Source organism: Phodopus roborovskii, unplaced genomic scaffold, assembly GCF_943737965.1.
Source record: "Phodopus roborovskii unplaced genomic scaffold, PHOROB, whole genome shotgun sequence".
NCBI classification, from domain to species: domain Eukaryota; kingdom Metazoa; phylum Chordata; class Mammalia; order Rodentia; family Cricetidae; genus Phodopus; species Phodopus roborovskii.
In genome coordinates this window covers 3,470,739-3,542,827 of record NW_026125281.1, presented here as the reverse complement: position 1 = coordinate 3,542,827, position 72,089 = coordinate 3,470,739, and the positions used below count along the sequence as shown (strand labels likewise).

The 72,089-nt window shown below is 40.7% G+C and overlaps 1 long non-coding RNA gene across 1 annotated transcript; it reads right to left on the bottom strand.

Moving 5' to 3' along the window:
- Positions 1-19,913: 19,913 nt before the first annotated feature.
- LOC127231150 (uncharacterized) lies at positions 19,914-63,766 on the bottom strand. Its single transcript, XR_007835254.1, has 3 exons — positions 63,700-63,766; positions 37,674-37,786; positions 19,914-19,950 (listed from the first exon to the last, which is right to left on the bottom strand). It is a non-coding gene; the product is annotated as an uncharacterized LOC127231150 (long non-coding RNA).
- Between the last annotated feature and the right edge of the window lie 8,323 nt (positions 63,767-72,089).

Here is a 72,089-nt window from a genome sequence, read left to right as displayed (position 1 = left end):
ATGTTGGGTACCTGTCAAGGTTCATTCTATTGAAAAGCAGACACTTTAGGCAAACATGTATGCGCTCATTTGGCCAGGTCTGATGGATAAAGATGACCTTATGTAAGGAGAAAATACAACTCTTCTTCTACTTATCTAAAGGAAATCAAAGAGAACTATACCACTGGTCTGAGATTGAGAGTTTTAAGGGAAGATATTTTTTAATAAAAGGCAAAATTTTAGTTCATTCCTGATATCCCTGAGAACCCTTTGCCACGTATGTGCATATGTTTATGACTTCCACATCAAATAAGTCAAAAGGGACTTGTTATGACCTATTCGTCCTTTTGTTGACACTGATGAACTGATGACTGTTTCCTTTCTTGGCAAAGAGCAAACCTTGCACTATCCTTCAAAGAGAATTGTTTAATAAAACAAAATCTCTTCAATGTGTTTTAAGAGACAAGTTCATTAATTTTTCTTAAAATGTGGCACATGACCACCAGGAGGCAGATATCCATTACTTATCATTTGTCAAATGTTTACACAAATAGAGATTTGAACATAGAAATGTGGAAATAAAGAAACATAAACTATGGGTATAATACTTATTTTTTACTTGAGATGTATGACTGCTAGCTTAATTATTGTTAAGTAACTTGCTGTACTTATCTTTCATATGAATATTTACCCCAGGGCAATTATAACTGACATTTGATGGACCAGAATGTCTACTCTAGGAAACTTGTTTACACATCAAGGAAACATGTTCTTATTTTATTATTGCTATAATTACGTGGAAAAGTAAGGTTTTCTAGTTGAGTAAACAGTTTGATAAGGTATCATAAGCTATGATAAGGCATCACAGCCTTCTTGGCTATGAAGAGACACTTGGTTTATAATCACAGTCAACTGAGTGAAGCCGAGCCAGTAACTGAAGCAGGACAGGGACCTGGATACAGGAGCTGATACAGAGGTCATGGAGGAGCCCTGTTTACTGGCTTGCTCCTCATGGCTTGCTCAGTCTGCTTTCTTATAGAACCCAGGACCAACTGCCCAGGGATAGCGCCACTCACAATGGGCTGGGCCCTCCTCCATCAATAACTAATCATGAAAATTCACTACAGGTTTGCCCATGGTCCGATCTTACAGAGGCATTTTCTCATTTGAGACTCTTTCCTTTCTGATTACTCTAGACTGTGCCCAGTTCACACCCCATAATCCCTGTATATGTTAGGTGAGAAGTAGGCTTTAGGATTATTTTTATTTAATTACCAAGGAAACATTTTACCAGTGTACATGATCACTGTGTTATGTTAGCTCCATAAATAATGCTATATTTTGAAGTAGGTATGAATTTAATGTTAGCTTTTATGATATGTCTTATTTAGGGGAGCCCACAGAAATCAAAGGAAAAGTTTTCCATTTTCTTCTAGAGAAAATGATGAGAGGGGACTCAGGAACCAGAGCAACAGAAAATTTCATTAGTTGCACAGTCATTCACTTTTGTCCCAGTTCTTACAAAACTCTCCGTTTTACTCAGAGGACCAAGAGTATGGGTTTCTGTCTGCGACTGAGTCAGAAGACTGAGAAGAATGTGTTTGAGGGCGAGAGGACAGGAAATGTTATCAAATGACTGAACTGAACATTGATTTTTCTCTTTCTTCCACTGCCAGTGTAGATAGCCTATACTCCGTGGTGTTAGGAGAGTATACACACCCTCTACACTGTGAAGCTGCAAAGAGAAAAGTTGTTTAAAAAAAATAACTAAACTTGCATTGGTTCTTAGATAGTCCTGAAGTATTCGGCACCCCTCCCATCCCCTACTTCAGATAGATAATAGTTCTTTACTCTTCCTTCCCACTTTGGCTTTCTGATGATAGACCAAATGACATTTTCTAACTGAAGACCCTGTTTTCCTGAATTCCATCTAAATCAATTTCATGACTGAGACGAAATTGTTGTGTAGCCAACAGGATGCAAATGTAGTACTTAGAAAACGTGCATTCATATTTGTTCAACAAGGAATAAAAACCATTTCGATGCCTGAATCATTTAAGGTTATAGGCTGCATGTGGACACGATGAGTAAATATTAGTAACTCATGCTTATCTGTGTAGAGCGCTAAGCACTGTATGCAGTGTTTAAGGTGAATTTTAATGTCAACTTTTTGTTAAAAAAAAAAAAAGAAAAACCCAACCTTCAATATTCTTAGAGATTGTAGTAAACATTCCCAAAAAGTGCTATTACTATTTCTGTTTGCAATCAAGTTCAGAATAAATTGTCCAAAGCCATATATTGAGTTCATTAGAAGTTGGGGTCTTGAGCACATCTTTAAAATCAGCTGTGTGGACAAATGGACAGAACTAGAAAAAAACATCATAAGTGAGCTAACTCTATACCAGAAAGATAAATAAAATATATAATCACTCATAAGTGGATACCAGAAATAAAGCAAAAGAGACCCAGCCTACATTCCATAACCACAGAGAAACTAGGATCCTCTTCCAAAAACAGATGGAAACAGATGCAGAAATCCACAACTAACCAATGGGCCAAGCTCCTGGAGTACAATAGAAGTGAGGGAGGAGCAAACATATGAACAAAGGAGTCAAGACCATGATGGGGAAACCCATTATAGTTAATAATATCTAGTCCACTAACATCTATCTATAATCTGTACGTAATTATACATTACATTTTAAAATGAGCTATACCAACACAATAACTAAACAAGAGGAGATATATACTTATCACAAAATTGACCTTTAATTTGTATCAATGAATGAAAATCCATTCCACTACAAAGTATTCATTTCTATACCATAATCCCTTTTTACCTTTAAAGAGACATTGGTTGTGATCATTGACCATTTATAACCAACCCCATTTAAATGAAACAAACATTTATAGACAATATTTGGGAATTTAGGCATTGTTCTTTCCAAACTGCTTCCTGCTGGTTGGGGACACTGTAATTCCATGGGGATCCTAAGAAGACATAGAAATCCTGGCTGTAGTCTAGAGCCTTGTCTCAGCTGTTTTGAATGTTGGATCACCTGGGACACTGTTTATGCCAAGTCAGGAAACTTCCCTTAAAGGAGCCTTGAGAGTCTCTGTCTCTAGCGAAACAGAGCCTGCTCTAGAAAAATGCTGCGACCAAGAAGCCTTGCTCGTCTCTGTTATTTTCTTTATAAAATCCCTTCTTAAGTGTTTGTCAAGTTTTAAGTGAAAGTTCTTAGAACCCATGTTGCAGGAACCATTTTGTTACCAGCATTTTCCCGTCAGCCTGGCCCCAGAGCCGCTACAGCCCCAAATAACACAAAGAGACACTGTATTAGTCATAAAACTGTTAGCCAGTTACTAGTGTTTCTTATTGGCTGGCTCTGTATTAAATATTAACCCATAATTATTAACATATGTATTTGTACATGGTCTTAACTTACCAAGAACTCCAGACTCGAGTCCTCTCTTCCCGAGATCACATCACGACTCTACTACATTTCCCAGAATCCTCCACCTCTCCTAGTCCCACCTATCTTGCTTTCCTATAGGCCAACAGTGCTTTATTCTGTAACCAATAAGAGAAACATATTTACAGAACGACATCTTCCACCACAAATGTTATAAAATATCTTGAGGTAACTCTAATAAAAAAATGAAAGACTTGTATGATAAAAATTTCAAGTCTTTGAAGAAAGAAATTTGAGAAGAAAGCAGATGATGGGAAGATTACCATGCTCATGGATCAGTAGGATCAGCATAGTAAAAATTGCCATTCTACCAAAAGCAATCTACAGATTCATTGCAATCCCCATGAAAACCCCAACACAATTCTTCACAGGCCTTGAAAGGACAATTCTCGACTTCATGTGGAAAACCAAAAACCCCAATAGCCCAAATAATCCTGAACAATTAAAAAATTTCCAGAGGTATCACCATGCCTGATTTCAAATTCTACTACAAAGCATAGTAATAAAAACCATATGGTATTGGCATAAAATAGAAATGTTGATCAATGGAATCAATTCCATTAACCGATGGAATTGAAGACACAGACATAAATATACACACATATGGAAACCTGATTTTTGATAATGAAGACAGAAATACACACTGGAAAAAAGAAAACATCCTCAACAAATGGTGCTGGTCAAATTGGATGCCTGTATGTAGAAGAATTAAAATAGATACATCTGTCTCACCCTGCACAAAACTCAGGTCCCTATTGACCAAAGACCTTAACAGAAAACCAGACACACAGAATGTGATAGAAAAAGTGGGGAGCTGCCCTAAAAGCATTGGCATGGGAGACACTTCCTTAATAGAACACCAATGGTGCAGAACTCTAAGTTCAATAACTAATAAACCAGGCCTCGTTAAACTGAAACATTGCCATAAGGCAACAGACGCCATCAATAGGATAAACTGACAACCTACAGAATGGGAAAACTTTGTACCAACTCCACATCTGATAAAGATCTAATATCCAAAATATATAAGGAACTCAAGAAACTAGATAGTAAAACAGCAAAATAATCCAGTTTTTAAAATGGGTACATGCCTTAACAGAATTCTCAATTTAAAAGCCTCAATGGCTGAGAAACACTTAGAGAAATGTTCACTATCCCTATCCATCAGGGAAATACAAATCAAAATGACTCTGAGATTCCATCTTACACCTGTCACAATTGTAGCCAGCTTTCTCATTGGACTTTCTTTGGAATGGCCAGACCCCAAATAATGACAGGGAGCTTTCTTATTAATTATGATAGCTTGGCCTTAGATTAGGCCTGCTCCTAACTAGCCCTTATAAATTAAATTAATCTGTTTGTAATAATCTATGTTATGCAACACGGCCTTTTACCTCTCCTCCATTCTATACCTCTGACTCGCTGGCGTCACTCCAGCTTGCCTAGATTCTAACCCTGAGTTCACCTCTCTTTGCAGAAGCCCCAAATCTCTCTACCTATGGGCCATTCAGCTCTTTATTAAACCAATCAGACAGTGCTTTGGCAAAGACACATCATCACAGTGTACAAAAAGATTATCCCACAACACACAATGGCTAAGATCAACAACAGAAGTGACAGCTCATGCTGATGAAGATGTGGAGCAAGTGGACACTCCTTCATTGCTGGTGAGAATGCAGACTTGCACAGCCACAATAATAATCAAAACGGCAATTCCTCAGAACGTTGGGGATTGATCTTCCTCAAGACCCAGATGTATCACGCTTGAGGATATACACAAAAGATGCTCCACCCTACCACAAAGATACTTGCTCGACCACTTTCATTGCAGCTTTGTACATAATAGCCAGAAACTGGAACCAACATAGATGTCACTGAACTGAAGAATGGACAAAGAAAACTTGGTATGTTTACATAGGTGTTAAAAAAAATGACATTGTGAAATTTGCAAGCAAATGGATGCAACTAGGAACTATCATCCCGCGTAAGGAGACTCTGTAAGACAAATATGATGTTTATTCACTTATAAATGGATATTAGCTGTTAAGAAAATTATAATCAAGCTACAATCCACAGATCCAGAGAGGTTAGAAGGGCTATAGAGGGAAAGCATGGATCTCCCTGAGAAGGGAAAATAGAATAGGCTCTGTAGGTGAAGTGGAGGTAGGTGGAGACAGGAGCAAGAGGGATCAGATGGGGCATAGGAAAGGAGGGAGAGAGAGCATGGAGAGGAACAGCTAGAATTAACTGGGAGGCATTTGGGTGGCAGCATACAAACCTAGTGCATCGGGCACTTCCTGGGGACTACAAAGGTTACCCTACTGAGGACTCCTAGTAGTGGAGGATACAGAGTCTGAGCTGAGCATCTTTTGTAGCCAATGGAGGGACTGGGATACATTCGGTTGAGTTGTTGGATAAGGAGGTCCCGTGGAGATGCCTAAACCACCCAGGCTGATGCTAGGACTGAAGGTCACTCTCTGAAAACTGACAGAGGGACCCATTGCCAAGAGCAACATCAACCCAGCTCATTGAACATAGAGAGGTTGAGCTGGTGCCTGCATGTAGCTCTCGCCCTTCCATTCAGGTCTCTGGAGCGAAAAAGCACTCTGCAGAGTATAGAGAAGTCAGGACAGCCACCCAGCCACAATCTGTCCTCCTGCAAGATGTGCTGGGGAATTTGTAGGAGTGGCAAACCAACGTTTTGTTTAAGTTGAGGCTCATGCTGTGAGAGGGATCTCATGTCCTATACTACCTGGATGCATGACCAGGGACCAGAGAGAGACTGGATAGCCCAAAGACCTAAGGAAGAACCAAATGCAACAGGAAAAAAAAAAAACCACAATGAAATGACTCTTAATGATACTCTGCTATACGCATAGATGGGTGTCTTGTCCAGTCACCACCAGAGAGGATTCCACTGGCAGCTGATAGGAATGGGTGTAGAAAGAGGGTTGGATATATGGTATAAGAGAATAATCTATTTTCAATTTTTAAAAGGGAATCCTATATTTCCAGTAACTTATTCCTAAGCACTCATAAATCTAATCCACCAAATTTAAGTCTTGAGTTTGATTTAAGCAGAAGCTTAATAATGAAATTGAAAGCTTGAGTAGGGAATGGTTTCATTGGGCAACAGGATTAATATGGAAAAAAAGTTAATTTAACATGTAGGCCAGTCATTAATGAAGTTCTATATATTTTCTGGCCATTGATTAGAGGAAATTGAAAATACCAACATCTTCCCATTTTGAATTTTAACTTTTCAAATGCTTTCAGCAGGTAAAGTATTTAAAAATTCAGAGAGTAAGTGATCCTCAACGCCTCTAGTGAGTGAATATGAAAATAAACTCATTTCTGTGAGTGAAAATCCATTATAGACCCGGTGGAATACTGAATAACTACACAGAGTTCACACAGTAATTTCATGGAAAAGGATGTCATGAGAGAGGCATTGTTTCAGCTGACTTTGCTGGTAGTCCTTCTTTTCCGGTAGAGTTTGTTTTTTATTCGACTTTATGGCAGGCATGCAAAATGAATGAATTGTAACCCTACCTCTGATGGAAAGATTATAACTTCCAACTGCTCTTGGCACCGGTGCAGCCGGTTTTTGACTGTGTAATTGAACGCCATGCAGAGCAGGTGGCAGATGTCCTGATACAAATGCTCTTGCCCTCTAGCGGCCCAGAGTCGACTAAGGTCAACCAGGTAGCTAAGCCTGACAGATTGCCCAGATACCAACTCATGATCTAATCATAGGCATTACCAACAGCCCGGATCACATGGCTCTAAGAAATGGCTTTTGCTGAGTGTGCTATATTTGAGACTGGCTGGCTAGCTAGTGATGATACAAAAAACTAAACAAAACAAAACAAAACAAAAAAACATTCTAGAAGAGAGATTCATTGATAAAATGGAACCATCCATCCCTCTGACTTCTCCGCTTTGATTTCCTCTTCATACCTATGCCCGTCTTCTGCCTGGCAGGTCACAGTTGTCTAGGTGAAGCAGGTCTGTTTTTCCATCTGAACTGTCTCCTGTACTTGTGTCTTGCAACACTTTGCACAGTGTGATTATGTTGCTTATCATATGTAAACGTTTGCCTAGCATCCAGTTTTCTCAGGGACTCGGCTAATCCCATATCCCTAAAACCTCCTGCAATTTCTTCAGTGCTGAGCACATGAGACTACACGAAAACTTTCTGTAGATTGGTTTGAAAGAGATGTTTCCTACTTTTTTTGGTATCTGTGCTTTGCCCCATTTCACCTCTAAGCAGAAAAATGCCAAATTGGAAAAAAAAAAAAAAAAAAAAGCACAATAGTCCATTTGTGTCTTAGAGTCCGTTTTCAGTTGTTAAAATGACTCCGACTAGATAACTTTTATGGAACAGGGATTCATTTGGCTCAGTAGTCTAATCCCTGGGAAATTCAAGAGCACGGGACTGGGATCTGCTGAGGCCCTTCGTGCTACGTCATCAGCAGCAGAAGACACATGAGAAAGACTCTGAGCTAGTAAGAGCATGTCCGTTATAGCAAGTCTACTCCCATAAGGAGCCCAGGGCCTCCACAAGGACTTTAATCCATTTCTAGGCCTCTGCACTCATGACCTGTGACCCAGTCAACTGTCATTGGCCCCACCTCCCAACAGTGTTGTACCAGGCATTATGTTTCCGTACATGAACTTTGGGAGACACATTCAAACCACCATTTACCGAGTGTTTCAAAACAGGACCCAGCCCCCGTTAAATTAAACTCTCTGGGACAACAGGGCTAAGGCTTGATTTGTTGGTGTTTTGTGACTCTTGGGTTGAGCCCAGGGATTGTGCTCTGCCACTGATCTGCATCCCCATGCCCAGGCTTTGACGTTTTATCTTCTATGTTTTGTTGTCTTGTTTGAGACTATAATGCGCTGTGTAACTCTGCCTGGGGGGGAAGTCCTGGTGTTGACACTCAGACCTGATGCTTTCAGTAGAGTAAAAGAATGAAAGAAACTAGGAACTGTGAACATGTGCCGCCAATCAGATTAAAATCGTGAAATGAGTGGTAGGTCTGTAGAAGGCTCACGCATTCCAGAAACTGACTTACTTCCATGTGTTTCAGTTCAAACTCAGAGTCAAACAATTTTTAAGCTATTTATTTTTAACCCATTTGAATCTCATGAGTCATACTTTTATACACCAACTCCCTTAGCACTCATCAAGCTAATGGAACTTTCAAATAATATTTTTACAATTCTTTCGAAGACAAAAATAAAGAAGAAGATAAATATAAAATGATTGTTCTTGAAGGGGCCGATGCAGTATTTCTTCAGAAGCAATTGAGTATGGTTAATCAGTGGTCTGTTCAGTGTCATTGATTATCAGGCAGGACTGAAAGAAAATGAGACATACAAGGCTTCACAAATAGTTGACTGCTACATATTTGCAGTCAATAGGGAATCATAGGGTCAACTCTGCATTGAAGAAAGGGAATTGCACTGTAACCCGGATGTTTCCCTAGTGAAGCTAGCCATGCCAAACCTAATGAGGAAATCTGAGGCGATCTCTCACCAAATGCACCCTCCACACAGAAAAGATGATCATAAAGAAAACCACTAGGTCCCAACTTTCCTCTGAGAAAGGAAACAGACCATGTATCAAATTCGCCAACTTATCTGTGGGTGATTCAGAAGTCAGGCTCCCTCCTTAAGGAACAGCAGGAAGAGGCAGATTCCAGACACTGGATACCAATGACACAGTTTCACCTGAGAATCACTGGTCTATCCCCTCAGGCAGTGGACCATAGCTACACTTTCCAGCTTCTTCCCAAAGAGAGGATCCACCCACACAACCATTGCCATGAATATTCCAAAAACTGCACAAAGAAATGATTTCTGCATTGCTAGCCTATGTGTGGACAAGACCCAAGAAACCCTAGACATCTGGATTCCAGCAAGATCAGAAACAAGAAGAAGCTTCATCTTCCCCTGGGTTCTCTGAGATCTGGGGTGGGAGATTTGATGGAGAGATCCCATTTAGAGCTATGGAGTCTCTCTGTATAATGTCTAGTTGTGGGTATCTGTATTTGTTTCCATCTGCTGAAGGAGAAAGCTTCCCTGGGATGGCTTAGCAACACAGTTATCTATGAGTATAGCAGAATATTATCAGAAGTCATTTCATTGTTACTTTTTAAGACAAGTAATATTTGGTCTAGCTCTAGGTCTCTAGGCTATCTAGTCTCTGGTTCTTGGTCTGACAAGCAGTATCAGGTATGGGTTCCATCCCATGGAATGGCCTTAAGTCAAGTCAAATCAGACATTGGTGGGTTACTCACACAAGGTAACCATTACCCTAGCATATTTTGCAGACAGAACAGACTTAGATAAAAGGTTTTGTGGTTGGTTGGATTTGTGTTTATGTTTCTCTTTTGGTAGCATGCAAAAGTACTTTCCTGTTCCAAAGACGCTAGAACTTAGGAGTGAAAATTGTAGGTAGACAGCAGCTCAAAATCTCTATGTTCAATGAGCCATATGGGTGTTGTCTTCAGATATGGGGCCTTACAGTTGGATTGTGGGGAGCAACCTATGTCTTGGCAATAGCTTGCATTGTTTGGGTATTTACATGGACCCCTTTGGATGACAACTCAATTGGATGCAACCAAGTTAAGGTACTGGAAAGTTATAAAACTTTGTTGGTTATAAAAGATGGCTAGTTGGGACTCTATCTCCCTCATTATTTGGAGATTTCATTAGGATCATGTTCATATATTTTATGGAATTTCCAGTGAAATAGGTTTCCATACCATCCCTCACATGTCCCACAATTCTAGCTGTCTCTCCCTGTGTTCCCCTGCTCAGTCCTATCTCCTCTCCCTTCTCCAACAGACTCTATCATTCCTGTGCCCCATAAAATCTATTATGTTTGTCTTATCTGTTCTAGGGAGAACAATGTGTCTCCCAGCCACTTCTTCTATGCCTAATGTCTGGATATACAAAATGTAGCTTGGTTATCATTTATTTAATGACTAATGTCCACATGTGAGTGAATACATGCAATATTTATCTTTCTGAGGCTGTTTTACCTCACTCAGGATGAGTCTCTTCTAGTTCCATCCATTTGCCTGAAAATTTTATGATTTCATTAGAAAAAAAGCCAAAACAATAAAACAAACAACAACAACAAAACCAAACTCTTCAGTAATACTCTGTCATGTAAATGTACCATATTTTATTTATTCATTCTTCTGTTGACATCCAGTTTTTGGCTATCATGAATGAAGCAGCAATGATCAGGGTTGAGAGTGTGTGATATCAATCTTTGGGGAACTTATATTGGTTTGGGTTTTGGTAGCAGCTGGTGATGATTACACCTGGCCACTCTGTCACAGCTGATGGATGACTCGTTATTAATTGAAGTGTGAGACATCCTGCACAGCATCGTTCCTTCTCTCAGTTCTGCATTAGACAGGCTCACCAGTGCTTCTGTTGTTCTAGCTTGAGTAGTAGTCCGGAAGACAGTATCACTATGCACAACATGAGAAGCAAAACGACAGAGAGGAAACCGGGCTTGGAGAATGGAATCCAGCAAGCAGCCATGTACTTTTGACTGTGAGAACAATGCAGAGATCAAATGAGGGAAAGTGGTGATATGGTGAGTAGGAGGAAAGAAATATGGAGACACGTGTGAGAGGCAGCCTGAGGGAGAAATTGGTGGTAAGAGGCAGGTGGGCTGTGTGGGAGGAAGGCAAATGGAGAAGGAAGACAGCTGCCACAGGCCACTGTCACACTGAACCAAGTAGAGGGAGCAGATGGCCACGTTTTCCCTTTCCCAACTGTAACTGCTGCCCTTTCAGATTCATTCAAAATATTCATTTATGGATTGGAAGTACAACAAAGCACTGTTCTGAGGGAAGAGAAATGAAACTCTGCTGTAAAGCTTTTCCAAAAAAGCACAGGCCAAATATCTCTGTGTATTCAGTGTGTCTAAAATGTGTTTGCTCAAGATTTACTATAGCAAGGGGCTCATAAATTCAAGACATTTATTTTTTATGTTTTCTCATGCTGAGTGTAGTTGAAGTACCTTTTTTTAACTTTGAGAAATCTCATCAATATTTCCTTTTTTAAAATTTTTTAGTATTATTTATTTTTTCTTATTTTACATATAGATCCCAGTACCTTCTCCCTCCCATTTTTCCATGCCTCCCCCCCACACCCTCCCATCCCATTCCCTACCCACTCCACAGGGAGGGTGAGGCCTTCCAGGAGGGGTCAACAAAATCTGTCAAGTTATTTGGAGTAGGATTTAGGCCCTCCCTCCTACCTTTAGGTTAAGGGTGTATCCCTCCATGGGGAATGTGCTCCCAAAGTCCTTTTGTGCACCAGAGATACATCCTGATTCCACTGTCAGAGGTCCCTTAGTCTGCCCAGGCCTTCTAACTGAGACCCATGTTCAGGGAGTCTGAGTCAGTCCCATGCTGGATTCCCAGCTATCAGTCTGGGGGTCCATGAGCTCCCCCTTGTTCAGGTCAGCTGTCTCTGTGGGTTTCTCCAGCCTGGTCTTAACCCCTTTTTTTAATTACTCCTCCATCTCTGCAACTAGATTCCAGCAATTCAGCTCGGTGTTTAGCTATGGGTATCTGTTTCTGTTTCCAACATCTACTAGATGAAAGTTCTAGGATGGAATATAAGTTAGTTATCAATCTCATTATCAGGGAAGGGCATTTAAGGTAGCCTTTCCACTGTTGCTCACGTTGTTGTTTGGGGTCATTCTTGTAGGTCTTTGGACATTTCTCTAGAGTCAGCTTCGTCTTCAAACCTATAATGGCTCCCTCTACTATGGTATCTCTTTTCTTGCTCTCATCTATTCGTTCCCTGACTCAATCTTCCTAGTCCCACCACCAGAGGAACTAGGATACAAGGTGTATTCTAAGAGATTCATATAAAGGCCCTCACAGAAGGGGGAAGGGACAAGTCCCCCAGAGAACATGGGAAGTGGGGGGGGGCAGTGAATGGAGAGAGAAGTAGGCGAAACCATGTATTTTTTTTCCCCTAGCTTCTCTGGAGGTATGGATTTTGGCTGGTGATCCTTTGCTCTAGGTCTAAAATCCATATATGAGTGAGTACATACCATGTTCCTCTTTTTGTGACTGGGTTACCTCAGTCAGGATGGTTTCTTTAAGTTCCATCCATTTACCTGCGGATTTCAAGATTCCATTGTTGTTAGCGCTGAGTAGCAATCCATTGTGTAAATGTACCACATTTTCTTTATCCATTCTTCAGTTGAGGGGCATCTAGGTTGTTTCCAGGTTCTGGCTATTACAAATAATGCTGCTATGAACATAGTCTTTGTTGCATGGATGTGGATCATTAGGGTATATGCCTAAGCATGGGATTTAGGAGTACTGTGGTAGACTGATTCCCATTTTCCTGAGGAACTGCCATACTGATCTCCAAAATGGCTGTATGAGTTTGCACTCCCACCAGCAGTGGAGGAGTGTTTCCCTTTCTCCACATCCTCTCCAGCATAAGCTGCCATTGGTGTTTCTAATTTTAGCCATTCTGGCAGGAGTAAGATGATATCTCAGAGTTGTTTTGATTAGCATTTCCCTGATCGTTAAGGATGTTGAGCACCTTAAGTGTCATTCAGCAAATTTGGATTCCTCTATTGAGAGTTCTCTATTCAGTTCTGTACCCCACTTTTTAATTGGTTTATTTGGTGTTTTGGTGACTAGTTCCTTGAGTTCTATGTATATTTGGGAGATCAGCCCTCTTTCAGATGTGGGGTTGGTGAAGATCTTTTCCCAGTCTGTGGGCTGCCATTTGGTCTTGTTAACTTTGTCCTTTGCGTTACAGAAGCTTCTCAGTTTGAGGAGGTCTCATTTATTAATTGTTGTTCTCAGTGTCTGTGCTACTGGAATTATGTTCAGGAAGCGGTTTCCTATACCAGTTCATTCAATGGTAGCTCTCACTTTCTCTTTTAAGAGGTTCAGTGTGGCTGGATTCATGTTCAGGTCTTTGATCCATTTGGACTTCAGCGATAGACATGGATCTATCTGCAGTATTCATCCAGTTATGCCAGCACCATTTGCTGAAGACGCTTTCCTCTTTCCATTGTATAATTTTAGCTGTTTTGTCAGAAATCAGGCGTGCGTAGGTGTGTGGGTTAATATCAAGATTTTCAATTTGATTCCATTGTCTATTTTTGTGCCAGTACCAGGCTGGGGAGGGGACAAGACCTCCAGAGTAAACTGGGAGCATGGGGGAGTGGGGAGGGAGGGAGGAGAAAAATGGGGGGGTGAGGGATCAGGAAGATCAAGTCTAGGGAAGAATAAAGGAGAGTAAGAAAAGAGGTACCTTAATAGAGGGAGCCATTATAGGTTTAAAGAGAAATCTGGCACTAGGGAAATGTCTAGAGATCTGCAAGGATGACCCCAACTAACAATCTAAGCAATAGTGAAGAGGCAGCCTTAAATGCCCTTCCCTGATAATGAGATTGGTGACTACCTTAAATGATATCCTAGTCCAATTGACATGTTTCACATTCTTCTAATTTTGCTTTCAATAGTCAGTTATTTATAAATTAATGTAATGCACTTTAATTCTCATTTGTTGTAACAATTCATTTTTTAATAGACCCTAGGGTTCCATGCAATGATATATATATACATACATATATATATATATATGTATATATATATCTACAACACAATGAAAAGAGGTGTGGTCTTAGCAATGTATGCCTTTGCTGAGTTGTCTGAAATCTTTACGGTAGGGTGCCTCAGGCCTTGAATTCTAATTCTCACATGATCTCAGTGTAGGTAGGAGGGAAGTCACCAAAAAGTCATGTAAGAAGTTAGGTAAGGGGAAAGAAGTGTGGTGTGTGTGTGTATGTGTGTGTGTGTGTGTGTGTGTGTGTGTGTGTGTGTGTGTGTGTGTGTTGAGGGAGTGGGGTTTTACTGGAGAACATTTTCAAACCTTTCAGCACGTTTGAAATCTCTCTCAGATAACGAAGTAGGAAGAATAGGTATGATGGTATTTTAGATATGAGGGAGGGATGATTACAGCAGAGGTAAAATTGAGGGTGCTGGGCTACTACAGTAGAAGGGACCAGAACTTTCTAGGGTAAAGGACAGGGGAAATGAAACCAAGAGGCTCAGGGACCATGCACCACAGGATTCCTCTAGCTTCGAGTTTCTCTTTCTCAGAACTTCCTCGAGCACCACTTACACAGAGCGCAGCAAATAAATACTTCAGAAATTCAGAAACAAGTGCTGCTTTTAATATCGACTGTGTGAGCATGCAACATGGCTAACCACACACAAAAGTCACAGAGGCTCACAATGACTTCCGAGGCTGCCATTCCTCAGCCTAAGAACAATGCTGAGCTTCTAAGACATCATCAGTTATGGATCCTTCCATGTTTCCATTTAGTGACTACACATTTTCTCCTACCATTGCAGGGTCAACTCAGAAGCTTGCTGCCCAACAGTTACATTTTTTTTTCATTTATTATTCCTCCGAGAAGAAACAGAAATGCAATTCATTTTCTAAAATGGTTGCCATGTCCGAGGAAGACTCAGTGTGTGTGTGGGGGGCATCAACAGTGGACTACTATGCTAGTATATTTTGAAAAATGAATGTCATGATTTCTTTTACAGAGTAGAGAGCATTTCTGTGAACTCGGCATGAACATGCATTGAAATAAAATGCTCTCAGCTGGAAAAAGGTAAATTCAACAACTTCTCGCTCACTGTCAATGTATCAACAACAGAAATCTTTTCGTTTCTTGGTAATTAAATAAAAACCATAGAATATTGAAACACATTCACAACTTAAACCTATGTAAACTTTGTTTACATGCCAGAAGGAAATTCTCAAAATAAGGTATAATTGAATATTGAAACACACACACACACAAAACCCATAAAACAAAAATAAAGGTGGGCTTAGCCAACATGTGGCATTGACCCATCTGCAAATCACGAGGAAGCAAGTCCCTTTTGAAACTCACTTTCTTTCTGTATAAAACACAAGCTGCAGGAGTGCATTGCTAACATTTCCCGTACAGAGAAATATGCTGTGAAATTACGACATTTGAAATCAAAATTCTGTTGATAGATAAACATGGGCTCAAATTAGCTCTCTAATCTTGCAAAAATTAGTCCTTATTCATGTTCACTTCCCAGTGTGTGAAGGGGAGAAATGTTGAATTCTAAGTGGTGCATTTGAAGAGTTAAAAGAAAGTGTTCCAGAGTGACTCAGTTGGGCTACTTAACTTTTTTGGGTCATTTACTCTTCCATCTGTCATTACAGATTCATTCCCTATGTAGTATTACTTACTTGCAAATAACAGACATTTAAATAAAACTAGGAGATTTTATGCACTTTTGCCAAGCAAAATGGATAAAATGTGGGAGATCGAGAATTTTTTTTTTTTTCCTTTCCCAGCTGGAGAATACCTCTGTATTTGAATACAGTACACAAAGTAGTTGTAACAGGCAAAACAAAATCAAAAGCTCCACATGACTTCTCCATTGAGCACTACTCATATATTTGAGGACAAGCATGGCACCACATGCATTAGGAATAGTACATCCCACGGGAATATAAACCTTCCACACAGACTCAGCACTGGTTTTACACTTTACAAAGCACACGCGAAATCAGTTTGGAATTCCACAATTTTAGAATGAGCTTTATATTCACAAGAAAGACTTAAGGATAATTAAGCAAGGACTTCAAAAAGTGTTGAACTTTTTAAATGGATTATCAAAGATTGCCTAGACAGGCCCGGAAGCTTCTACCGACATGTTTGAGTCTATCAGTGGGTAGGTTTGTTTCACTCCTAACTAGCCTCCAATGAGTTAGATCAAAGCGAGGCATCCCTTGCTTAACCTATTTGCTACTCTATATCCAGAAAGACTTATTTAACATTCCTTGTTTTTCTGGAAAACATCCAGTTGGGGACTAAATGAGACGCATGTACTCCCAGTCAGTAAAAGCTGCACTGCAAAGGCAGATGACAACAGGCAATCCTTCTACCTTGTGAGTAACCACAGAGATAGGCTGCGGTCCTGTCAGACCCACAGACTGTGTCCACACTCTGCTCTTTACTTAACCTGGAACTGTAGCTGTGCCCTCCAGGACACACACAATTCACGAGCCCTGGGCATCTTCCTGGGTCCTTATCTACTACCACAGATAGTTGGCTTCATAATACTGACCAGAAGGGTTACACAGGCCGCGGAAATTTCCTTACAAGAATCATGAAGTCAAAACACACCATAGGCTGTCGACAGTATCGGTAAAGGTGTGGTTAGGAGATAGTTATTGTGTCAGAATGCCACTACACTAATTATTAGTAAAAGTTTACAAACTTTAAAAAGTTCATAATAACATCTGGATAGGAAAGGGTTGACAGAGGACCTCGTGGAACACAACGCAAGGGCTTCACGCTTTGGACTGTCACCCACAGGGTTGGGAGGAGAGTACGTTCTTCACAAGCCACAGATTCACACAATGGCATGAGGCAACTCATCCACAGAGCACACTACTTCCAGTTATTAGGGGTATCTGGCTTTCTTTTTCCCTACCTTCTCAATTTTTAAAAATTCTCATTGTGAAAAATTAGAATATTAGTTGAAAGAACTTCTTATTTAGAGATAAGATCAACATCGATAGATCTCTTCTCTGTGCAGATACCGAGAAAACTGAACTCAGGCAATGTTCACATTAATGGATATTTCCAGACGCCTGTGTAATAAAGCAAAGGGGTCTCGGTGAGTCTGCTGGACTTGACCGTTAGCACACAGGTTATTATCGAGGGGGAAACAGTGTTTTACAAAAGTATGTTCTTCCCGTGCACGCCACAACACTATGGGAAATTAAAAAGGCAGCCCTTTAAAAAAATGAGTGGTATAAAAATTCACAGTAATGTACATCATTCCCTTTCACATAAGCAATTGAAGGGCAGTGCTGAGCAGGTATACCGTACGATACAAAACAGTGTAAGTAACACAGCACTAACACACAGGGACAGAACGCTAACAGTGCTCTCTGGATGGTTCTTTTTACTGGGTGAATACTCCAGCCAGAGATATTTAAACTCTGGGGTTCAACCAACCCATTTCAATTAGACACAATTAAAATCCTCTGACGTCATGAGGGGCCAGATGCTACAGGAACCATCAGCGAGGTCGGTGCTACTCTCTACAAGCATTTTCGTTACACGGTCAAGTGAAAGGACCCATACAAAAATGATACCCAAGCGCAGCAGGCCAGGTGCTATCAACCGTTGCTAAAGACAGAGGTAGGGAAAAGGCTGCCTGCGGGCACAGGCTCTGCCCCCACTTCTAGCACGGCAGCGGGCAGTCGCTTGCCATGCAGCACAGCCATTTTCTTCCCCTGCTTCTCGCTCATGGCAGCAAATGCATCCGAGCCACGCCAGGAGATCCGCCACATGCTCAGGTGTCGTTGAAGGTCAGAACGGAGTGTTAGCTTTCAGATTTGGCGGCTTCTCCCTGGGCTTCTCCGCTTTGTTCCGTGGAGCTTCTCTGTCCATCGTCCTCGCCTTCTGTGAAAGGCAATGGAAACAGAGAGGCTCGAGTTTACTGACCCTGTGTGTGTGTGTGCACCATGCAGGAGACTTCAGACATTCCTGCAGAGTCTGAACATGCCATAGGCACATGTGTGCTTTCTTGGCAGTGCACGGATGAGCGTTCAGAGCCCGGCACTTTCTGTGACCTCAGAGCAAAAGCCAGAAACAAGTAAGCAATCGATGAAAGGCTCAGCTGTCAACGATGGGCTGTGCATTTGTTAAAGTTGAAACCTCAAGGCCCGAGCTCCTGACTCTTACATGTGCTTTTACTGTACAAGCACAGAGTGTGTCCTGACCCTCTGAGTTGAGCAAACACTTAAAATGTTTACCATGCCCGTTACTTACAGAATTTTAGGATCATCCACCTGGATCCTCGAAAGTTTTCTTATTTATTATTAACTCAAGATAGAGGGATTTTGTTGTTGTTAATTGGTCAGTCTCTTGAAATGCACTTAAAATTGAATGTTAATGTGAAAATTAAAATATAAATCTGTGAAAAGAAACTGGCAAAATTTCTGAACCATGAAAAAAAATGTATATTTACTCATTTCATGGTAGTAGAATGAAATAACACCCTACAGCCTTTCTCCAAATTGCTTTGAGAGTTAAGTATATAAAGTACAGAAACAGTGAGCCCTAGAATATGGAGCCCAAAGCCACGATGTTAACATTTGTCATTAACCTAAAATTGAGAGGGTCTATAACATACTGACCTTTAATAATTGAACAAAATTCTGCCTTTTTAAAACCACACACATGACCTTACACATTTTCTAACAATCTAAAAGCTTTCACACATGTGTTCTTAGAGTGAAGCCATATTGGATATTAGAGAATCGGAAATTATGAGTTCTTTTTATGTATACAACACTGTAGTTTCTTGGCTATGAATTCTTTTCATACTTAATAATTAATTTATTTAAATCTTCTTAATAAATTTGAAGAAGCTATGAATGGAGGAACTATTAGCCGATTTTAATAGTCAGAATTAAGGCTATCAAACATTTCAATGTATTAAAATATTTATTTTTCACTAGTAATGTCAAGTGACTTGAATAAGTACTAAGGTACATTTCCTCCAAAAAAAAATTCAATTATGAAAATTTAAAAACCATTTTCTAAGAAGTACTTACATAAACTTTTTTTATTTCCATTCTCAATAAAACTGATTCTCTGAATTAAGGTCTACCTGACTCATTGGGAATCTTTTAAAGTATGAATGAAATGTAGGAGTTAGCCTGAGTTGTCTATGGCAGGAGTCCTAACTCTACTAAGTCTTCCCGTAAGTAATTTCAAAGCTTTTGTAGATATTTCAGCTTTTGATCATGTGTTTTTATTTTTCAGTGTGCATAGAGAAGTAGCTGGAAAAAAAGGAGAGATTAATGAACCAAATAGAGACTTTCATGTTGTATGAACTATTTTTAATTGTGTCATTTGATTTCAAAAGAAGGTGTGTGTGTGTGTGTGTGTGTGTGTATGTGCATGCGTGCGTGTGTGCATGAATGTGTGTGTGCGTATGTGTGTGTGTATGTGCATGTGCGTGCATGCGTGTGCATATGTATGTGTTGTGTGTGTGTGTGTGTGTGCATGTGTGTGTATGTGCATGTCTGTGCGTGCGTGTGTGTGTGCATGTGTGTGTGTGCGCGTGTGTGTGTGCGCGTGTGTGCGCGCATGCGTGTGTGTTCTAATCTCATGTAGGAAAATGCCATGTCATCCTATGTCCCTAGAAAGGTGTACACTGAGTGACTCACCTGTCTTGTTGATATCAAGACCTGCTAATTTCAAGGCTAGTTCATTGCTGTTGCCACTTGCAGAGGAAACCAGGATATCATGTATTGCATTTCTTCTACCTGTTCTTCCTGAAGCAATAAAATCTGCATACGTAGTTTCCACATCAGTCATTGCTAACAAATATCCACATAGCAGGGACTACAAGAGAAGGAAAGAAAAGCTGGTAGGTAAATGTAATGATAATAAATGGCGAACATTTGACAGAGAAACGTTAATAGTAAATGAATGACATAAAACGAATGAGAAGCAATTGTTTAGAAGTAGGATTTTGATTCTTGTCTGAAATATTCATATCAAATCACAGGAATGACCAGCATGGAGAGTATCATAAGGGTGTAACCGTGGCACACACACCTCTCTGTAATCCAACAGCTCTCTAACTGCCATGTTATTACAGCACAACCCTTAACTGCATTTAAATGTTTACACTTGGACTCACAGATACATTTAATTCTTGGGTCTCATTGTAGAAACTTCCTGTGGCAACAAATGGATACCAGTACAGAAAACTAAAACTAATCAAAAAGAAAGGGACGATGATACTGTGGTCCTGGGTCCCAACTGATACATACATAACCCAATTCCTGCACTTATGACTCGTGCTCAGGATTCAACGGCAAATACTTTGATCTGTATTCCAACCACTCGGGGTTGACTTGTGGTGTGACACAGTCATAGATAATACATTTAACAAGTGCAGTAAGAACTTTATGGGAAAGGCGTAGGAGCAGCATTAGCCCACAGGCCATAGCTTGCTTCTGCATGGTTTATATTCTAAGACAATGAAACCATGGTCCACATTTACTAGTTGCTTATGCCACATATTTCTCCCACAAAAGTAAGTGGAATTTGGGCTGCAGTTGTTGCTCTGCCATTCAGTTACGGAAGTGATTTACTTTTAACCACCTTGTTCTTAATTACTAATTAGAAAAGAAGTTCAGTGGATAAACGTGATAATTAGTGTGCTTCAAGTGAAAGGACCAACAGGGTTACTCAAAACTACCTGCTTTCTCAAACGCTGGCCATTGGCACCTCGCACATCCCTTTGCTGTCTCATTTGTGGGTCAGTCCTTCTCACGGAGCCAGTCTTCAGTCTCTGTCTCTCTAGGTATGGGAATCAGTGCCCCCCCCCCCCAGCTCACGGCTCCTCATCTAAGCTAGGAAGTTCCTTTGGTCTCTTGTGATCATTGCCTTCCTACCTACATTTCATGCTGAGAAAACAGCCCAGTACACTTTCTTTGATCTCACTACCAGGTGACTGATACCAGGAAAAGTTACAAAATTGTGCCAGTTGGCTCAACCAGACATTTCTGACTATTATTAGTCTGGGCACAGAGTTGCACGGATTCTCTGATTCACCTCTAGGTGACTTTTCCTTGTATTCAGATCCATGGGAACTATTCCCGGCCCTTTCCAGTCTAATCACCAGACACTGTCTGTTATCAGTGATGGTTCCATCACTCCTTCTTAAAAGAACACTGGACGTTTCTCAACGTCCATCTCCTACATGATATCTCTCTGTATTGTCTTTACTGGTGGATTCCTTACTTCCTTCCTCCCTCCTTTCCTTCCTTCCTCCCTCTCCCTTCCTCCCTCCCTTCCTTCCTCCCTTCCTTCCTCCTTCCCTCCCTCTCTCCATCCCTCCCTCTCTCCCTCCCTTCCTTCCTTTGAGACAGCTGTTGGTTTTATTTTATTCCATCTTCAATACCATCACCCACCTGCTCTAACATCATCCACCATGTTTAACACATTCTTGTTTATCTCCCATCACTGAAATCAGCATCCAATCATTTCTCAATAAATAGTGATTTTTTTAAAAATATCACTTATAGTTTCACTCAATTTAGAATGGTACTTCCAGAGTGGTCTCAGGCCATTCTGAAAACCTTCAAAGCCTCACCCAGAGTCTACAAATTCTGAAAGTTGGAATTCCATTTGAAGTCTTTCCATGATCTGAATGTTTCTTATGTTGGCAGACATTCCTTCACCGCTCACTTTCAAGCATGCTATATTACAGAATATAGCACAGTGTTTTTCAGAGATCTGTGATGGTGCATTTGCTCAGATCTATTGCTCCAGCTGGAATGCAGTTCCCAGATAAATTCGCTTGGTGAAACAGGCCAAGCCCTCAAAATTGAGCCCAAACTCCTCTCCTGTTTTGCCGCCCTCCCTGTCCTCAGACAGCACTTTAAGGACACCTGGATGTTGTCTGTACGGGGCAGCGCCAGTGTTACAGTTACCTCTCTTCATAGACAGATGGCAAGCTATGGCAAGTCAAGAGCAGAAACCTTGTATACACTCTCTCAATTGTGGAATGAATGTGAGAGAAAGCAGAAGTGGAATCGTTTGGAGAGAAGCCACAGGAAGAGAGAGGGTGTGAGGAATGGGGAGGGTACTGGGGTGATGGATGTGAGAAAAACAAAGCGCTGTGTGCTTAAAAATGTCAGCATAGATCCCATTATTTTATTTGCCAGCTAACAAAGGCACTGGTTTTGAAAGGACCGCATTTTGTTACTACTTTTACAATTCATACTCAATTTTTGACATCGCCACTTGCATGTAGTGAGCAGCCACGGAGGAAAGCCATGCTTCCTGATGGTGGCAAATTAACAAATCCTAAGAACTCACCCACGCCAATCTGGATGATTCTATACAGGGTCCACCCATCTTTACCTTGTTACTCAGGTTTTTGGAACTTAGGCTCATAAAGTCCCCGCACACTCCTTTTATTCTATGAGACTGTTCCTGAGTCAGTAATAATGCTTTGACCTTGTAATAATTCAGCATTATTAGTTACAGATACGTTGTCATTAACTGAAACAACATTAGCAACGTTATGTATAATCTCTACATTAGCCTGACAGTTTAGCGCTGAACAGACCCATCAGCCTGGTGAACGTGCCTGGAAGCAGGAACACAGAAGAGGAAAGAGAGAAAGAAGCAGTTTTCACAATTATCTCTATCCTTAGAGATTGCCTTTTAAAATAGCTTTTTAAGAACACAGACTTAAAAGAACGACCCCAACTGCCATTACTCATCATCTGGCAAAAGAAAATAATAAGAGGCAAGGATCAAAAAGTGGCGTTCAGTTAAAAACATCTCATGTTTTAAGTGACCCCCCACCCCCCAGTAAGATTCAGAACCATGGCTTAAACGCTGGGCCTTACTTTATTAAAGATGTTCTTGGCTTTCCCCCTAACTTCTTTTCCCTGCAATATGACACATGTAAGGTTTGTCTAACTCACTCTGCTGCTGATTTCACTAAGACCTGCAGTATCAACGATGAGGCAGACAATAGTGACCACGATTTCCACGAGAAGGTATGAGGTAAAAGAAGCTGGAAAGTCTACCAGTGTGAGCATAGCTAACAACTGTGAACTTTCATTTAGTGCATTCCTAGTAAGTGGGCATCTGCCGGGACAATCAGGGAGTTATAAAGGAGTACTGAAATTGTCTTCAAATGGTCACACACAGATTGCATTTGGATTGAATTAACAGCAGTGAGGACAGTCTAGCGGAGCACTATTCTAGTAAAAGGCCCTCCCAGACATTTTCGGTATATATTTATGTACATACGCTCTACACATCTAAAGTAAGTTGTAAACTAAATATTGAGTATTTAATTACTGTTGCCTTCTTATTATATTAGCTATTAGTAGGAAATTAATGCTTTTATAATATTTTATTTGGATGAACAATGTATTTCTTTTATGATACAAGAAACGTAACTAACAAGAAGCACAAGCTAAACGTGTGCAAGGCCGAAGGAATGTAATAACATCTTTGAACAAAATACACAGTTGCCTTGAATTCTATGTATATCTTTCTAGTATTTTAATTTTTATTTTTACTCCAAGGTCCTCAAAAGTGCTTGCTTTCACTGTGCAATGGCTTTCCTCCTGAATCAAGTATTAGGCACAGAGTTATCTATTGATTCAGCTACCAAATATCCAAGAATATAACAAACAAATTACCTCATGGAAAACAAACTTTTACTATGAAATTCTGGATCACTGTTGTTAACAGATACTCATAAACAGGAAGGAAGGAAGAAAGGAAGGAAGGGGAAGGAAGGAAGGCATCATCAAATTCATTCCAACAGCTGACAGGGGTTTAGAAAACCCTAGAAAAATTAGCAATAACAGACTTTAGTTCCTATTTGTGTTGCTCTATTTAGAATTTTCTAAACATTAACTAATGATAATTTACTGGATATGCTCAAGGAATATGGTGGGTCTCTGTACCCACTTATAGAAACATAAAGCTACATTAATTAAGTCTGGAGTAGGGGGGAAGATATTTTACTTTTTAAATCTTGAGCCATCCAGTGTTAGATTAAATTTTATAGCCTATATTTCAAAAGAAATGACATTTAACACATCCCAATCAAAATTTACAAATAATGAATAAACATGCTCCCCACACCTTGATGAAGCCCCAATCTCTCACTGTACACAAAATGATCAGGAAAGTTTAAATAGTAAGGCAAATTTCTGAACTAACATACATGATTGGGGGGGCATTAAATTCTTCTAATATCCTAATGCAATTACATATGGACATAGGCGGGCTTTACTCCAGCAGAACTTACAAACTTAGAGTTCAAGAGCCCATAACGGCATGTACTTACGCCTCCCGTCTTAAAGCAAAGCAGCGGAGCCTATGAAGCTGCTAAGATGATTTTTATAGTGACATTGAGTCTTGCGCCAATGATGACTGGAGAACATGCTAATTTTACTTCTGTAAATGGGGCACATGAACTGAGATGCACAGACTTGGAAGTAAGAATGGAGAGGCTGCCTCCCTCGTGTGAACAATGATTTTTTTTTAAAGCAGAAGTTTAAATATAAGAAACAGAAATCATTCCCGCTCCACTCCTTTAAATTCAATGGCAAAACGCCCATGCTAAAATAAAGAGATCATGCACGGTCTTAAAAGTCCCCGAGCAGTTTCCAGTGTGTTGAGTGCTTGATATGCATTGGTGTTGGTTGTCTGAGATTTCCATGCATTCTGAAAGGTGACTGAGAACTCCAAGAGCGGAACAAATCTACCAACATTTACCATGTGCAAAATGGAAAAAGTGCTCAAATTTAAGTATTATTAATTCGCCGAAAGATACCAATAGCCCTATTGCATATTCGCAGAAACGATTGTATTGGGAAAGCAAAAGAAATTGAGGATGGGAATTCTGTGTAGTTTAAAGTTTGTAGCTCTGGCTTTTCTAAATGTCTAGATTAATAAGAGACAGCTGGGTTCCTCATTGCGGTTCTGCATTGAATCCGTTGCAATATGTTGCTCCCATTGAGCTACAAGAAGAAAACCTGGCCCTCACAGAGATTTTTCTTTTGGGTTGGAAAGTGAAGAGAATTTTAATAACCCTTTCAGATCATTATAGAACTTTTTATACTGTGGGCTATAAACTGTAACACAATGCTTTCCACCCTGTCTGACCAAAGCGTCTATCATCTGCCTTGCATCGTGAACGGCTCTTTTGTCCTTTGAAGCACTTGTGTTCATACACAAACAATGCCAAGAATCACTCACTCATTTGGCAGACATTGGTTCATCCAGCACTGAGTCAGGCAAATTTTCCAAACAACAGTGTTTTCAGTTGTACAATAAAAGATTGTTATTAATGCCACCTGCATCATCATGAAGTCTTTAGGAATTAAAACTTAGTGCCTCATGGGACTAGAGACTACATTTTCCAAAAAAAAAAAAAAAAAAAAAAAAGCATCATTTTCCCTTGAAAACTTAGTCACGGAGTCCCATTGCTCATATCAAGAAAAGCCTTGCGAAATACCCAAGCTCAAATAACCGGAGTTTGCTTCATATAGATGCGACCAGGAATGGTGATAAATTAAAAAACAAAACAAACAAATAAACAAAAAAACCAGGACTTTTTAGACTTTTACTGAGCGGTCACAAACTTACTAGAGAAAACCAAGTATTTTGACACAGGACAAAGTACTTGAGACAGTGCCTCATGAGACTCCCCGTTTTAGCACATGGACACTGAAAAGAAGTGCACTCTAGAATTGGGACTCAATACAATTAACACTTTGTTACTGATTTGCAAATACATTGTAATAAGTCTGTCCTTTAAATAGTAACTGGAAGTTCCTTGTGGTGAAACAAGCCGGTTCCTAGGCAAGTCTAGGCAAGTTCCTGTCACTAGCTTGATGAGTTCAAAGCTGCCAATAGTTTCCCCATTTTACCTTGTCAACATCAGTATGAACTTCAGCCTGGTTTTTTGCTTTAGTGAATATATTTACACTTTTTTTTTTAATCAATTAAGTTGGTTAATTTTATCTGTTTAATCACTTCTGTGTGATTTTTTTTATCTAGACTTAAATTCTTTATTACCCACATAATGTTTTGCCAGTCAAGAGTTTAAAATAAGAGAGTGCCTACAACTGTTAATAAAACCAGGGCCCTATCTATTTTGGGAACTACTTTTACATTGTTTAGAGACCCAGTGACTTCAAGGGTGCTCATAAATACCTTCGCTCAGTTTATACTTCCCTTTTGCCATTATTACTAACAACAATCTCTCTCCCTCTCTCTCTCGTTCCTTAAATCAGATAGCTTTAAGAGGGAAGATCAGGTTCTCCTACCTTAATTTCTTCAATCCCCTTCTCTCAGCGACACATGAACAGTTATCCATGAGCAGCTGTCTTTGTATGCTTCTACTTACAACAGGAGATTTAAACAATAACCTTAGCAACAGAAAGCACTGGCCAGTCTCCAGCAAACCGGATTTAGTTCATTGCACTAATGGTTAGATTTTTATTCTTTAATCAAATACTTTTAAACTATTTTGCAAATGAATATACAGTTTACGGGTCACACCCATCTGAAGATAGCTCAATTAGGTAAAGGGGGGGGGTATGCAAAGAGCAAGACTATATTATAAAGGGTCTTTCAGAAAGACAGGCATTGTCTCAGTGGCACCCTTCGGAGAGAAGTCCTCACTTCTTTTGTAAAAGAGTTGTGACTTCCAATGATTTATTTTGTCTTTATTTTGGGGATTTCTGCACCATTCATTGAGTATTCTAAACATGGCCACAAAGTCCCTGTGGTATCACTGCTGAGAAGGTTGATTAGTGGCAGAAATACTTCTGGTTTACCTGTGATACTCCCTATGCATTGCTAATGAAGACACTAAATCACACAGGCTAAGTGACTTTTCTAATATCTTACAGAATCAGTGGAAATACAGACATAAGAACGAAGGCCACGATTTATCCACTTCAAAATCCTAACAGCTGCCTGAGCCTGAGGCTAGTAATGGTCCTTCTTAGGTAAATCTCTAAATACCTTGTTCTATTTCCTTCTTCACTGGCTCTGTGGCTCTGCACTATTTTGAGGAGCAAAGATTCTTTAAAAATAGGTATTTTCTCATTAAACTAAGGCATCTCCCCCGCTATGTATTTGAGGTAAGTATTTAGCTTTTGAAAAACAGGGGCCAGTAAGATGGCTCATTGTGTCAGGGTACTTGCCACCAAGACTAAGTCTTAACTGAGTCCACTCCTGGGATCCAGGTGGTGGAGAGAAATTATACCACAAGCTATCCCCTGATATCTACAAGTACACACACACACACACACACACACACACACACACACACAATAAATAAGTTAATGATAAATGTGTTTTTAAAATTTGAAAAATAGGTTATGACACTGGCACATTTTTTAAAAATTAATTATTTGCTTTTCCATTTTTAAGTTCACAAGGGGAATGAAAAAGGAAGGTCATGTCTATTATTTGGTCCATTGTATAATAATGAGCGTAAGAATGACAAAACAGCTATGAAGCTTATTGAATGTGAGTATTTCGGGAATATTGCAAAGGAATGCCAGATTCACTGGAAAGTGTGTGATGATATGTTGCTGAGATAACAGATTAGAAGTTTTAATTTGTACAGTCTGTAGTGATTATGTTTCAATAATGCTTTTGGGACATGTGAAGGTAAGCGTATTTAATTTTCTATTTAAAGTTGCCTTAATATTTCTTTATAAATATGTATATATTTATAAATAAATATGTAACCCTATTGAGACAGACATTATTTTACAAACTGTCCATTCAGATGGCTACAGAATATGACTTTTCAATCACCTCATTTGATCACACATGTTAAGCAGGGGCACTCTGTCCTCCTTGATTCCCATATTTGATCTATACAGACTTCTGTCTCCAAACCCCACATGTCTGGGCTAATCATTTGAAGATACACTTTATGGTCAAGATGCCTCACTGTGAAGGTGGTTTATCTTTAAGGAATAAAAACACAATTAACGGTGACCATGATTCTGAGAAGGACCTACAGAAAAATTTAGTGACATCGGAGGCGATGATCCTGAAATATAAACAAAACCTGCAAAAGTAAGAAAATGTCTAATAATTTGAATGCAGTTCATCAAACGGGATGTCAGTTGGTTACTCTTAGATTACTATTGCTGTGATGAAATATCATGACCACAATCCAAGTTGGTTTATACTCCCCCATGGCAGTCTATCTTTCAAGAAATCCAGGACAGGAACTCAAACCCAGAAGGAACCGGGAAGCAGGAGCTGATGCAGGAGACTTGAAGGGGTGCTACTTGCTGGCTTGTCCCCACACGGCTTTTCCATCCTGCTTCCTTATAGAGCTAGGGCTCTGCAGCGCAGGGGCAGTCTCCTCCACAGTGGGGTGGGCCCTCTTCCATCAGTCACAAATTGTCTGCAGCCCAATCTTGTGGAGGAACTTTTACAATTGAGGCTGACCCTTTCTAGTGCCTCTAGCTTGCATCGTGATGACATAACAATAGTCACACAGTTACTTATAAATTTTATTGGCTTTTGATTTGGTAAGTATTTGTAACATACTATATGGAATTTACAAAAGTAGATTGTCTGTGACTAAGAAAGAAAAGGGAAAAGAGAAAATTTAGGGTGATTGGAGTCAGGCAATAAAGATTAGTTTGTAGGTAATAAAACCAAAAGAGAACTAAAGACAGAAGAGGCCTGGTTATGTTCGCCAATTTATGCAAATACAACGCTGGTGACGTTATCTGTTTTGAATTATAAGTATTGTGTTCAAAATATGAATTTTAGTTCATTGTTGGGAAGAATGTTTCAACAGATCCCTGCTCACCACTAGACCAGTCTCTATCACTTTGCCTGAGGCGGAGCTGCTAAGGGCATACAGAAGGGATGCTTGGTGCCTGCCAGAGCGGGGCGGCTTAAATTCGAGGGATCTGGGATGAGAATCTTGGAGCGTGTCTGGAGTTTTTACTGGGATAAATAAGCAGATGGCACTATTTGGTAAATGGAACAGGAACAGCAGTTTGAAAAGTCTAAGAGTGGCACTTGGTGATGTCACAGTTCGACATCTTTTCTGAATGAGTGGAAATGCGTGAACCAAAACCACACACATTTCACAGGCACCGATATGATCTCTACCGCAAGAAAGTTCTTTTGCGTGTGATATCTGGAAATCCCAGTTGAGACTGTGTTCATCCATCCCTATGTGCCTCTTTTCAGCCCAAAATAACACTTGCTATGACTGTAGTTAGCACAGTTTAAATATGTGGGTAACCCCAGCCAGTTATCTGCGTCCCAGATGCTATTTTCCACACAGTGTTATGATCTCCATTCATTACTCAAGAGTGACGAATTGGTTTGCCTCACTGTATATCTGAATATTACCATGTCCCTAAAGTCCTTTTATTAATGGCACGCGCACACAATGTTGATGTTGATACGACTTGCCATGGCTATGTGTTATTTCAAGTCTTTTTCTATATAGTAGACTTTCTAAGTGCTAGCGCATTGCCTAAGTTAGTGTGAAAGAAAGAGGGCTTGTTGAAGAACAGCAGAGCTAACTAAACTACTTAAAAATTGAGAAAATATTAAAAATAAAATTCTAAAATGCATTAATGTGGACATGGAGAAACGTGTCCATTAGATCAGGCACCGATACACTAGTCCAAGATGCTCTGTTTCTGTGTCTCGATGTCTTTCTTCCTCTCTCCCTCCTCACGACAGGATCATCTGTAGTCCAGCCTAGCTGTTCTGTGTGTGACTCATAACAAAGCAAACAGTGACACTAAAGTAGTGTTCCTACCTCTACCTCCAAAGTACTGGGATTACAGATGTGTGAACAGTTCAATAGAAACCATTAAAAATGTAAGAATAAAATCGTTGTGTTAGTAGTAGAAAAAGACTTATACTGAGAAGACAAACGGCAATATTTACGTTGTTAAATTGACAGTTGCCTGGGCGAGGACGTTTCTTAGATTGCCACAGTCACTTGACTCTGTGTCTATGTGTGTTTGCAGTGCTTTTGATTGAACATATGGCTTTGTATACGCCAGGCAAGAATAGAATTCTACTACTGCACTTTGTCTGTGGGACTTCCTCTTAGTGTTTATTCTGAGTCAGGGATTCGATTCATTGCCAAGGTTTGACACTTGGACACTTTTTAAACCTGTAGCTCTGGAGTTTGCAATTCTCCTGCCTCAGTCTCTTTCATTCGCTTGTTTGTGTGTATTTATTGATCCACTTGAGGGATGTGGAAAGAACATGCCTGTACCACCATGCTCATGTGGAGGTCAATGACAGCTTGCAGGAATTTCGGGTTCCAGGGACTGAACTCACACTGTGAGGCTCAGAAACAAGCCCTTTACCCACTGAGCTCTCTGGCAGAGCCTCAGTATCTCTTACAGTTGCTATTACAGGCCGCAAAACAAACTTGATTGTGCCTATATGTGTGACCTTCTTATTACTTCTTAGTACTGGAATGTATGTGGCTTGGTGACTCTCTTTCATTATCATGAGAATTTAAGAAAATTTAAATGCTAAGCCTTGTCTTTACCAGCTAAATTCTGACAGCAACAGTGAACTTTCAAGTTAAAAAGGAATCTCAAAACAGACATACAAAGCTAGATACAAAATAAATACTAAAAGCTAAAGGTTATCAAATCCATTATACAGTAGTATAAACCTCTTTGACACATATTCTAAGTGAAGATTTTTACTTCAGCATCATAACTTAGGAAAGTCTGATCTGATTTCCATAATGTTTTGCCAAAATGCATTTATTTGGTAACCAGAAGGCCTGGTGCTTGTCGCATATTCTAGGTTTACAGGGAGTCTCATGGCTTCTTTTACTCACACCAAATTTATTATTTCCATGGCACAGATTCTGTAAGCACATAGAATAAACACCCGCAGAGACTCACAGCAAGACACGCTTCGTGTTAAAATCAGAACTATGCATGCTTTGTTATGCTTGTATATAAATGCATAAAGGGAAGGGCTCATATTGACAACATATAGAATATCACCCAGGATGCTAATCAATTTACCAATGGCTGACCTCACTATTGTATCGGCCTTGCCTACAGAATTTGGATAATTTTTAATGAGAGCTGTATTTCACTGACTGCAAAAGCAGCTTACTATTTGTCAAGATCTTATGACAAGGGCAGATACACAAACACATACACACAAACATGCATACATGTATGCACTAACTCACACACACACATGCACACGCGCACACACACGCGTACAATCTTCAGTGCTTTCAAATGTTGTGGAGAAGTTTAGCCATGACTTTTAGTTTGTCTTCGTATTTATCCATGTATTGACGCACAGACAGGCGGGAACAGTTAAAAATGGTCCTTTCTTATTCATGAAAAGTGGGCCTTGAAGAACCTTTTAGGATCGTCACATGAAATAGAAGAACACACAGGACCTGGTACTTTGTTTCCTCTCTAATCTGTGTCTAAACCAACAGCAGAAATCGCTTTTCAGTCTAAGTTACGATATGCTGTGTGGTACTGATGAACATCCAGCTGGATAGCTATCCTTGTACACATTAAGTTTGCTTTCCTCCCTCTGCCTGCTCTCCTAGGGCACAGCACCTCTGCTGCCCAGCGCAGTGCCCTCCACTCTTGGCCCCTTTATTGTAAGGTGCTTCTGTACCTCACCTCACACAGCAGCTCAGCAGCCAAACACCAGACGGAACGGTCTGCAGAAAAGAAACGTCCTCATATATTTTAAAATTGGAAACAGAATTTCAGAAGTGAATTGTACAGGGAAGAACAGTTTTGGAAACTGGTCACTGCCAAGGCTGTCAGATTAAACCATTCCTCTCAGAGTGGCAAGCAGACAAGCCACAGAGGCTGGCACCTAACCTGATGCCGAACACACTGGAAATGAGTAGTTCCTGCTGTTTTATGCCATGTGCCATGGATTGCAAGGCATGGGCTTAAGGGTCATTACTGTTTGTGTATGATTTGATAGTGAGTAACAAATTTATTTCGGTTTGGCTGTAGATTTTATGACTCCAAAATATGGGTTCCCAGACTAAGTAAATATTTAAAATATTTTCTCAGTTCAATGGGTCGCTGACCCTAATTAGCCTCTATGTGCCCTTTATAAAGGCCATGTTTTCACAAAAGAGATCATTCTTTTCAAAGTCTCTGGAGGAAGGGAAAGTTATATTTAGAAGGCCCATTTGGAGCTCCGGGTGTTCTCATGTCTTACTGCTATTTATAAACAGGTGTAGGCCAGTAGGACAGCAGATTTGTTTTAACTAATAACTGTCCAGGTTTCAAAGAATTGAAAAGTTGTTTGTCACCCATTTTAAGTTTTGATTTGAGAATGGATTGAAAGCTACACACATGTAGTGTATGTATATATGTGTACGTATGCATGCATGCACACACACCTTAAATACTTGATTTCTTAATATTATACATATTATGTAGTATATGTGTGTGTGTGTGTGTGTGTACATACATGTGCACACATGCAAACACCAACATATATTAAATGCTTGTTTATTCTTCAATACTTTCATGGCCTGATGCCAAACACAATCCTAAAACTCATATTTCTGTTGGGATATAGGACTCTATCACTTGTCAGACATGTTCAACTATTCTGAGTTTCCTTACGATTTGTTTTCCATCTCAATTTCATCTCAACAAACTAATTTGAATGTCAATAAATATTTATAAATTCTACAAGTACTTTCATTCTTATGAGTCTTGTTGGTTTTATTGTAGTAGAGATAACTACATCATTTCATACATAATTGACAAAACAAAATAAAAATATCATTAGAAAAATAAAAAAAAACATGTACAGGCCTAAGCAAAATAATGTCAGGGTTATAAAGTGTTATCAAAACATGAGTAGGCCTACACCAGTACCAGAAACCTCTGTCAACAGTTTTTAACATTCCTAGAGTCCAGAGGAGGTTGAAATTGGGGATTTGTTGTTGCTGACAATTTTTGTTGTTGCTGACAATTTTTCAAAACATTTCAAATTAATTGAAAAAATGAATTAAAAGCAAAAAGTAACTTGTTTTTCAAACAATAAAAGTAGTTACCAACAGCAGGCCCTGTCTACTCTAAATTTCCTATGAATATACAACAAAATAAAAACCATGAAATTCAGAGAGCTCACAGCACTCATTGATACAATGTCATGATGGGACCCTCATACCCATTTAAGGTGTTACATCAAAAGGGTCATCTCAGGAGGCAGGTGTAGCATTTAATACATCTTATTGCAAACCCTCTTTCATGTGGAAACCATTTTGGCTGCTTCTGGGAAAACTGACCAAGAACCTTTTCAAGATCACAGGTCAGTTATGTTTGTAGAATGTAGTTTGAGCAGAACTCACCTTAACCTTTAAACTTTTTTATTTATATTTATTCCCATTTTGTGAGAAAGTCATTAGGGAAGTCAACTGTAATTAGGGAAGCCGATCTGTTATTATAAAAAGAGAATTGATATTATCAAAATGGCTGGAAATAAGATCAAGATGTAAAATATGGTATCTCTACAGAGAAATTCCAAGGAAAGGGACTGTAAACCATTTCCAAATGTTGGAAAACTTACTTTGGATAAGGTTACACAAAAATATGCAAGACATTATTCAGAAACAACTTTATTAAAAATTATGTGTAAAGATAGAACCGGTTTCTGATGGAAAGGACACCTGTAGTAATGGAGGGTTTCTCACCTTTTTATCCTATTTGGTACATTGTCAACACAAATACTTGACAGATCTTTAGTGGAGCTGCTAATTAGGAGATTTACATGAAAAATCAGGTGGCCAAGAATAGCCTAGGTCTTCCTAAGGACTTTAGTGTGGGAGGATTTTAGCTCGCTACACACACAAATATGGAGCTGGATAAGCATTATGTGATGTGGTACTTGAGGGCAGTGAAATCAAGAAATGAAACAGAGTGAAGAGTCCAGAAAATGGATATAACTTCCATGGAATTCAGACAAGTCGGTGCATTCTTTATTGTTATGGGACTGCAGAGATCTGGAGGGGCATGTGATGAAGGGCACGTGCTGCTCTTACAGATGACCAGATTCCGAGTCCAGCACCCATGTCAGACTGCTCACAACCACCTACAACTTCATTCAGCACCCTCTACTGACCTCACTGGGCATGACATAAAAGTGGATAAGACGTGAACCATATTGCATAGATTACTGTTTGAAAAGAAAGATGAACTGAAACTTGAAGACTGCACTCCCCCCCCCAAATGATATCTATACATCATGATGCCATGAAAGAGATTTAGTACAAAAAGCTACAATCCCAAAAGACACATTTGGTTTCGCTATTGTTAAGAGTGGCTATGTCCAGGCACAGTTTTTCCACTAAAGACTAGCCTGGGTGAAGTTATTTGTATCACAGGTTATTAATTTGAAAACAGTAAGAAGTATGTGAATAAAATAAAAGTCTAAATATTAGTAGAAGATATTCCTGGACTTTCACATACTGGAAAACATGTTGACGATTGAGCCAATGAGGAATTTTTCTACTGATTGGAAATAAAATTCCTTTAGAGTGTTACAGACTGAATTTACTAGAGATTCCCACACTGAAGATGCTGCTCCAACGTGGTATTAGAACTCTGTCTCTGAAGAGGTACTTCAGGTTAAATGAGGTTATAATGGAGAGGCACTAACCCACTCTGAGTGGCTCCTGGGAAGGCTATTTCCACACAAAGCAAAGAATGAGAGCAATAGCAACAGCCGTCTAAGAGGCACAGAAACAGATGTCCGGTTTTTTGTTTTGTTTTGTTTGTTTCTGGAACTATGAAAATAAACAAAACACCTGTTGTTTAAGCTAGAAGGTTTGTGGCATTTGTTGGGGCAATGCTAGCCAAGTACTGCAAACTGAAACTGTCCACCGCCTAGTTTGGTAAAGCCTGAAGCTATAGAGAAGGTTGTACACAGACTCTCTCTCTCTCTCTCTCTCTCTCTCTCTCTCTCTCTCTCTCTCTCCCTCTCTCTCTCTCTTACACATACACACACACATCTTGCATGTGTACAAGAGAATATTGCAATAAATACTCATTAAGCTTATTAGAAAGAGGCCAAAACATGCCGACATCATCAACATGATAAACACAGGCTTATTTCTATACAAGAAAATAGTACAATAGTGGCAGAATGTAGATATCCACCCCGCCTGCACCTGTAGCACTGACCACGCCCAAATGGTGGGGACATGAGCAGGGGAAGGCTATGTCTGGGGTCCCTGACTCCATCTCGCTCTCTCTCTTTGTTCCTGGTCAGGTCACTGAGAGCAGCCTGGGTGTGGATCCTTGAAGAGGGATCTCTCAGGCCATCAGGTTCTCGTGTAAGTGATTTCTCCTCAAAGTAATCATAATAACCTATATTATTAATCCTAATTCTGGGAATCTTAATCCGTGCATCCATAGTGGAAGAATAGATGTTCAAACCAAGTGTATGGATTTATTAAAAGTATAATATTGACTTAAAAAAAGTACAGATGATTATTTAAAAATACAGGGGAAATTCTACAAAACTGTAAAAGACCTCCCATGTAATAAAAATAATTTGTGGATGTTTATATGAAATTTGAGGAAAATCTTGTGTTGTTCATGCTAGTTCTTAACTTTGGAGAAGTTTATTTTGATCTACTGTTCCAAAAATTATATACATTCCAAGAATTAAATATTATACAAGCATGGTTTTAAAAAAAATCTATAGAAAGCAAGTGTTACATTTAGGCCTTAACACTGGAGAAATCTATCTCTGCTCCTAAAGAACATCCACATCCATCCCCTTAGAAACCTAAGCTTATAGACCTTTCTGCTACGGAAGTCACTCACAGGAGAATCTTAGTTTCACAATGAAGCATTCTACTTTTGAACATGCGTCATCCTTTCATAACGTGGCACTAGTCTCTTGGCTGCCCAGGAAGTTTAAAATCATACAACTTCTGTTACCAAGAGAATACAAGAAAGAATAGAGATGTGGGGGGTAAACTTGAGATTGTTGAAAAATGCAACACAGTTAATGACTGAGCTAGCAACTCAGACATACTATTGGTAAGCACATTTGAGTACCACCCAACAGGAAAGGAATAAAACTCCAGGGGAATGCATTGCACATATTCATGGAATGAGCTCTGCTACGCAATTTTTAGACTGTCTGCATTTTAGTTTTTTGGTGACTGCAATCTCTGAAACTTAAGTTTCTTTCATTGATTCGGCGGCCTTTCTTTACTCTCCCCTGGGAACACAGAAGATAACAACAACAGCCTACAGAACTATCACTGCTGTGGCATTATGGTGGCTCCACCCATCAAAAAGAAGGTAAAGCAGAATTTACCTTTAAGAGTAGCATTATAAAATGCTTAACAAACATGTTTCTTACAATAGTGTGGCTTAGAAGGCTATTGCAGGGATATTCTACTCACATTTCAATCATCTTGTAGTACTCTTAATGCAGGTGCTGTGTCTAAATGTAAGGTTGTTATGTGACATTATTACAAAATTAATCCGGAACCAGGACAAACTGTCAGCTACATCAGTTATGTCAAATGGAAGCTTTTATATCATGGCTAATTCTACAGTAGAGCTTGGCAAACATGGAATCTGGGCTTGTCATACAATTTGGCTCAGGATCATGCGGATTAATTCATTCATTCAGTGGATTTTACTGCTCGTATTCTGTGCTTCAGTTACAATGATAGGTTGGTCCTATAACTCCAGAACATAAGACTGCAACATAAGGCCAGACACCCATTTTGTGTGTGTGTGTTATTAACTTGTTTCACTCACTCACCAAACTTTCTGTCATTTAACATGTGTCTTTGTTGGGAACACTGACCTGAGGTCATGCGTGATGCTAAATGCTAAGTACTTAATTCCATGTGAGGAAAGTAGTCTTTGATTTTGATGTCACTGGCTTTTTGTCTCATAAATTATGCTCTCTGACCTAAATTTCCATCTCAAATTGTAACTTAAAAAGAAAATTGTGAGTGGGATTCTGACATACATAGCTTCATGAAAACAGTATTTTTCTTTAACATGCCTCATTCTCCTCCCTTCCAACTCCACTTAGCATCAAAACGAAGCCTAGATAGGTCCCGGGAAGAACCAAGTCGATTTCCTTATACAGTCTACTGGAACTATTCCTCACTTTATGTAGTTGGGCCTTTGATTTTGATAAACTAAAAGGTCACAGAGACAACATACAAAAATTATTTGTCTTAGGAGACAAGATGGAGTGGGTTAATTTACTATTCTGCATTTTCCACCCCCCCCCCCGAGATTAAGGCCCTGTGATTGCTAAGTGTGCATAGTAACGACGAGCTAAAAATGGAAAAAAAAAAAAAAAGTCATGCTGTTATTGTACTTGCTTCTCTCCAAGGAACTCTCTGGTAAACACTTCCACCTTCAAGGGCAGTAAGTGAAAGCAAACCCCTCTTAGTTAGACACTCATCCTTTTCAAAAAGCTTCTGAGAAAGCTGTATATATGAGATGGTAGAATCTGTGATTTTTCTTTATTGTTCCTACCTGATTTGAAACCTTCTTGTCCTTAATTCATTGACCTTTATTCCTTAAAGATAATCTTCAGATTTCTACCAGAAATTGCTTCTTGGGTTCATCGGGCTTTGATATTCAAGAAGCTGAAAAGAAGATGTTAAGTAAAATATTAATAATCTGTACTCATAGATTCCATTGTCTTACTTTTTTAAAGCAAATGTCCCCATCTTCTAACTTATAAGAAAGATAATAATTTACAAAGCTGAAGCAAATACACTATAGTAAGATCACAGTTTACAGTCTGAGACTTCAAGCCAAGCAAAGTGTTCCTAGAAGGAAGGATCAGTATCCTTTGTGAGTTAACAAACAAAATGAGGACAACGAGTTAAGTTTTCTAATTATTTTTAAATTTTATTTCTATTTACTTCCCTTCCCCACTGGATTTCTTCTCAGCAATCTTCATTTCTATTTTCAGAAAATAGCTTTACTACATTTAATTTAGCACTTCACAGACACCTTCAATGTCTTTTCAAGCTTTGTCACACACAAAAGTATGTGTGTGCATGTGTGTAGATTTTTGTAGTAGGACAGTAGAGTCAGAATAAATTCATCAACTATTAGGAATAAAAGACAATGGATATTAGGGTAAGTGGAAACAAGTAGAACATTAATGTCTTGCGGTCAACATTGCAAAAATAGTAATAGCAATTTCCTGATGACTAATGGAGCAGGCTCCTTAAATTATAGCCACACCTGTTAGACACCATCTGCCCATAAATTTCAAACCTCCATGAATAGAATACAAGTGATATTATTTCTGCTTTGTTCTACCCATAAGTCTTTCCCATAACAATTGTTTCTTTGTAAATGCATGTCGGTTTTGATTTGAAGTCAGCATGATTTACAAAGAAGGACACACTTTATACTATCCCTTTGTAATATGGCCATTTATGGTCCTATAAGAGGCACTGAACTGTTAGGTCTAAAAAGAGTTTGGGATTTCTCGGTGTGAGTGCATCGAGCAGCTGACTCTGAGATGAGACATCAAATGCAATTTGTGTATGAAGGAGGTCACCCAACTAATTTAAAGAGTAGAGACATTGGAAACAGGGCCTGAAGAAAGCAAATAGAGCCATGGTTCTGAATGAGTTATCCCCGCAAGTCTGAGACTCCACACAATAGGATTCAATGTTATCCCAATAAGTGGCTGAGAAAGCCGATAAGCGTATATCCCAAATCACCTCTGGTTTAAAACCACATTAGCTAACCTTCACCGTCAAGCTTTCTAGACTTCCTTCAAAGGGCAATAATGGGCAGCACTATGATACAATGAGAATGTATTTAATGAACAAACGCTATTTGTGGGTGTGGCATCAGCAGCATCACACAGGCACCCTCTCAAAGGTATGTATGGGGTAATAATGTAGGGCCTACTCTTCCTAACTTGGAACATCTTGCTTTGGAGGCGAATAAGAAACTATGCTCAGCTCCTTGTTGGACTGTATGAATTTTAAACAATTAAAATAATATCTGAGTTTAAAGATGTATTTATTTCCTGATTTAATGTGAAAATACTTCAAAACTGATCTTGCTCTGAGTGCCTGACAGAGCTCTGTAGTCCCCCCACTTTACCACAAGCTGCGCAGAGCACTTTGCCTGTAATTCAGGGGTTCCCTCTGCTTATATGAAACCTGTAATTGGCACAAATAACTCAATAAAAATTTTAATGGGCAAAATAATGGTACTTCCTCTTGAAATGTGGATAAGGGTAAGTGACTGCTTAATGTGGACCATTATCGTAGAAAGGGATAAGTGACAGAATATGTGTTTGAAAAGACAGGAATGGGAAGGACATCTGAAGGAGGAGAGGGCTTGACTGAGTGGGAGAGGTCAGGGAGATCAACGGCAATGCATTATATACATGCACGGTACGGTCAGAAAGCAAATGCAGTTAGTACAACTCTCATTTACTCCAACAATGGAGTGTACCAGCTGCACCCTCACTAAAACTGAAGGTCCCGATGTCAAGCTACGACGGTCTGCAGAGAAGCCAGCATTTGCAGGGACTGATTCCCCTAAGAGATAATGCTAACATCCTTCTGACATGAGAGTGTAGAGACAAAGACAATTAGCTCACCCCATTTCACAACTAAGCAATCTTAAACATTTCCCCCTCCCAGATCCCCTTTATTTTCCTGATAGTTACAGCATTCTTTTATAAAATAGACAATAATATAACTTCTAGCATAGCAAATGAAGATAAGGACAGCCTATAAATGGATTTTTTTTAAAAAAAAAATATGGACAACCTAACTTGTTTGAATCCTCTTTGTTATTAGCTACTTACTAATGCTCACATACTGGGTATGTATCACCTGTTAAAGTAAGTACCCGGAAAGTCAGGTGTTGGATCCTGTTGGGATGATTAATGTACAGCTTTCTGAAGCTGAGACATCATCAATTCCATCCTTCCTCTGGTTTATTACCCCACAGCATGGCTTCTTGTTAGCTGCGACAGTAACCGCCCTTACAGTTCCTCCGTCTTCTCCGTTCTCCCCTTGTTAGAGGGAGCTGTATCTGATGTGCCTGACTAAAGTACGTATCCTTAAGTCAAAGCACACCATCTCTTCATCGACGGGGGATGTCCTTCTGTATGCATGTTTCTCTTACTGATTGATAAATAAAACATTTGTTGTCCAGGAGTCAGGCAGGAAGATAGATGGGGCTAGGAGAGGAGGAGAATTCTGGGGAGAGGACAGAGAGGGGACGCCATGTGGCCGCCGAGGGAGTAACAGGTCTCTGGTAAGAAAGGACCATGTAGAAATACATAGATTAATAGTTACGGGTTAACACTAAAGAGAGAGCTAGCCAATAAGAAGCCTGAGCCATGGGCCAAACTTTGTAATTTACATAAGTCTCTGTGTGTTTCTTTGGGGCTAAACGGCTGTGGGACCAGGTGGGACAGAAACTCAGTATGTATTTCATGACATACTTTCTTTTCTCCATGATGAAGTTAAAGAATTTTCCTTTTTAGGGATTTCCACCGTTGTTCCCAAGTATGTTTCTGTAATGGGTGCCTGACTCTGTTGCTAGGCAACCGTATGGTCTTTTAGGGCATATTATTAATTAATAATTATTTTAACTAATCTAAATGTGGCCCCATTTAGACTGTCCTGAAACTTTTGTCTGAAGTCAGTACAGAGTTTTTCGTTTCAACTCAAGTTGTGCATGCACACAAATGCTTGAACGGTTTCAGAGCAGCAGAGAAAATACCAAGGGTGTATTGGAGAAGGCCCACATCATTTACCCTCCGGGTAGCCCTTTATTCGTGTATTTGTTTGTAGAAAATGGTCGAATCACTCATATGGAAAGTCTAGGACTTGAAGGAAGTATGAGGAAAACAGATATTTCTTACGGAACATTCTTTCTTACAGCCAAACTATTGAGGGAAATTTTCAATCCACATAACTTTAAAATAAGTTCACAGGAGTCATAAATATGAGCTCCCGGGTCACAAAACCAAACTACACTGAATCCTGTCTGCTTGCCCATCTCCTGCTTGTCCCTCCTCATCTCATGAGTGGCGAGTGTCCTTTAAATGTGTGTTTGACTGAATGGGACTATCACCTTCCCTGTCCTGGTATACACACATCATCTTAGCACTACAGGAGTCAGCGACTTCCCAGTAGAAATCTGAGAGAATGTAATCTTAGCCATTGAAAACATATCCAAAATCTCATATATCTTTTGGCGCAGAACAATAACAAGGAATTAGGTGGTATAAGAACTTCCCTCATTTCCTTTCAATGTCCATCCAACCGTAGTCACCTTAATAAACTGCCAAGACACAGATTCTCCCCATCTTGGCCTCACATTGACAAGGTGTAACAGCCCTTTATTCTCTTCCTTGCCCTATCCTTTAAAGGGATGTGCAGTTACGCCCTGATTGTGGATGGTCCTTTCTTTAGGGAATCACTTTAGTATTTAAAGTTATGATTGTTTTTCCCCCATTATCTAAAATTTCCATTGCAATGTAGGTTTTAGATAGCCATATTTACTGGATTTATTCAATAGCCTCATAAAGGGGAAACAGTGTTTTGCCCTGCGGATTCTCTAAAAGTCCGTTTTTCTGACTTAAAAAACATGTTTCTGTATTTTCTTCACTAGTCGGGGATTAAATTGTATATTCTAACATGCCTTTCAGCACACAGCATAAACTAACGTGAACCTTGTATTTCTGAGTGTGGTCTACCTTTAGTTTTCTAGGATTTGGGGGGGGTCATCTTCCAAGAATATACAGCCTCTGATCATACTCATCAGTGTAGTCAAGTCTGATTAGTCTCCCCTATGTAACGGTCTCATTAATCACCTGCCTTTTATTTTTGCCTTAGATAGACTAAATCTAGGTTTACTCAAGAAAAAGAAAGAAAAAAGCTGCTTTTATGAAAAGTTCCCTCTCGCATGGTGAGGTCTGTCTTTGTCAACCTTTGCAACTGCTCCTTTATTTAGTTTTGCCCCTTTATTTAGAAACAGGGGATCATATATCCTAGGTTGGCCTTCATTACAGACATGTGTCACTATGATCTGGTTTATGTACTAGGGATCCAAGTAGGATTTCTTTCATAATAGCTAAGCCCTCTACCAACTGAGATATACACACATACATACATACATACATAATACATACATACATATATATCAACTACTCTTTCATTGGCAACAAATGAACCCTCAAAGTCCACCATATTCTCTTTTAACGAGGATTATTTTGAAAACTGTATTCCTTTATTCTTCCTCATTGAGCCTGTCCTAGAGGTGGCTGTGAAGAAAGCATCAGTGCTACGGCTCTAGCCATTTGGCCTTTTCTCCTGCATTTCAGTCTTTCATAATTAAGAAACATGTGAGAGGAATACATCATGTTTGTCTTGTATATGTTACATAATGTGGTCCATTGTGGTTGATACCGCTACGAAGATTTTAGGGTTAAATCAAGCACCGGCCTTCATGGTGGCATAAGCAGAGGAGATGTTATATAATTGACACAATCATCCAAAAAATTAAGTTGTAAAATGATCGAAATTACTGAGCCAGTTCCTAAAATTAAACCAGCTCTAATAATTAAAAAACAAACAAACAAACAAACAAAAAAACCCCCAAAAACTAAGAAAGCATTGTGGAATCTTTCAATGACGTTAAGCTAAAGAATAAACTGAAATCTTTAAATACAACTTTTTCTGCATTTTTTTTTTTGTTTAATTATAAGGGTTATGACCAGATTTTAACTTTTATTGTGCCCAGTTGCTATTGACATTTTCTCTTCAAGAAAAAATTTCCAACTCACATCAAATGCATGTTGCCATAAAGCAAGGAAACACATACCCTATAGAGTTCAGGAAACACAAGAATATAGTTATCTCCACAGGTCTGACAGTAGCACACAGCTCCTTATTTTTAAGGTACTAGGATTTTACTGTTTCACTCCTTTGCTTGCTTTCCTGACTACTTTGAAAGTTTGTAAAGAATACAAGGAAATAAGTTATTTTAAATACATTTCTGTTTTTGAAAAATCCACACCTATAAAAGTTGACCTCAAGCCAACTTGAGTATTTTGCTCTTAAATGTATTTAGTGACAATCTCTTCCTCTTTTGACTATAGAGCATGGTGTCTAGCATGCTAATTCATACACGATGACAAAGTGTCACCCTTTGAATGTACTGGCAAGGGAGCACATTTTCTAAGACAATGCAGTTTTTGCAAGCGGTTTCCAAGGAAACTGATTGTGGCTTTAGCATAATCTTAAAATTAGCACTTTCAGTTTATTGGTTACTAAAGCAGATGACGAAGTAGATTTTCACTATTGAAGAAACTCTTTGTATCACAAGAACCGCCCTGGTGTTGGTTACCGTTACTAATTTTATAAACTATAGCAGATCTGGTCTCCCGAAATAATGTGTGCTCTTGTCCTTCATGCTAACAGAGTGGGACTGGACACAGAGGCTCTTGTGGGAAGTTTGGACGTGAAAACAATTGTCATGTAGGATGACAATTCAGCTGAACAAAGGACAATAACGGAGCTGACTCAGTAGAAAGGTTTATCAACTTGGGGGTTAGCATTCATTAAAGTTTGCATATCAGCTTACACTGTGCCAGAGCTATTTCAAAGGGGATCTTGTTAGTCATCTCCATTAAAAAAGAAAACAGAAAAACCAAGCCATTCCTTCTCTATAAAGTCTCTGGTGGTTGCTATGACAATGATATTTCTATCATAGCCCACAGCTGATATTCTACAGCAATTATCCAAAGTTACCCAGTTTTGCTTGTTAGGCGTTGCCTTCTGATGACATCAAAAAGTTTCCCAAAATTTTCTACAGAGATGGGGAAAACTGTAGGATTTCTCAGTGATGAATCGAGGAGCCGTCTAATATGGCTATTTTCATTTCATAGACATATGAAGGTATTTCCTATACTCCTATTCCTCTGTCTTTTTTTTTTCTGCTTCTGTCATTCACGCCTGCCCTCATGTCTTTTCTTTTTCCCTACGATGCATGTTTCAACATAATGGCAGTTGTGGAATACCATTGTCTTACTATTTCTTTACTGGAGCCAATGGAGAAAGCATTAGCCACACACTACGATTGTAGAGATTAACATTAATGAATATACGGCAAGCAATGTATATAATTTAACTTAATCGGGTCCCTATTATTAACTTCTTAATTTAAATTTATTTTTTTCTTATTGTAGATAAATTCGCAAGTCGTGCTTTAATGAAAATTTCTTTTCTTATCGTCCTTGATAGTTTTGTCACAAGGTTTAATAAGAGTAAGTATGGGTTGTTTGCCTTAGACAACGTTAACGAGAAAAAAACAAACTGTGTGTGAGTAAAGGATATAGTGTGTATGAGCTGATGATGTCTTCCCCTGTTACCACAATACATGTTGACTTTGCCTGAACAACCCTGAAGGCATAGGAGAGTTATACTAAAAGTATAAAAAAATTTCAATAACTATCTCCATGCAACTCTTCGTGGTTTATTTGCTTTATATTTAAGTGTCAGAAGCATCCATCCATTTGAAAAGTTTGTACATGTTGGATGCTAGACAATGACCAGGGAGTTACAGCTTAGTGCACTGTTGTATCAATCATGGTAAAACCATGGAAGGCACAAATTTCTGACTTCTCGGATGTGAGGCTTTATCTGGGGAAGGGGTGGAGACAATATGAATATTAGGAGGAAGTAATTCAAAAGTAAGGGATCGCTTGCATGTAATGACCTTGAAAATTCCGAGCTAAGTTCATTCAAGAAATTTTAAGTGTCATAAGGTAACTGAGTTCACTCTATGGAAGAAGAATGCATTATCTGTGCCCCTTCTTTTTAATACCATAGGCTTGATTGGGGCCATTAATAATGTTTAATTGATTTATGGGCTGTAAAAGCATATTATAGTAAAATGGGCTTAACGTGCATCCTACTTGGGGAACTCAAAGGCCTGGCGGAGTAGATGTCCTGAAAAGTACAGTGGAATTCAGAACACGTAGCAACTCTTGAGGAGGATTGTGCCTTAATTAGCATCAAAGAATTAAAAGAGAGAGCGAAGGTGGCAGAGCTGTGGCGAATTTAGAACAGAAAATGCCTGGATTGCCAGGACTTGGCGTTTGTTCTACCTTAACTTAATAGACAATGAAGTTACAGCAATTTTAGTAGAACCAAAGACATAATGAAATATAACAGCAACTCCCTTAATTATGCCACAATTCATATTCGTTTCCACGGTAGAGAACTATTTCCTGATTGATGGTAAAGGAACGTCATGGTAAAGACGTTCTCTTGTTTTGATTTTTGCTGGCACTACATGCCCTCTTCTACACGTACAGAAGAGGAGGTAGAAATATTGTAAAAGTCAGAGACTCAGGGCATCGGCTGTCAAATTGTAACTTCTGTATTGGACAGGAAAGCTGTACCCTCAAAATCTCAACAGTATGATAGCAAGACCCAAATGATGGCAACACCAGTTGACACGCCAACTTGAAGAGGAGAAATCTCAAAGGACTCTAGCCATAGGTGAAATGCTACGGAGAGTTAGTAGTTAGGAAGAAGGGGAGAAACAATCATCCTCAGATATGAGCCTTGTATTTGTTTGGTCCCCCAAACATGAAAATATGAGCTGAGCAACATTAAATGGACTCAGCATGTTGAATTTGCATATTTATATGTGTGTATACATGTAATTAAAAATAGAAAAGAGAGGGAGGATGGGGTGTTGGAGTTGATCTGAAAGGAGTAGCATAGAGGGTGAATATGATCGGAACACCACATACTTGGCTAATAGAACATGGAGAGATTAGGCAGGTACTGGCTTGGGGGACTGATGCCTACCGGCTACCTCACAGAGTGCTAGAGAGTGCTATGCATGCTGTCAAAGGAAGTAATCATCGACTGCAAGCTACAGTGATGACTGGTCTGGCAAGACATCCCTGCAGGTGCAATAGTGTCACAAACATCGTGGCAGTGACCAACAACTTTCCGAGTGGATGTAAGTCCCGCCCCACAAAATGAAATCCATATTTGGCATCATGGTCACGATGGCCATGATGGCCATGACCCTGTGGCTAGAAAAGTCATACCACCTAAAGGAGAGCCTACTGCCGCTACTGTGCGAAACATAATATTAGGCCAACTCCTAATCAAAGCATCTCTCACTTAAATTCAGAAGCTTCTATTTGCAGTAGATAGAGATTGACATAGAGACACACAAGTAGTGGTCAATGTATAGAGAATAAGAGACTGTAGAATTTCTCATACTTAAATGGAAAGTTAATATTACTCTGCTGCTCCCTAGGCCCAGGGATCGCTAAGGAAGGGAAAGTAAATCAATTTAAGAGTCCGAGGCAGTAGAAACAGTGTCTTCTAGGCACAACAGGGCAGCTGCACAGCAGTTATGACTGCATGCCCCAAAACCGTGAATGGCTAAGCCATGCAACATTAACATTTTATCGGGTTGGATGTCCTTGCTTTTGAACTTTAATAACATCCATTATTCTCTTATCTCCTAGTCTGTAGGTTTTCAAAGAAATTCAAAATACCTTGTTTTGTGGGGGAAAGTGGATAGTTGTTCATTGATTCAGTGTTTGTGAATAGCTCTCACATGCAAGTCATTTGATGCCAGAAGTAGTAAATAGTCCTTGACTTCGAGAGCTCTATAGTTACAGGTTATAAATTAACCGAACACAATAATATGCAGAGTGCGTCCATTGGCAACATGACAGTCAGGGCAGAAAGGGTACACAGAGAAAGGCCAAGTTTATCCTGAAATTATTCAGGATAGGGCTTCTGCTTTATGTTTAAAAGAATCCATAGGAGGAGAAAAGACAACATCATATTTCAGAAGAGAAGCTCCCAAGGCAGAGACTTCAGAAAAAACAAAATGCAGTAAGAGCAACAGTGTTTGGAAGCCCTGGTGGTGGGAAGTGAGTGAGGGGAGCACAGCCTAAGGCCTGTGTAAGAGGGGAGCACAGAGGAAGCATGCGGGGTAGTGTACGTCATAGCGTAAGGACAAGACTTCACATTGCCTCCCACCTAGCTCTCCTTTGGCCTCTTTGTTTTGTCCACCCTCCCTTTTCTCCTCCTCCACTGTCCTACTTCCTCACCCTTGCTCTCCCACACTCCCTCAAAGCGTTTACTGAATGCCAAAAGCTTCTGTGGACCAACAATTGGGAGCAGGTACTGCACTTAAAAGCCAGCAACGAAAACCATGAATAATTTGCCTGAATGGCATCTGCATACTCCTTGTGAAGAAGGGGAAAGGAAAACCTCACTTCAAAATATACTATTTGTTTACTGAGGTCGAATACATAAAGAAAAGGGTTTCTCTTTGTGACTGGGTAACCTTACTCAGGATGGTTTCTTCCAGTTCCATCCATAACCCTGTGAATGTCAAGATCCCGTTGTTTTTTTTTTCCCCACTGAGTAGTATTCTATTGTATAAATGTACCATGTTTTCTCTATCCATTCTTCAGTTTAGGGGCATCTAGGTTACTTTCAGGTTCTGGCTATTACAAATAAAGCTGCTATGAACATAGTTGAACAGATGTCCCTGTTGTATGAGGGTGCATCTTTTGGGTGTATGCCTAAGAGTGGAAATACTGGGTATTGAGATAGACTGATTCTCATTTTCCTCAGGAACTGCCATACTGATTTCCAGAGCAGCTTTGCACTCCCACCAGCAGTGGAGGAGTGTTCCCCTCACTCCACATCCTCTAGAGCATAAACTGTCTTTGGTGTTTTTTTTTTTTTTTATTTTAGCCATCCTAACATATGCAAGATGGTATCTAGAGTTATTTGATTTGCATTTTCCTGATGGTTAAGGATGTTGAGCACTTTCTTAATTCTCTCTATTGAGAATTCTCTATTTAGTTCTATACCCCATTTTAAATTGGATTATTTGGTGTTTTAGTAACTAGCTTCTTCAGTTCCATAATATATATTATCCATGTGGATTTTAGACATAGAACAAAGGATTACCAGCCTATAACACACACCACTAGAGCAGCTAGGAAAAGAGGAGGACCTTAAGAGAGACATACATGGTCCCCCAGAGAAGAGGAAAGGGACAAGATCTTCCAAGCAAATTGGGAGCATGGAGGGAGGGGAGAGGGAGTCAGGAGAGAGAGAAGGGGAAGAGAGGAGGACAGGAGGGAGCAGGAAGATTCAGCCAGGGAAAGAAAAGAGGAGAGCAAGAAAAGAGATACCATCATAGAGGGATCCAGTATAGGTTTAAAGAGAATTCTGACACTTGGGAAATGTCCAGAGCTCTGCAAGGATGACCCCAACTAGCAATCTAAGCAACAGTGGAAAGGCTACCTTAAATGCCCTTCCTAGACAATGAGATTGATGACTACCTTATATGCCATCCTAGAGCCTTTATCTAGTAGCTGATGGAAACAGCAACAGATACCCACAGCTAAACACTGAGCTGAACTCATGGAATCCAGTTGCAGACAGGGAGGAGTGATGAGCAAAGGAGTCAAGACCAGGCTGGAGAAACCAACAGAATCAGCTGACCTGAACAAGGGGGAGCTCATAGATCCCAGTCTGATAGCAGGGAAACCAGCATAGGACAGACCCAGACCCCCTGAACATGGGTGTCAGTTAGGAGGACTGGGTAGTCTATGAGGCCTCTAGTAATGGATCAGTATTTATCCCTAGTGTATGAATGGACTTTGGGAGCTCATTCCATATAGAGGGATTCTCCCTCAGCCTAGACACATGGGGGAGGGCCTAGGATCCGCTCCAATGATATGACAGACTTTGAAAACTCCCCATGGAAGGCATCACCCTCTCTGGGGAGCAGAAAGGGGATAAAGAAACTGAGATACATTTAGGTTTGAATGCAATTCGTCATGTTTCAGGAGAATAGATAGTTTTTAAAATATGGAATTGTTAAGTTGACTGCTTACAGCAATTTGACTGTGTCCTCGGTCACTGCACCATCAACTTCCCGACCACCGAAAAGAAACAGGACCTAGGTCTGACCCTTAGCACTGCATCCATCCAGCACACCTGTTCCAAAGGATCAGAGTCATATGCTGCACCATATGCATGCATGTGGTTCTCATATACACATATAGAAAAAACACTCATATTTACATATAAAGTAACAAAAGTAAAATCCAAACATACATATTCAACTGAGATTTTGTTTGCACATATTTCTGCACCTTTTCCCGATGGATTCTTGTTTCAATAATACTTCCCTAACAATATTGCTTGCAAACTCAAGTGCAGCATGCCTACTCTCCTACTACACTTTATTCTGAGATCCTAGTACATTAAGTCCCTAATACCTAACCTAGAAAAAGGCTTAAGTTATCTTGAATGAAACCCACAGCTGTTCTAGGCTGCAATACAGGAAAAGAAAAACAAGTGCAAACTGCAAATAACATGTGAGTAACCCACAGTAAATGTTAATACAACTGCAATCATGCGCTATCAAAGACACAGACAGGATCTGATAACTCCGAATTTAGAGGGACGATAGCGGCTTATTAGACATGCTATCATTTTCTGAGCATGTGTATAGAGTTAGGTGTTGAGTTGAGAGCATGCAAGCAAGCTTTGCTTCAAATGGAGCTTGACTCATCCCCATGGAATAAGCCCTTAAAAGATAAGCATCTGTTGTTCTACAACAGCCCACCCTGCTCAGTGGAGTGGAAATATAACAAACAAACAAATGTCTGATAGCCAAGTTACTTTGTTGCAATAGCTCTAGAAGCTAAGGCAATGGACAAAAAAAAAAAAAAAAAAAAAAAAGAACGTGTAAATAGTTGCTGGGAACCTTTACACACACAGCCACCCAATGGAATAGTGAATGCTCTAATTGGCCTATTGTATCCTTCTTTAATGGAGATGTAGCTATGAGACAAATTAGACAGAAGTAGGTTTTAGCATTGGACAAAATTGCCTCTGTCCTGATAAAAGTTTTCCATTTTCTTTAATCTCCCTAATTATATAAACCTAATTTAAAACAGTGCTGGGAAACTGGCCATAATGATGTAAGTCTATAATCCTAATACTTGGAAGGAAGAGGTAGGAAGACAAAGCGGGTGAGTGACATCAGCTTGGGTTTCATAGAAAGTTCAAGGCCCAGCTGATACATATCAAGTTCAAGACCAGCCTTGGGCTATGTGTTGGCCAGTTTTATGTCAACATTACACAAGGAAGAGTCATCTGATGGGAGGTAAACTCAACTGAGAAACTGCCTACATACGGCTGAACTATAGGCAAACCTGTAGGACATTTTTTCTCCCACAAATCCCTCCTGCCCTTTCTCCTTCCTTCCTTCCTTCCTTCCTCCCTCCCTCCTTCCCTCTTTCCCTCCCCTCCTTATCTTTTTCTTTTACTTTTTATTTTTCAAAAGAGGGTTTCTTTGTGCAGACCAGGCTGTCCTGGAAAACACTCTGTATACTAGATTGTCCTAAACTCAGAAATCCCCCTGCCTCTGCCTCCTCAGTGCATGATTAAAGGTGTGGGCCGCCAATGTCCAACACGACATTTCATTAATGATGTGGGAGGGCACAGCCCACTCCTGGTTGGTGCTCCTGGGTTCAATAAAAAAAGCTGGCTGAGCAAGCCCAGAGGACAAGCCAGTAAGCAGCAGCCCTCCAAGGCCACTGCATCGACTTCTGCCTCCATGTTCTCACCTGGCTTGATCCTGCCTCGGTTTCTCCCAATGGACTGTGATTCAGATTGTGTAAGCCGAATAAACCCTTTCCTTTCTATCTTGCCTTTATAGTATTTCATCACAGCAATCCAAACTTTAAGACAGGCTTTAGTATCAAGACCCACCTCAAAAAAAAAAAAAAAAAAAAAAAAGAAAGAAAAAGCTCACTAAAATCTGCAAAACAAAAATCTATACAACAAAAGCTAAGTTGAGACTTAAAGGTCTGATAATTTTAAGAAAGGTAAAATTATTGACACAAAAATTACTGTAAGTATTCAGTATGAGGCTGTCACCGAGTTTCACTTGTGATAATTCGTGTTATCTCCATTTGATAATAGAAATAGAGACGTGATGCTAATAGACGCAGAAACATTTATTCTATTGCAGTCTCTGCAAGCCCTTAGGCTGAGTCTCATCCAAGTGTGGAACATAAACAAACGAGCAGGGTTTGGTCCTTCTTTTTGTCCGCTACAGTGTGGTAAATGTTGGTGGAATGAAGGGAAGAGGTGGACGCTTCTGTGTTCATGATAGGGTTTGAGAAACTGGACTCTCACAACGGAGCGCCTGGTTTTAGTCTGTTTGCTGTGCAGCCTTGGGTAATGTGCTCCCTTATGATATGCCTCCTCGGCACTTCTGTGAAAGGGGGAAATGGCGTGCATGTCTAGGGTTGCTGTGAGTGGAAATGTATTTGGCTTTGAAACTGTCTCAGCACAGAGTTAGCACATTGCTGCTTCTTACTTTGCTGCCTGTATAGCACATTTAGATGTGGAAACATGCCTCTCAATGGGAGCAGCCGGTTGGCTAAATGGAGAAAAATATTGTTGCAATTAATCCATTAGTGACTTTTTGAAGATTCATCTTAGGTTTTTTTGTTTGGTGTGTGTGTGTGTGTGTGTATGTGTGTGTGTGTGCAGGTGCCCATGTAGACTAAAGGAGGGAGGGTGTTGGATCCTTTGTGGAGTAATAGGCATTTGAAAGCAGCCCGAAAGGGGTACTTCGAACAGAACTCAGATAGAGTCTCTGTAAAAGCAGCATGCACTCTTAATGGCTGACCCAATTCTCCAACCCCATGCCTTTACCATCTTGCTTTTGGTAGCTGAAAACAAAACAAAACAAAACTTCAAGTATTGACAACACGTTTGATATTTCAATAACAGCAAGTAATTAATTCTTAAATGAAAACCTCTTGACTAAAGATAAAAATATAAATGTATTCCTTTTCTGGATTTCTTGTAGGAGCTAAAAGAATAGTTGGCAGGTGTCAGACTATTTGAACAAGTGGGCTACAGTGGTGGCATTTCAGAAGCATTAAATAATACAATCTCATGAATAAGTTATTTAACTACTGAGTACCTGGAAGATACTTAATCAAAAGGAATTACATTTGTGTAATGTAGTTATAGGAAAGACTTTTCAGTGCACTTTGGGTACCTTTTTAAAATGGGAAATTATAAAGTTATATGTTGCAATCAGGTTCAATTTGCATAAATAACGTTATAGTACAGGAAATCAATCTTAAATTGGACCTAGTAAATGTGTATATACTTAAATCAAGTAATAAGGTCTCAGTGATGGTAGAATTACACAAGACTGTTCACCGTCAGTACTGACTCTGCTCACTCGCACTGCAATCTTCACGTAGTATGTACGGCATATTCAGAAGTAATTGATAGTCACAACGTGCGAGGACGTTGTTGGGGGTTGGGTAGAAGAGCGAGTCACACTTAAGAGGGTGCTAGCCAGGTCCATCTGGCTTGATGCAAATAACCTGCACAGAGGTCTTCCTGGCGCGATTTGCAGGGAGGATTGCCAAGGAATCGGTACTCAGGGGCAGACTGAAGCCCAGTTCACACTCAGTAGAAGCGAAGGCACCGCCTGGGCCACGCCTTGAAATGAGTTTGAATATGGCTCTGCTGTTTGTTATGGATGCTTCTTAAACTGGCTCGTTAGCTCCATGGACTCCGAGTCCTCTGTCCGAAACCCGAGGGTGCTGTTTTTTCTTCTAGCTTTAGAGTTGGTGTGGCCCAGAGAAAGAATGGGCACTGAAACGCTGTGGGGATTATATGATGCTTCTAAAACATGATTGATTGTATTTAGTCAAGCATGAGGAAAATTCACCTTCCCCTATTATATTTGTATTTTCAGCCTATTTATCCAAGAACTCTATGAAAATAGTTGCTCTCTGGCTCTCTAAGCCCCAGGTGAAGGGAGCACCTCCCGTGGGCCCCAGCCCTACAACCACAGCCCCGGAGACCAGGCAGTAGACATTTCCCCACCCCCACACAGCCATCCCCTGACTACATCAGAGACCAAGGGAGCCTCGTGCCCCCTCCACAGCTGGAGGAAGAGCCACCCTACCTGCCCCCGGAGGAAGAGAGGCACATGGAGGAATAGGCTCCACTGCACCAATCAGAGGAAGAGATGGGTGGAAGGCAGAGGAAGACCCCATTCAAGGACTTAGAACAATATGGCGGCACCAGAAACCAGTGGTTCTACAAGGCAAGAACTGAACACCCCAAGGTAGATGAGGCAGAATAAAACAACCTTAAAAATAACCTTATGTAGATGATAGAGACCCTTAAAGAGAAAATAATAAAAGATATGGTGGGAAAGACAGGAAAAAAAAAAACTGAAAGAAATCAATAAATCCCTGAATAAAAGTCAAGAAAACCAAGAAAAAAACAATCAAACAAGTGAAGGAAACAGTCCAAGACTTGAAACAGAGACAATAAAGAAAACACAAACCAAGGGAATTTTGGAAACTGAAAATTTATGTAACTGCAGATACAAGCATAACCCACAGAATGCAGGAGATGTAAGAGGATCTCAGGTGCTGAAGATACAGTAGAAAAAAGTAGATGCATCAGTCAAAGAAAATGTTAAATACAACAAATTCGTAACACAAAACATCCAGGAAATCTGGGACACCATGAAAAGGCTAAACCTAAAAATAATAGAGATAGAAGAAGGAAAGAAATCCAGCACAAAGGTGCAGAAAAAAACTAATAAAAAAAATCATAGAAGAAAACTTTCCCAACCTAAAGAAGGATATGATTATAAAGGTACAAGAAACTTGCAGAACAGGAAATAGAATGGACAAAAAAAGTCCCCTCACCACATACTAATCAAAAGAATAACATACAGAAAGAATACTGAGAGCTGCAAAGGGAAAAGGCCAAGTAACGTAAAACGCCTTCTCTCCAGCTGCAGCATATTAATTTTGGACTGTGCATACTCTGCAATACTTAATGCATACTCTGCAATACTTAATGCCTTTGATGGGTTTTGTACTAGCTTCATTAAGCACAAATAACTGATCCCCGCAAATAAGAGAAACATACGCAACAAAAACAAAATTGAAATCTGCTTTTCAAGGGTTCCCTGAATAGTCATCATACCAGAGAATTTGTGTTCCAGGAAATGCATTTTTAAAATATTAGTTTAAAGTTGTCGTTAATTAAATAGAATCGTCTGTACTAGTAGTGGAAATTTCCGTGAATATTAAATTCTGTGAGCTCCAAATGTAAAAATATGTAACAGACCAAAACCAGCGCTGTGTCATGCACCATACAGTTACAGATTAATTTTCCTTTCTGATAATGTAACTACTCAGATTGGCTATATAAAATTTCACCCATGTTTACATATTTAAAAGCTATGTTAAAATGCATTGTAGTAAATTTTTTTTTAAAAAAAAATTAAATGAAAATTTGTTTTCAAGAAGATTTGTCCTTTCCACAGATGCTGAGCAGCAGTCTCCTAGGCTCCTGTTCAGAGAAGACAACATTAATAGTGTTTATGGATTAAAGCTGTCCTTTCCCCAGGGATTCAACACTGTTACTGGGAGAAGAAAACAGCAACTGTGCTTCCCCAGGAGAGAGGCAGCTCCATCTCTGCAAGGCAGTTGGGCTTCTGCAATCAACACCCTCACATCACATCCCTGCTCCCATTTCTGACAGCTTCAGTGCCAAGTGCAGCTAGACGTGCGGCATAATTCAGAGAGGAAAGAAGACGCCAGCCACTTGCAGCAGATTATCCAATCAGCTGCTTGAAAAGTCAAAAATAGAAGCTAAGCCTCATTCCCACAGGACTTCAGGATCAGCCCCTTGCTTTGAAACAGCATTCAGGGAGGCACGCTCAGAGCTCAGTTTGGCTTATGTTGGGGGACCCCTCGGGAAAAGAGGTGGTAACGAGGTCTCACTATAAACTTCTTCCAAGAAAAAAAAAATAATGAAAATGGAAAATCTTTACTCACTCTTAGTACTGTAGCTATCAGAAATTACAGGGAATTATGTTCTGTATTCTTACTGCGTGCTAATGAAATCAGACTTCCCAGGATCGTCCAGGCAACAGGCAGCCCTCTAGCTTCGGCCTCTTGAGCATGTGGGCTACAGGCATACACTACCACATCTGGCTTTTTGTGTTATGTTCTTTAATTATTGCAGCTACTCTGATGTCCCTGCTTCAAATTTTAGGGAAAAAAAAAATTCACAGGGATAAAGCAACCTACAGTGATGCACCTTGCTAGCATTTGACACACTGAGCCTAAGTGGTAGCCCAAACTCCCCTAAACAAAAGAGTAACAGAAAGGAGCTGGAGAGTCCAGTGGTCAGTGTTCCTGTTTTAAGTGACCTCATAAACAACCAAAGAGCTACATTAGGATGCTGTGTGAAATTACTGTCAATTTGTTTGAAGAAAAACAAGCAAACAAAAAAGCAAAGAAACCTACTCTACCCTTATTCTCAAACATCTGAAATCAACTGGGTTTCTTTTTTTTTTTTTTTTCCCATAACATTTCATTGTCTTCTCATCTCATTTTTCCATGCTGCTTGCTAGGAAGGAGAATTTAAACACTGCAAATATTTTGTGTGGTGGGCTGTCGTCTTTTATTTTTAAGATAACCAAGACATCGAGTCCGGTCCCCTCATTCAACAAGCTTGTCTTGTGTCAGATCTTTTTACACACAGTTTAATTGGGTGGGGGGTGAATGGAGTGGAACTGAATTCTAATGGCCAGGTTTTGGTTTCCGAGAGAGGGTGAAAGCATGGGGGAATGCAGTGTGAAAGTGTGAGGTCCCCGGGGACTGGAGTTGCAGACACTAACAGTGAGCCATGTTTGGGTGCTGGGAATGTCACCCAGACCCCCTGGAAGAGCAGCCAGGGTCCTTCTTAATGGCTGAGTGGCTGAGCCCATCTTTCCAGCTGCAGTTTCTGTCTCTGTTGAGAGCCATCGAATGAGATGGCACTTGGTGACACCTGTCAAAATTCACTTTTGAGGAGAAGGCTAGCATAGTCTTTTCAGAATAAATCCTTCTCGAGAACCAGCATGCATACTCTATAATTAGAAACATAAAGATGTGATTTGTTTTCTTCTAAAAATTTAGTGTGTTACCGACATATTGCCAGTTAGCAGTTAAAATCTGCACTCAGGTTTAAGGGCTAGGCAAGATCATTACCAGCGATTCTTTTTGACACACTACCAGCTCTTAAGGGCACTTCTGCAAATCCTAGCAGGATTGAGTTTCTAATTGCACAGGAGTGTTGAGGTCTGGCTGTTCCCTTCCTATATTACGGTTATCAAGAGAAGCTAAGCAAGAAGGAACAGGAATGAAAGTATAAGAAAAGGCAGCAAGGTATTACCGACTTCTCTGTTTATTCAGTTAAATTCAATGTTATACAACAGAAGGGATTCAGTAGATTTTGTACACTACAGGTATGATCTCAATAAAAAGCTTAATGTTTATATTTTTTCTCATAGCTGCTGCCATATATTATTTAAGAAGTGCCTATGCTATCCATATAGGCAAAGACCAGAGTGGGTATTGTAAGTTTGCTTTTCTGAGAAATAAGGACAACTGCAAGTAAGAAGAGAACTGTTCATCACTAAGTCTCTCCTCCTCTAGCAAAAAGAAAACACATTCACAAAATACCATTGTTACCTGTTACTTTGTAGGCTAATTTTCATTAAATTCACATTCTTGCAGCTGATTAGTTTTGAATTTGCCCTAAATATATATCACAACAGCCATTCTTTTATCTTTATATCGTAGTAATTTTCTTCCCTTGCAAAAGACCCCCCCCAGTTCCATTTATGCTTTTCATATTCAAATACTGGACAATTCGGCTTACATAATAGCTGGTGGATTTTTTCAAACTGCATTTCAAGATGAGAAAGTGCGGGAATAGATTTTATCACATTGAGACATGTGATAAAATGTCACATTGGAGTCAACTCCTGAACAGAACACCAATTAATGGAGGCACTACGATCAACAATTAATAAATGGGACCACCATCAATAGGTCAAAAAATGGGAAAAATATCTTCACCAACTTCCCAAAATACATAAAGAACTCAAGAAACTAGATGTCAAATAATTAAATAATCCAAACAAAATGTGGGGTACAGATCCAAACAGAATTCTCAAAAGAAGAATGTCAAATTGGCTGAGAAATGCTTAAAGAAATGTTCAACATCCTTAGCCATCAGGGAAATGCAAATCAAAACGACTCTGAGATTCCATCTTATACTTGTCAGAATGGCTCAGATCAAAAATACATGTGACAGTTTATGCCGCAGAGGATGTCCAAGGGAAACACTCATAGCTGGTGGGAATGCAAACTATACAGCTACTCAGAAAACTGGGAATAGATCTACCTTAAGACCCAGCTGTACCACTTCTAGGTACATGCCCAAATGATGCTGTATTCTATACAAGGATATTTACTCAACTATGTTCACAGCAGCTTTAACCACAATAGCCAGAAACTGGAAACAAACTAGATGCCCCTCAACTGAAGAATGGATAAAGAAAATGTAGTATGCTTACACAATGGAATATTACTCAGCTTTTTAAAAACAAAACAAACAAAACCAAGCAAACAAAAAACAACAAAAACCCAGCCAGTCTGTGGTGGCAGTAGCCTTTAATCCCACTCATGAGGCAGAGTCAGGCAGATCTCTGAGTTCAAGGCCAACCTGTTCTACAAAGTGAGTTCTATCTAGGACAGCCAGGACTACACAGAGAAACTCTGTCTTGGAAAAAACAAACAAGCAAAAATAAAATCATGAAAATTGCAGGCAAATGGTACATTCCAAACAGCTGGACAAAACAGCCCTACAGAGTACAGCTAGGATATCTGAATCTTCTTCGAATCCCCCAAGACAGTGCCCCTTACCAGCAGGAAGTAGTTTGGAAAGAACGACCCCAAATTCCCAAATATTGTGTATAAATGTTTGTTTTCATTTAATTGGAGTGGGGACTGTCTCTGTCTCATTTGCCTGCTTGTGGGATCAGCTCCCTCCTCTTGGGTTGCCTCATCCAGCCTTGATGTGATGGTATATGCCTGGTCCTATTGTACTTGTACCTTGTTAGGTTGATGTTTGCGGGAACCCTGCTCTTTTCTTAGGGGAGGTGGATCTGGGGGAGACCGGGAGGGCGGAGGGGAAGCTGCAGTAAAATAGAAGAATACAAACAAACAAAAAAAGAGAAACTAAAAGGATACACCTGTAAGGCAAAGTAGAAGATATAGCATAAAGCTGATCCATAAATTTGAACTTTAAAAAACAGATCATGCTTCAGATTAGGCTAGATACAGTAACCCATTTCTGGAACCTAAGACAAAGAAAAATTGCTACAGATCATTTTACACTAACTTATCATCATTACAAGACTTGACATCTGCGATGCACTGGCACTATTTTGAAATGACAAAATATGTGAGGCTTGAAATCTTCCAATATTTATGCAGAGTGTTTGCCTTCTCAAACTACAAATGAAAAAATGTGAGACTATGTCCTTACTCAGACTATGCTATGTGGATTCCCTTTTATTGATATGTTCACAAGAACATAACCATGGCTTGAAATCACAAGGCAATTTTGAACTTAATACATACTTAACAACTACTTCTGGCTGAATAAATTATGGCACATACATAGAAAACGGATATTACTAAAAATTACAAAATCTAGTATTTGTCTAGAATAAAATAGCTTTAAATTGGAATGAAATCCACTGTGCTAAATGGGAAAAGTCAGCCATAATACAACTAGTGATACAAAATAGAAAATTTTGTAGGCACAAATACAGAGTGTCCTGGGGCCTTTTGGGTAGAGAATGGTGGATTACGATTTGATGACCAGTTTGTTGGGGGTGATAAAATAGCATGTTGTTTGTAGAATATTGTGAATGCATGTAATTAAATGAGTTAAAAATGGTAAATTAATGTGTTATATAATTTTTAAGTTTTATATAATTAAATTACTATAGCATTTCCCCCCCCCCCACACACACACACAGAGATCCACCTGCCTCTGCCTCCCGAGTGCTGGGATAGCAATTTTAAGATACATAAAACTTGCACACAATATATATACTCTCGCTTCCTATATGTGGTATACACTGTCACGTTTTTAAAAGTTATAAAGTATACTATAAAATTTTAATTTATCTCATGAGTGTGGCTATTAAACCTTGTTTCTTTCTTTCTTTCTTTTTTGAAATTACACTAAGTTTTTGTGCTTATGTAATGATCATATTTCCGCTAGAAACCAAAAGACTTAGAGGGACTGTAAAGAAAATGACAGTTGAGGGTGTCTTCTTGAGTCTTTAATTTCTTCTTCTTCTTCTTGACTTTTTTTTGTTTTTTTTTTTTTTTAACCGCACCTGTTTGATTCAACAGCAGCTGTACCAGCTCTTTCCACTTCCTTAGGGTCCAGATTGGAATTTTAATGCGCTTCTATTTATTCTGGGTGATTGTATCTCCTTAGACTGTTTGGTAGATGAATATAATTTATCATTGCTTCCTTTGCTTGACAATGACAAATAAATTACTGCAGACGGCAGTATTAAGAATGAATAACAAGCGAAGGAGACATAAATTTTTCTGATGATAGATGATTTGTGTCTCAAAGTGGATGATTATAACAGTCAACTTCTGGCCATGTTCGTCTACACATTTTATCAGCAGTATTGTGAGTATGACTCATGAACATTTTCCCTGGATATACATGGCTGGGCACTGTAAAATTAGTTGCAGGTAATACTCTGATTTTAGTCCTGGACTTTGTTTGGAATGTGTGCCTGTTCACATGAAAGGTGGGTGTAAGACATAGAAATGTATAGGGATTTAGACAAGAAGAAAGCTCATCTCACCAGAGAAAAGCTTTGCGGAGGGTCAGCGGCAGCTGTGCACACATTTCAAGACCAGGCCTGCTATAAGGAAGCATATACAGGAATGAATTAGTGTTTGGCTGGGCGTGGGCTACTTTGAGATGGTTAGTGAGCTGGATGAAGAGCTATCACTCTGCACGGGAAGTATTACTTATCATGAATAATGAAAAGAATGGTGTATTGCAGAACTCTGTCTATTAAGACACCACCAGTAATATTCAAAGTAGCTTTTGTGTGTGTTTGCTTATGAGACAGGGTCTCATATTTTAGCCCAGAATTGCAATAGAACACCATTTTCCCTACACATTCTCAGAGGAGGCAGTGAATAAACACAAACGACATTTCTTTCTCTGTCGTTCTTTCCCATCTTTCATTATTTCAACCTAGGGCCATTTTAAGTATAGCTACTGGCAGTAATATAACAATACCACAACATACTCTCCTGTCATAAGAAGTCAACCTCCCAATTTGCCCCTGCTAAGGTTCTGATAATACTGTCTGCCAAACAGTGTCCGTGTGGTTGGAAAGCAACAGATTGACATCAATTCTGTCTTGTCAAATACTCAGGAGCAACCGGAGCTCATTTATTGCCTAATTCCATGAGGTGTTCTATTATCTATTCCTCCTTCAGGTCTGAACACCAGTTAATTAATTCCCTGTATTTCCCCGGAAACTTGCAAAGTAAAGGAAATAGCGATAAATCAATCCCAGTCACAGCACCATATACGTGTGTGTGTTGTTCATGTGTATGTGTGCCTGTGTGCTGTGCATGTGAGTGCGTGTTACTCCCCAGAAACTTGAAAGGAAAGGAAATAATGATAAATCAATCCTAGTCACAGTACCATTTACCATTGATGTGTGTGTGTGACTGTGTGTGTTTGTGTGAACATGGCCCTGTGTGGATGTGAGTGTGTGTGTTCCTAGTTAGAGCTCTATATTTATAAATATTCCTCAAAATTGCTTAAACATACAAGGTTCATATGTGGAGTTCCTTATGTGTCCTGTTGTCATTTGTACCACAATGAAAATCACATCTTTAAGTCGCTTTCTTCCCTACAGGGTGCCTTTAACTCTAGCCCTTCACCCAGTGGATTGGTCTCCTGTGAAAACATTGGCAGGCATCTCACCAGCTCACCAAGCACCAGCCCCTGGATCCTGAGCTGATGTCTTGCCAGATAATTCACTTTCCTCAGAAACCAAGTAGCAGAGCCTTAGCCCCCAGTAGAGGTATTTATTTACTTATTTATATTTGTTCATTTGATTCATGAAATAGAATCAGTGTGTGGTCGCTGCCAGGGAAAAGATAAACGGAGGCATTAAGTGGTAGAATTCGCCGCTTCAGGACAACATGGTATGAGGCATAGGGAATGGACAAAAGAGAAAAACTAAATAGGGATGCTTTATCTCAACACACAAGGTTAACATCTGTGTTCTTGGAATTAGCCACTCACTAGAGAACATGCAAACAGACAACACACAGCCCCCACCCTCAAAGGAGCATAAGAAACATACTTCTGGGCTAAATACAAGTGAAGGGGAAACTCAGAACTTAGAATTTTTAACCACCAGTGGGGTGTTCTCAAGCATCTCTCTTAACCAAAACGTGCAGCTCTTAACATTATAGAAACTGTTTTTGTTCCTGTAGGATCAAGTGATCATTATATAATTGGACTATGATTTAGAATACACAAGCTAAGTTTTTAGAGAATTATCTATGTTTATCATTAGCTATCTCTCTCTCTCTCTCTCTCTCTCTCTCTCTCTCTCTCTCTCACACACACACACACACACACACACACACACACACACAGATTAAGTATTTTTAAATTAGGAAAGGTCATGGAAGAGAGGAATTACTCCCCCTGCCCCCATCTTACTCTTTGTTTCCTTTGCTAGAAATTCTAGTAAGATTCTAGAATCTGGAGTGTTTAATGCCTGAAATACAAACCCTGTTCAAAACACAATAACAACGATAAACAGAAATAGCCTTCAGTTCCTGACCCCCCCCCCTTCCCCGACAGTTTGTGGAGTGGGCCATTTTGTGGTGGGCATCTGCTTCCTCTACCCAGATACTGAAGGTGGAGACAAAGGAACAAAATTCAAATCTCCTAGAGAGAATCTCTCAAAAGATGATTTGTAATTAGAAAAGTAATACCAGTACACACTAGAATTAGCCTGACTTCGGAGAACCGTGGACAATGGGAAGGGAAAACGGGCAGATGTGTCATTTTAGGTTGAATTCTGTCCCTTTACCTTTTCTTTCTTTTTTTAACCGAATGAAACGGCATGGATGTTGAGTCAAACTGTCTTTCCAATTTCACGTGTCAATCTTTTAGATTAAATGGAATGTTGGCTCCCGGACTCCCCACAATCTGGCTTACTGTGACTGCTCTGGTGGTGAGGCACACATTTGCGGTACCCCCAACAGCCATCTTAACTGCCTCACACCACATTCAGATGCACGTCACCTGGTAGCAACAAGGACTTCAGCTGGGGATGGGGGGGGGGGGCGCAGCGGAGGTTCAGAATGGGAGGGACCTCTAGGCAAGGAGGCGAATTTGAGATGACCAAATAATCCAAGCCTGGCTTTCTGTCTGCCAACGGGAAAGCCCCAGTTGGAGCTTATTGCGGAATGCCAAGGCAAGCAAGCACTTTTTTTTTCTTCTTTGAATGGTTGTCCTGAACTCTGGTAGCTAATTTTCTTAAACCCCAGCGAGGTAGAAGTTTATCAAGGGGACCGGCTAAACCGCTGTGCCCGATTTTCCCGTACCCATGTCTGTTTCAGAGAGAAGTGCCTGCTTAGCCCAAAACAGTCTGTTTCACCAGCCAAGCCTTTGTGACAGCCAACCAGAGTGACTGCAAGCAGGCAAGGAAGGCAGTTAGAGAAAACCACGTTGCTCCTGGGCTGAAAGCAGGACATTTTATCCCATGTGTCTGGGGAAGTACACGGGTGATGCTATGTTAAGGGATTATCCAATAAGGAACCCCGAGCGAGGCAATGCCCCTTTTGGGTCCTTCAGTCAGGGAACTGAAGGAGGATAAGGTATGATGGGTTGACCCGGGGTAGATACAGCACCTCTGGAAAACCAGTGAACTGACTGACAAGTGCGGTCCACACCGAGCAGAACTCAGGAGGGGAACGAAGTTTTCCCTCCGCCCGGAGGGAATCCCAAAGGCACAGCGTTGAAGCTAGCAGGTGTTAAGACATTGAGATGCTTGGGGAAACACCCCGGCACCAGAGAACCAAAGAGGGCACACACAGAGAGAGGTAAGATTGCTGATGACTCCCCCGACTGCTCCCAAGGACGAGACGCTCCCAAGCCAGGGAACGATCGCACTGGAGGGGGGTAAGACACAAAGGTAAAACGGGCACTCGGAATGCTTAGCGGTTCGAATCATCCTCAGTGTGTGTCTAAACCAACACGCCACGGAAATGAATGGTTGATGACCTTTAAGAGCTGGAGGGTGAAAGCCCCTTTGTTTGCCCGGGAACATCCCTCCTCCCGTCTCCAAGGCAAGGCTGGTCAACCTTTCACTCCCCTGCTCCTTCGCCCACTGCAGAATGCACCAGGGTCCTCCTCCTTTCCCGGGTGCTACAAAGCCGGTCACGGATCAGGCGGGAAGCCGGGCTCAGGGCGGCTAGCACCGGCCAGCAGCTTACCTTCGGGGTGCAGAGGCGCGTCCCGGCTGCCCGGGGCTGCAGTCCCGCCGGCTGGCCGCGCGTGCCGGGATCTCTGAGCTCGCACGGCCCGCGCCCCGCCTGCAGCTGCAGCCGCCGCTGGCTACTCCAGGCGGGCCGCATGAAGTCATCCCCCGCCGGAGCGGCGCACTCGGCGCGAGCCGCGGGGGGAGACGCTCGGCTCTCACCGCGTCTGCCCGCTGCGCCCGACACACGCTGCGCCCCCGGCGTGAAGGCTGCCCTTCTGCGAACGGCTTCACGCCCGCGGCACCGCCGAATTGTGCGACAAGAGAGAAGGGGCAGACAGACTTTCTCTGCGGAGAGTCCTTGCTCTCTGAGCTCCCCCTGCCGCTGGCGCAGTTTGGACAGCTCCATCTGACTGTGGGGGTTCCCACCCTCTCCATCTTCCTCATCCGCACTGTTCATTTCGCTGAATTTGAGGGCTGATCGTCTATTGAGATAAACAGTCAAATACTCTGAAAAATAAAATTTAAGTGGGCAATCGGTCTTTTTAAATCCCGCCCAGCACGATCCACTTGCTTTTTAACACACACACACACTCACATTATCAAACACTTATGAAAGCTGAACGCTTTAGACCTCCCATTTTCTTGCTATTGTGATAGGATGAGGTTTTCCCAAATCAGCGAAGAGGCTGAGAACAGAGAAATCACTCAAGGACACAGAGAAGGGTCATCCCGGGATTTTAGTGCTGTTCGCTAGTGGACAAGGCTTGCCTCCCAGCAACCTTCTTTCGCCCTCTACTCTTCCTACTCACCAGTCTACGCCTTTGGGGGAGACTTCCTGGGTGAAAGCTATAATGTATGAAAACCAGAAGGCAGAATTCACATCTAGAGATGGCTGTAACTCCCCCACGGATTTCTCAGAATTTCCCTAGGGCGAATAAATTAAACGTCAGTGCACACAAGCTTCTCGTCCTTGCTTCGTTATTTGGCACCAACTATGAAGGTTGTTATCTCCTTCCCTCCATGCTCCAGCTTTTGTTTCTTTCCAAGTTAGTGACCAAACAAACAAGCGAGGGGCTTGGTAGTGTTAAGGAGGAAAGGCAGCTGAGGATTTTCAATCTTTGCTGCTTGGCCAAGGTTTCTTTCCCAACCAAGTCATTTGCAAGCAGGGATTTTCCTTATCACCAGCATTCCACAGGGTGGAGGTTCCTCACTTGGACTTATCTTGGCTTCCCTGTGAGCATTCTGACATCTTGTTGGTATTACCCAGGGGAGCTGCCCAGCATCTTGCACTGAAAATTGCATAAGGTCAGGGAAGATACTAAATGAAAACCTCCTACTCCTCCTCTACCAGCTCCAGAGCAGAGAAGGCAGTGTAGCCAACAGAGATACAAAGCAAAGCAAAATGGTATGAATAACTCAGAATTTGGGGTGTGGAGTGTGCGCACTTGAAATCTGGGACAGCTTAGTCCATCCCTGTTACTCGTTTTTCTGAGATTAAGCCCTCCACCCTAATGCAGAATGCTGAACTCTTCTTCGCTTGCAACATGGAGCTATACGCATACCGTATAATTGCAGAATAAGGTTGAGAAATACATCTTAACTTCATTAATACCTAGCTTATGTTAGCCTCACATATATCCTTTAAGTGTAAATGTGAACGGAACTCTCTATAACATCCACCATACTGGAAGGTTGTCACTAGCAGAAATGACAGATAATCAATCCCTCAACACAGTGTTTACAACTACATCACCGCATTAGTACTTTTAGCGTTTAATAGGTGTCGTTTTAGCATGGTGTTGATGTATAGGTGGGCTGGGGAATTAGAGCAGATCCCCACATGTCCTGCTACTTATGCTCTCTACACAGCACATGGAATAAAGCAGCTTCCTCACAGTGAATAACCGACACTGATGAATTAACTAAAGGTTAAATACAGATTTCCTACTGTCTTCAGTTCTCTTCCATACGCCTGTCCAAGACACCGCATTGTGTTTATTGTTACATCCCCTAAGATTCGTTCAGGCTGGGACAGTGACCTTGAAGGGTAGCAGCCACGTATTTTGTAGAATGGCACACCATTGCAAGATGGCTGATGTCTTTCTTGTGATGAGACTGGAGTTACGGGCTAAGGAAACAATGTCCACAGAGGTGATGTGCCCTTTTCAGGAAAGCATCTAAGGTTACATTCCACCACAATGATATGGCTGTTGATGTTGACTCTGATCAGTAGACAGACAGTCGGGGATTTCTGTTGTAAAGCTGTAAAACCCGTCACCGCTGTTCTATTGGAAACTAGTCACCAAGTGATGCAAAAACCTTCAACCTGTGTGAAGATTGTGTGTATAATATTGTGAAATAAGTGGGATTCGTCCACAAATTAGCTTTCTCTACTCCTCCCATGTATAATTTAGTTCAATTGGTTAATACAGATATGCATTTTATACATTTGGCAACAGTCCAATTTTTTTCTTATTTTGTTATTCAAAATATTCCAGTTTTGGTCACTGAGAGCTCCATCAGTTGATAGCGGGTTAACAATTCTTTACTATTAATCACACTATATGTGTTTAACAAGACCTTGAGTTTTCAAGATATTCCAGGCTCAGAACTGCCTACAATTGCAACCCATCATTTCTTCAAGGAAACCTATTTCGATTTATTGAAGAATGATAACAAAAGCTAAGATATGGAATCCAAGTTTGTTTCTTGGTAATGGGATGTTGAATAGGTTTCAATACAAGAGAGCAATGTTCTGTATATGTGTATTAACTATGTGTATGCACAAACATCAATTAACATTTCTGTATATACCATGTGTGTATCTAAATATCTATAAACCAGTTGAGACCTATAAGAGCCTCAGATTACTACCACAAGATCCTTCTAGTCTACCTCCCTTGTCTATCTGTGAATGCACATCCCAACAGTGAGACATTGGGACTCTACCATATACACTATTATTTTCACAAGTGTTGAATTCCAGTGTCTTATACAGGCATAGGAGTCTTAGGATTATCAATCCATCTTTCGAATGATCATATTTTAAAGTACATAACCAAATACAGCTACAACTATGTATGAGATTTGTTTTTATTTATTTATTTTATAGGGTCTCTCTATGTAGCCCTGGCTATCCAGGAACCCTGTATGTAGACCATGCTGGTCTTGAACTCTCAGAGACCTGCCTGCCTCTACCTCCCGAGTGCTGGTATTAAAGTCCTGAACCACTCACCATGCCTGGCGCTAGTCAAAGTTACTTAAAGATTTTCACTGTCTGTTCACCTGTCTATCATGATGTTACTTCTTAAATACTTTGATTACTGCACTTAAAATGAGTAACTTTCCCTGCAATTCTCTAATGGCAGGTTTTTTGGAACCTGGGCTGCCATGACGATTTATAAGTGAAATGATAACTTTACTGGGCATAAAGTGCCACATAAATCCTAAGGGAGGTGGGGTGGGGTGAAGGGGTCAAGGCTTCTTAACAGTCTTGTAACATAGTGTCACTCTGTGTCTACTCTACCCCCATGCCCCTGTGTGTGGGTGCGCGCATTTCTGTATGTGAGTGTAGGTGCCCTCTGTGGTGTACCCATGGGAGTCTAGAGAGCTCTACACTCTCCACATTTTTCTGACGCAAGGATGTTAGGAGCACTTTGCCGCCAGCCTGGTCCCGGAGCCGTGTCAGTCCCAAAATAAAACAGAGTCTCTATTAGTTACAAGGCTGTTGGCCAGTGGCTCCTTATTGGCTAGCTCTGTCTTAAATATTAACTGATTTCTATCAATCTAAGTGTTTCCACGTGGTCTTTTCTTACCGGAGAGAAGGTCCAGACCTCTTCTCTCATGCCCTACATCTTGACTTCTCTCTACTATCTCTCCCAGAATCCTCCTTGTCTCCTAGTCCCGCCTATCTTGCTTTCCTATAGGCCAACTGGGCTTTATTCATTAACCAATAAGAGAAACATATTTACAGAATGGCCCATCACAGGGGTCCTGATATTTTCTGTTGGACAATGGGCTAACTGGACTGCAACTGAGATGTATTCAGGGCTCCCCCTACTCTGTTTCCTATCTTACTGAGGAGAGCTTTGGGTTGATCTTCTATCAAGCCCCTCTTTAGTTGGCTTCTGGGGATCTATACCCTGGGCCTGACCTTTGAAAGGCAAGTGCAAACTATCGCCATAGCCCCGGGTAGACGTATTCATTTATCTACATTTGTTCATCTGATTAATGAACTAGCATCAATGTGTGGATACTGCCAGGAAGAAGGCAAACATAAGCATGAAGTGGTAGGATTCACTGACACAGGACAACGGTATGGTATGAGGCATAGGAAATGTTTTATCTCAACACACAGGGTTAACTTCTGTGTTCTTGGAATTAGTCACTTGCTAGATAGAGAACATGCAAACAAACAAACAGTTGCCCCCCACCCCAAAGGAGTAAAAGAAATTTGCTTTTGGGCTAAATACAAGTTAAGGGGGAGACTCAGATTTAGGTTCTGTAAAACTCCATTTAAACACGGTAATGATTTGATGAAGTTTTTTTTTTCTAGTATAAAACAAAGAAGTCATAAATAAGGTACTTTTCAAACACATTAGTAGAAACCTTAAGTAAGTAGATGAGTGTGATGGGCAGCTTTGGTGAGCTTGACATAGGGTCCCCATGGGAAGCAGGGAGTTGCTCTGAGGTAGTGCGTCCATCAGAATGTTTTGTGGGCCTGTCTGGATCGCTTATTGATGTTGGAGGGCCTCTCTCGCTGTAGGTGGTACCACACTTGGACAGGTGGGCCCCAGGCTGTATAAGAAATCAAACTGAGCAGGGAGGTGGTAACACACAAGCCTTTAATCCCAGAACTCCAGAGGCAGAGGCAGGAGGATCTCCGAGTTTGAGGCCAGCCTGGTCTACAGGATGAGTCCCAGGACAGCCAGGGCGACACAGAGAAACCCTGTCTCTGAAATACTAAAAGGACGGGCTGTGGGGAGGGTGGTGGTGGTGGGGGAAGCAGACAGCAAGATGAGCAAGTCAGTAAGCAGTGTCCTCCGTGTGCTTCCAGGGTCCTCCTGCCTCAAACTCCTCCTACCCTTTCTGATCTCAGAGACATCAACAGCCATATTCCTCTCCTCCCAGTGTTGACTGAGGTCACGGTGTTTATCACAGCGGCGGCAGCAAAGTGATTCGGACCCACTGGCTCAAGCACAGAAGGAAAACCTCGGCTACGGGCCGCAGATGCTCCATGACTGGGTTCTTCCTCTCTAGGTTGGTACAAGGTAGGAATGTGCCTATAATTTCAAAGGGTTTGTCTGATTGTCACAAAGACATTAGGTCACACACGGGGGAAGGGACAATCCGCGGCTATGAAGATTTGCAGGATAATCTGGTTCTGGACTTGGCGGAATCTCATGGCCGAGGTTCTGGTCAGTTAATCAGCCACGCAGATGTCCAGCAGAAGGCACACTCCCGAGAGCCGGGGAGTCTCATTTGATGAGTGAAGTTTTCACTCTCAGAGTTCTCACAGAAGAAACTGAACTCCAGCTCTTTCGATAGTGGCCAGGAGCCTTTCCTTCCTTCCTTTCTGATGCCCTCAATTTAGAGATCAAACAGCCCATTGATATCAGCAAGAGAGGAGCTAGAGCCCTGCCGGCCTTCGGATAGTCTCCTTTGGGTTAAAGGAGCTTCCGGAAGGATCCATTTATGTGCAAAGGCTTTATCAAAGGGGTAACTGAGAATTTCATTAGCAGCCATTAACAATTTAGCAGAGATTAGCTAGCTTCTCAGATTTATAATTGAGAGGGACTTGCTTCCAGCATCTGTCACCCTGTTGACAGCCAGGTCTCCTGCCTGCCACACTCCATAGGGGTCTCTGGGGAGCTGGGATCCCGCCTACTAGAAAGGACTTGGGTGCTTGGTGCAGGCAGCCACAACACTGTTGTCCGTAGCTAGGACTTAGAGAAGGGGCTGAGCTCAGAACAAGGGCATTTTCGTTTATTCACTCCATCTTTGTGAGTGTGGCTTCGCTTGGGTTGTGAATCACCCTGCAGATGTCCTCTAATTTTATGATAAGAATCCCACTTTTTGAAGGAGGTTTAAAAAGATTATTATATAAGATGTATGCAGGATAGCTTAAATATAGTAAGGCTAAAGGACAGACACCATTCTAGTTAGACCCCCCCTCAAAGATAATGTTAATCTAAGAGATTTTATACTATGTTTTGATAGTAGAGTAATATCCAATAATTTAAAGCAAGGGAGATTAAAATCCCGACGTGAGTCCCCGGATGCAAGTTATAAAAGCACCGTGATTTATGTGAAGGTTGAGATTAGGAAATAGAACATCAACAGATTGGGAAGACACAACAAAAATACACCATGAACAGATAAATGACGAAGGCATACTGTTTTCTCAGCTCTCATCCTGTCTTCTTATTGGTTCCCTTTTCCTGCCATGTAACACCTATATAATTCAGTAAGAGGCTGACATTGGAATCTGTGACTGAATGTGAGATGACTATTTCCTCAGGCGATGTGCTTAGATGTCCAAATATCCCGGAATGAGCTCAGCCTGGACTAAAGGAGAGTTCTTTGTAATGGTTCAATAAACACCGGCATTCCTCAGGAACTTGTGAGATGGATTCCATCTGCCCAAAGGTGTTATTTCCTTCACCTCTGGCCGAAGGGGCATAGGGCTATGCATTTTGCCTAGCAGCATTATTTTAATAAAACCCACACTGGCCTCCATGCTCCCTCAGCATCACAAGCACTAGTTACACCTGTTTCAAAGCTACAGAAGCATCCCTAGCCCTTCTCACCTCCCCTGCTCTAAACTCTCTCTAATTTACAGGCTTCCCTGTCCACAGCCCAGCTAGCTACCCTGGCCTCCCTCTTAGTTCCTCTTGCTATGCTCCATTCTCTCTTGGCTTCTTGCTAACTCTGCTATCCTCTTCCTCCCTCCAGCTTCCTTAGTCCGGGCCAGGTTCCATCTGTTGCTCATTCTTTCTCCTCTGGACCCTTCCAGATGCCTCTGGCCTTTCTCTCTCTCATGTCTGCAATGACAGCCTTAACTGCTCAAGTCAGCTGTTTCTCTGCTCTTCCCTATCCCGTACACTTAGAAACTGGTTGCGTTGCAGAAAATAATTCTCAGATAAATTTTTAAAATCATGGCGTCACCAGCTAAAGCACTTTTAGATTTCTTTAAGGAAAAGCACATGTTAATGAAAACTTTTATTTCATAACAAACAAAATATTAAGAAACATGCCTTGTAAGGAGTAAGGTCCCACCCCCCACCCCCCGCTGGCCTGGTCTTGTCCCGCCGCCGCACCAGCCCCAATTAACACACAGAGACTCTGTATTTGATACAATGCTGTTGGCCCGGAACTAGTTTCTTATCGGCTTGCTCTGTCTTAATTATTAACCCATTTCTGTTAATCTAAGTATTTCCACGTGGTTTCATCTTACCGGGGAGTGGGGCCGTCGTATGGTCTCCCCAGTCTCTCCATGCTGACTCCTCCCTTCTACTTCCTCTTTCCTCCTTGTCTCCTAGTCCCTCCTCTCTTGCTTTATTCATTAACCAGTATGAGAAACATACTGGTTACAGAATGACATCTCCCATCAATGCCTAAAGAGTTTTATATATTTATTTGTTTAAGCCGGGCTTTGGTGGCCCATACCTTTAATCCCAGCACTGGGGGTGTGTGTGTGTGGGGGGGAACAGAGGCAGGCAGAGCTCTGTAAGTCTGAGCCCCTTGGAGTCCCTTATGGTTGATGGTTCTTTGTGACAGGCCCAGTGGAGGCAACCCTGGATGCTGTGGGATAGTGATCACAGTGTGTGTGTCAGGATCTGAAGACAGCATTTTCCAGCTCTCAGCATCTTCCTGCTCTTGTATTCTTTCTGTCCCCCACGCTTGGTGTTCCCTGAGCCTTAGATAGAGAGGTACACATGAGTCAGTGGGGTTGAGCTGTCCCTCCCCCCCACTTTTTCTCAGCACCCACAGCAGCTTCTCTCTTAAAGCTGAGGGTGGCCTGTGTCTAGATTGGAGGCGCACACGTGTAACTCTTCAGTGACTTTGATTATTTCAGACACCTCATAAGATCAGCATCTCTCCCCTAACCTTACTGCAAGAAGGACCAGTGATGGGAGACCTCATTCTGTAAATATGTTTCTCTTATTGGTTAATGAATAAAGCACTGTTAGTCAATAGGAGAGTAAGATAGGTGGGACTAGGAGAGGTGGAGGATTCTGGGAAAGGTAGGAGAGCCACGATGTGATCTCCAGGAGTGGAGGATGTGTGAGTCTGGCGTTCTCAGTAAGATGAGACCATGTAGAAGTACATATATTAGTAATTGTGGGTTAATAATTTATACAGAGCTAGCCAATAAGAAGCTCTAGCCATTGGCCAACAGCA